Raw genomic sequence first — 72,089 nt, 5'->3', positions numbered from 1 at the left:
CTTTTTTCATTATGTGCACCTGCTTGCGCGCGCACACACACACACACACACACACACACACACACACACCATCTTGATTTACACAGGATTCTCATGTGTGAGGGCCAGAAGCCAGGCTGCAGGAGAAGTTTTTCTAGATTCTACCTCGCCACAAGTATAATCAATGAAGATTATATTTCTCCTGCACCTTTCCAAGGTCCTCTTCCTAGAGCCTCTGACTCCAGCCCCAGAGATTCGCTCTCAGCCCCTCATCCTAATGCAGAGATTGTAGGCCTGCTGGACACCTCTTCCCAAATTACAGAGAATAAACTGGTAGCCTGATGAAGTGTCTCCACTCATACTTTTGTGTATACAGAAAAGCACAGAGGAGAGATAACTTACTGACATCCAAAGTTAGAATTCTGAATATATTCTTTTCAATGGAAGCAATAATATAAATAACAATTAGATCTTTAATGTGATTAGTATTGTTTTTCAGTTTCTTTCACTCATTATTAATTTACTTATTTAACAAAATATTTTTGATTGTCTACTACATTCCAGACACCACTCATGAGTCTGGGTATATGACCATAAACAAACAGATAAAATTATGACTGCCTTATGGATTGGTTTTAGTGCAGAAGCCTGATGTTTAACACTGATCCTATGGGAAATTGTGTATTGAGTTCCTAATAACCAACTTACAGTATGCAACAATCCAATCAATTAGTTGAAGAATTTCTAGATATGTCTATACCTACTAATGTCTCAGTCAAAAACTTAATAGTCCATTCATTCACTCATAGACACATAGCTAAACATACATCCTTAGTATCCACATACAATGTCATAGGAACTGGCGTCCAGACTTCAAATCATTGTTCATGACCTCTTCTCATTTTTCTCTAAGATCCCACATCAAATTTCTAACATATATTTTAAGTCTAAAATAAAATTCCAAACCCAAACACATTTTTAGGTATTCATACAAATAATGTATGGTTACTAAAAACATGTGCTTTGGAATAAGATAGACCTTGGTTTGAATCTTAGTAATTTTGTTACTTTGAACAACTTATTAAACTCTCCAAGCCCTAAGATTTCACACCTAAAAATTCAACACCCTACAAAATAGGGACAGTAGTACCTATCTCATTGATTAACAGGATAATTAAATCAAATCAAATATAATCATTTTGAATATGTAATGTATATATTAAGATAAGTATTTGAAAAATGATACTTATTTATATGAAATGGTTATACTTCCTCTATTTGTGGGCCAAACATCAGAAAGCATTCATTGACTCCAAAGCCTGTGAGGAACAAGGGGCCTGTGTGTCTTCTTCTGATGAAAGTATATTGGAAGGTGAAAGAAGTTCTCTTCTGTAGTTAGGTGGTCCATTTTATTTCTCTTTCCATCTTTGATTTCTATCATGATCTATTATGATATGTGTTTAAACATTCCCTTTCACCAGATTTGAAGGAGACAAGTACAGTAATTTCATGAATACAAATACAACCTAGACCTGAACCAAATTCCAAAAAAGCAACTGAAATTGATACCAGTATCTTTTTAAAACGAAATCTCTAAATCCATCTGACCAAATCTCGGGGGCAGATATGGATCAGAATGATAGATGAACTGTCAGATAACCACGCCCCACAAATAATTTTCTTGCAGGACTTGGAAATGACATTGATTGAAAAACGACATGCTATTTCTCACAAAAGGCTGTTAGCTAAGACATCTCTTTAACTGCTTTTTATCACCTCTCTCCCCAGGGTAGCATTTCAGTATAGGATGCTAGTCCGGGATTGAGATTTGTTCTGAAGGAGAAATACATTTACCGCTGCTCTTCCTGAAAAGCTTCCTATGAGGAAACAGGCTAATATGTCTTTGTCCCTGGAACTCGTCCTCCAGTTAGTTTCCTCAACATCTGACAGATGAGGAAAAAGTCTTCTGATCAAACACCAAGCAGGAAAAGAGTAAAAAATGATGTTTAATTAACCTTCTTAGTGGAAAATTAAAACTACTCTTTTCCCAATAACAAAAGTCCTTCTGAACCCTGAGAAAGGAGGGCAGGGGAGTCAATTAAAATTAAAACCTCGGGCAGAAAGCAAGTATACCAGGCCATGTGGTTGAAAAGTGTTCCATCTAATCTGGTATTGTCAACCCTGGGGGTGACAATTCAAGGGTGGAAACCTCTCTCTGAGTGATTAAACCTTTCACATACTAAATATAAAAAGAATTCAAAGTTTCTTTGATTTCACAAAGTACTCTGGCCTTAAATATGAAACACAGAGTTTCTTCCTCCCTAGAACCCAAAAAAATCCATCAGCCTGTTCTCTGCCTTTCACACAAGCAATTATTTTCTCTTCTTATTTGTGTATTATTTTTAATTACTCAGCTTGATTTACTAGTCTTTTAGGTCTATCTTGAAAATAAGAATTGGGACAAACAACACTAAAATATAAAAGACTACACACACACACATAAAATTAATGTGATTGTTTTGCTTTGCCTTTATAGTTTCTTTACATCTTGCTTTAGAAAAATCCATGTCCACATATACATATATTTTTTTTATTTTGGCATATTATGGGGGTACAGATTTTAAGGTTTTAATAAATGCCCATCCCCCCTCCCCCCACAAGTCTGAGTTTCCAGCATGACCATCCCCCAGATGGTGCACATCTCACTCATCACACATATATCTTTGCAGATACTGTGCTTAGGTCAATAATAACCATTATATTGAAAAATATATTGAAAAAATTTCATTGTGTATCTGTCTCTCCCATTAAATTATAAGCTGATTACAGTTTGTGCCTTATAGATCTTTGTAGTATAGCATATAAAATTTCTTGGAAATTTTACCTCTGTTTTTAATTTATTTGCATTTAAATAAGACCTAGCATGAAATATTTATAGCCAAATTCAAAGATGAGTTTGAGTTGACATTATTTAAAATGAAAGCAGTTTGTGTCTGTCAAGTATTGAAAATAGCATCTAGCTCTGATACTGCAAATGTTTGTATAAACTTTTGAACTTTAAAACTATAAAACTTTTGAACTTTAAAACATAGAAAATTATTTTCTATGACAAAGGTGGCAATGTAAATCAGTGAGTAAAAAGCCAGGTTCAGTGGCAGTCCCAGCTACTGAGGCAGTTGAGGCAGGAGGAACCCTTGAGCCCAGGAGTTCAAAGCCAGCCTGGGCAACATAGCAAGACCCCCATCTCAAAAAAAAAAAATCAGTAAGGAAAGCATGGATATTTTAAAATAGTATTGGAACAAAGAAAAATATAAAAGTAAATCTTTATTTCACACTGACAGGAAATAGATTAAACATCTAAAATATGAAGTTAAATTAAAGAAATTATGCACTAGAAAAATAAAATGAATGTATTTCTTTGTAACCTGGGTGTTGGGAAAATATACTGAACTCAAAATACAGGAGTAATAAAAGAAGTAAAGTTTGACTGCACTAAAATAAGAGATTAAAAAAAAAACTTCTATGGGAAGAAATACCATCAACAAAGACAAAGGACAAATAAGAAAAAAATACATGTAATTTATATCATAGACAAAAGGATAATATTTTTATCCTACAAAGATATCCTAAAAATTGAGACCAAAAAAATACAGAAACATGGGCAAAATATGTGAACAAACAACACAGAAGAATAAATGGAACATATGAGAAAATGATCAATTTTAATTAAGATATCACTTCTCACCCATAACTGTCAAAAATCCAAAAATTTGACTATATATTATTTTTTTATGATACAGCAACCACATAGGAGGTGGGAATGCAAAAAGGTATGATGGCAATATCTGGTAAAATTACTTATACATTTTCCTTTTGACTCAGTAAACCCAGTTCTAGAAATCTGTCAAAAATGACAAAATTATGACATACTTTATGTGCAAGGTACATTAAAACCCTGTAATTTGATTGCAAAGTTATTTTTCATACCAAAAATGGGAAACACTTCAAATGTCCATCAATAGGGACTAGTTAAATAAATTATGGTAAATTAAATATTATATAGCCATAAAACAGAATATAGCCATAAAAAGAATGAAGAAGATTGCTATATATGGATATAAAATATTCTCCAGGATATATTATTTAATGAAAGAATAAATTTGCAGATTAGCATATATCATGTTCTATTTCTTACATAAGAAAAAGAATTTGCATTTATTTAGCAAATTAAATTTGGAAAAGGAATTTTTGGTACTAACAAACACCTGATTATTAACAATGGGTTGTGATGCAAGAAGAGAAGAAAGAGGATAAAAGATATTGAAATTGAAGCAAAAGTGCTAAAGTATGAAAACAAAGTGAAAAAATTAATTTAATTGTATGTCAAATTATAGACATAAACACATACACAAAAATCATGTCTCTACATGGCATTTTGACTTTTCATACTTAGTGGAATATAATATGTTTTGTGGACAAATAGAGTTTGAAAGAATCTTAACAGCAGTCTAGTCGTTAGTAATAATATTTATTTTATTTTGAAATTACATACACATATTAAAATCATGCAAATATATAATTAAATTTAATATTAATAAGTAGTAAAATTTAAATTTAATAATATGAATTAAAATATAACTTTACCTAAAATTTAATAATTATATTAAATAATTTAATACTTTAACATTATTAAATAATTTAATATTATAAGTAAAATTCAATTTTATTAAGTATTAAAATACTCCATGTAAGTGAAGAGCAACACAAGTTTATATAAAACGAAAAATCAAGTTAATCATTTTACCAGGCCGGCATTATCCTGATATCAAAGACAGAAAAGGGTCACTATGAGAAAAGAAAATGACCAGGGGTGGGAGTCAAGATGGTTGACCAGAGACATCAGCTGCCAGATCATTTCAGGAAGAAGGGAAAGTTTTAGTTGAAAAAGAAATGAAAGCAATAAACAATCATAGATTGGGTATAATTCCAAGAGAAAAGTGCCAGAACGTACCAGAGATTCCGTGGGAAGAAGTTGCCCAGCAGAATGAGAAGAGCCAAGATATCAGCAGAGATCAACCTGCGAGAGACTTGGAGCCCAGAGTAGAGGGTAGGTGGGGTGGTTCTTTCTCCTTCTCTCCCACCTCTGGCAGTTGGCAGGCTCACGAGCTGCTGGAGAGTCTTTCTACCCTCACCAGCCCAAAAACTACTGCCATCAGTGAACTGGGAGCTTCTTGAGCACAAAGCACCAGGCTGCCATCCCCCTTGGGGCACTTCCTGTCACCACAGACCCTAGTGGAGACCTGAGGCGCCATATTGCTTCTCCACACACTATGTGCCTTTGACCTCCCCAGGGGCTTCAGCCCTTCAGTTTTCATCTCATTCATTCCCACACAAACATGTCCCAACTCTCGCGGGACAGTGAGAGCCACAGGGACTGGTCAGTCCCAACTTTCCTTGCTTTTTGACACAAAAAAGTGCTTCAGACTTATATGAAATATTCTTTGTCCCAGCCCTGGAGCCAGCCATATGTCTAAGCTATTCAGAAACCATTACATGGTTTGGTTAAATCCACCCATAGTGTTGGTTCTCTACAGTTATATCAATAAATTTGTATCTCCTCAATATACACCCTTTGGAACTCTTTTTCCTATGTATTTAGATGATCCTCCCATGCTGACCACATGAAAATCTGACCTACACTTGGATAAAATAATCCTGCCCTTCCAAGGATTCATCCTGCCCTAATTCCTTTTAGTAGAGAATGGTACTTCAGAAACAAAATCTGGGTGGTAGCTATATTGCTTCTAATCTCATTCAGCAAATAGAGCTAAGAAATATATACTTTTATTACAAATACTTTATATTTTTACATAATGAATTAAGAAATATGTATTTTTAATACTACAAATTCTTATACCTCTAACTCCAATCTAACACTACAATATTCTTTCCTACCTTCCTCAATTTCATATTTGTATCTCCCTTCTCCCCCAGTAAGAACCCTGGCTCCCAGCAATGAGATTATATTTACTTATTTTCTTAATCCCACCATATATACAAAATGGCTTCAGAATTTCCACATTCATACTGTATAAAAAAAGAAACTATTAAGGAGTGTTCAAGATTTATTTTTTTGAAATTTTTTGTCTTGAAGGATATATAATCAAAGCACTGTTTAAAAGTTATAAATTAATGGTATTTAAAACCATAACAGTTAATATTTACAGAAGAATTCAACCCATCTTACCCTAAAGCTCTACCCGAGCCTTAATGATAAAATGATCTCCATCACAAAATGCCCATAAACTCTCACCTCTTTGCTAACCAATATTACCTCGTTACATTCTGATCTTGTCAGATGTTTTCAAAACTTAATGTCATGTACAAAGTCACACCTAACAGGTACAAACTGCATTTCCTAAAAAGACACCAGTGAACACACTCCCACATAATACACAACCATTATACTGATTATATAGGGAAAATCACTAGTGAAAGTCTGCCTTAGAACTATATTGAAAAGGATCATTTCAAGTGTTTCTAACCACTAATGCTCCTTATAAACTCCTGGTGCAAACATATTAAGTGTCATACATTGTGAATATCCATCCCTACTGGAGATCTAACCCTAAGCTCACTAAAAGGCCTCCAGAAGTAGGAAATTTACAAAAGTAAATAGACAGTTGAAATAGACAATTGCCACAGCTGCCAACACTACCAATTGTGGAATTTCTTATATGGCCCAGACCCTCTGAAAGCATTAATCCAAACACATCTAATCCACATGCCTCTATTGGACTCTAGAACCACTACAATTATTGCTATTACTTACATATCCAGAGCCTCAAAATCACCCATGGGATGTCAGGGATAGAAAGAGACACAGGGCTAATAATGCAAGTTATGATTCAAATATTTTGTCATAAGTCAATTCAGAACCATCACATAATTTATTTAAATCTACCTAGAATGTTTGTTCTTTGCAATTAGACCAAATACATTCAGGCAGCAGCTATTACCAACTGATTATTTTTATGTCCCCTTGATATGAACCCAAGAAACTATTCTTCCTATATAATTAGATGAACTTCCCATACAAATGACATCAAAATGTGACCTATACTTTGTCAAGATTATTCTGCCTTTCTATGAATTGGAAACAAATCCTTATGTTTCTCATATTTGGAAGGAATCTTCACTTGGTAACTTACCAGAAAATATCCACAGCATCAGATATAACTAGGATTTCCTTGTTAGACTGACAAGTATGATCCATATTTTATAACTGACTGTGACCAAGAAACAAATAAAATAGCTCAAGTTAAATTTATTGGCTAGAATAGTGCTAGCTAATAAAATTGTCTCTGACTATTTGCAACCCAACTATGTATTGAGTCAACACAATAACTAATACCAGGGTAAACATTTCATAAAAAGTGGAATCATTAATTTGATAAAAAGACACATAGTTATTTAAGGCTGGCCAAACTGATGCATGGGACTTATTCTCCTATTTGATTCTAGGCCAATTAAAAGTTAAATGCAAAGCAGGATTCCAAATATTTCTTTTGACATTTATGATTGTCCTCATACCTCTTACACTTTCTATTAAATGGTATGCAGATGCTGAAAAATTGCTACACTGCCATTATGTTAAGGCTGACACCTAGCTATGTGTTAGTCCATTTGGGATGCTGTAACAAAAATATGATAAACTAGGTATCTTATAAACAACAGAAATTTATTTCTCACAATTCTGGAGGCTGAAAACTCCAAGATCAAGACACTGATAGATTTGCTATCTGGTGACAGCCTGCTTTTTGGTTCATAGATGGTACCTTCTAACAGTGTCCTCACCTGTGAAAGTGGAAAGGGAGATTTCTTGGGTTTTTTTTATAAGGGCACTAATCCTATCCATGAGGAATCCACCTTCATGACCTAATCACCTCCCAAAGGTGCCACCTCCTAGTACTACTACCTTGGGTTTTGGGATTTTGACATATGAATTGGGGGTGGAGGGGTATAAATAATTCAGTCTATTTCAATACTGCATCAAAAAGACTGAAGCCATCACAGCTCACTCAACAGATTTTGACCAAAAGTAGGACGAAGGTATTAATTATAACAGAGAAATGGTACAGACTTAACTACAGCAATGAGTTCAGCAGAGGTCCAGCAAAGTTCAACAATAGCCACACCCAAAAATAACACCCAACATATCACTTGCTGTCACTTTCTGTCACAATATTTCTCAGAAGATTCATAAGTAATGTTGCCTTCCCTGATAATGCCAGTCTGCTTTGGGGGAAATGCGCTCCCTGATAAGTTTTTTTTTTATTTTGGCATATTATGGGGGTACAGATTTTAAGGTTTCAATAAATGCCCATTTCCCCCCCTCCCCCCACAAGTCTGAGTCTCCATCATGACCATCCCCCAGATGGTGCACATCTCACTCATTATGTATGTATATACCTGCCCCCACTGATACCCATGGACAAAAAATATCCCACCGTTCCTTAGGCTGCTGTAGGTTTTGCTTTTTTATAAACCCTCCCTTGCCTTGGTCCCCCAACTGATCTCCAACACACATCAATAAATATCAGCTGCGCTTTTAATTAAACTGAATATATCTGAGTTATTCTTTAAGGAGCTGATTCCGAATCTAATCAAGCCTCAAAAGTTGATTTCCATTTATAGGGACACAGGAACAAGTTAACTGATTACATTGGAAGTGAATAGTCTAGAATAGTCACATCTAGAATGTAAGAAAGTTCATAGGATAAATGACCTAGTTTCTATACAATGTCAGGAATTTGAAAAATGAAGGGAGGACTGCTCCACATTTAAAGAGATTTAAAAAACATAAAAGGGAATAGAATATATGGACCATATTTGAGTCCTAATTTTAACAAAACAACTAGCTGTTTAAAAAAAAAAGACATTCTTGAGATAATCATGAAAATGCGATTTATGAACCAGGTACTAGATGATATCAATGAAGTATTGTTAAAATTAAGTTTAATAATAGAATTGTATTTGTGTAAGAAAAGGTTCATATTTTTAAAAGGATCTTAAGTATATAAGAGTGAATTTAATGATGTCTGAGACTTCCTTTTAAAGAATTCAGCAAAGATGAAAAGAAAAGAAAAAGAAAAAGAAGCAATAAAATCTTTGCAATCTTTAACTTAATTCATAAAGTTCATCATTTGCTCTCTCTTGTCAATTTGAAATAGTTTATGACAAAAAGTTAAATACAGTGTTTTTATATTTTGATGTAAATATTTAATATAAAAGATTTAGGTATGTACATATAAGCCACAGCAATTAAAATTCTATTAGAATCCTCTTTCCAAAAGAGAACATTTCCTGCACATTCTCAATAAACCTAAATAATGCATCTGCAAATCTATGGGCAATTTCTTTTTGCCACAATAGGCAGCATTTGCTGCCTAACTGTACATTGCTCCATTTTTGCTGACCTGACTAAAAATGTAGGTGTAGTTTCTTAGCCTATGATTCAGGAAGCAATCAAAAAAAGGAAGAGTCATTAAATATGTGAAGAGATTTTTTAAAAAGTGGAATGAGATTCTGTTGTATATAGTTGAGTTCAAGGCTAATGTTACTGTCAAATTGAATTTTTGATAAAATGGATTTTTTAAAATACGACCTACATCTATTAATTCAATTCCATTTGATAATACAGCAGGATGAGAGTGGAGAAAGTTCAGAGGGTCAGAAAATGAGTTAATAAATGACTAATGGGAAAATCTCCCTGGAAGGCAGTATAATAAAATGCTTTTGCTTTTCTTTTTCTGTAAATCCTTCCCCTTCCAGCTTGATTTAGAAAAACAAAGTTCCTAGGCAAACTAATGTATGTTACTGTATGTATACTGCAATGCTCATAGTAGGGCTTCTGTTTAAAAAAATAAAATAAATTATCTCACTCTAGTGAATCACACTTCTCGATTTCTCTTCCAGGCACTTCAGTGTTGTCTCCACTGTGTTCTCACTCGATGGCTGTAAACTAAGATGGTAAGTGAAATCCCAAGGGAAACCAACTTCCCAGCTTCAATGGTGTCCAACTAATGTTCTCCTGGGACTCAAGCTGTAAATCAACTCATGGAGAGAAGGGAAAAGTTACAGTAATTGCTGCCAAGATAACAAATACTTTTTCAACACCAATTTAGTGTAAAGATTCAGCTTATTAAGTTTATATCAATCCCTTCTTATGATTAGAGCAAGTTCATTTCCAGGAAAGTTCAATTATAAAACCATCAATAGGATTTACTAATTTCAATAAGTCATTTTGCTTCGGGGCTGAATTATACTAATTACTAATATATATAAGTCCCATTTGGACATGAAGAAAATCCCAGGTACAGAAAAGAACATAATAATTAACTAAGCATTCTTCATTTTTAAATAACTAATTTAAGAGGAAAACAATAAAACATGTTCATTCTCTGTTTCGGAAATAATTCTACCACATTGGCAAACTCCTAAACAATATGAATTTCATTGTTAATAAAGAATACTAGCTCTCTCTCCTTGGAATGACTTGCCTTTTGAATAAAGCATACTGAACAGTAGAACTGTTAAAGGACAGATGATCATTTTTATTTTATTTTTCATTAATCTGTAAGGATTTAAATATGGCAAAATAAACAAAATGTTAGTCAAATTAACTATTTTTTCATGTGTGATTATTTTAGATGCATCTCTAAATATTTTCAGCTATAGCTGCATTATATCCTAAACTTCTAACCACCTAAAAGAATTCTGTGACCTTTATATCTCAAACTTCCCTTGTAATAAACTAAGGTCAAATTAAAACAATTAACTCAAACAATGTTTTCCATATCTCACTAACTTTTAATAATTGTTTTCAGATTTCTCCCAGACACTTGATTATTAATAGCAGAAAATCATATGACTGTATTAGATGACATCAGCTAATCCTCCAAAGCCACTGTTCCTCTTCCAGTTTGGAAAGAAATCAACACCTCAGGCCTCCTTGCTGAGACAACACACAATAGGCTATAGCCCCATAGTAATTAAAATTTCTGTTAGCAAGTCTTTGATTTCCACAGCTTCAGCTTAGTGCTATTAAAGATAACAAAAATTCACAAGGGCCTTCTACTGATGTGTGCTGTGCTCCCTTATGTTCTTTTGGGAATGGGGCAGGATATAAATAAATAAACACTATAAACACCCTAATACCTGCTCCCAACTTGAGCTAAGCCAAGAAGAGTGGTTGAAAGCAACGACAGGGCTTCACTGGATTCAATCATCTTGAACCATTTTCAACAGTGTATTATTTATTGCTAGTATTATTTCACAAGCATTTATTTACTATCTACCATATGATCATGAAGCCAACCACCAGGAAAGACAGAAAAATATACACTACTCAGTTCCTATCCTTAAAAAGTTTAAATGTATTGGAAGCCATATCCATAGTAATCGTATTTTAAAATTTACTAAATATCCATGGGGATTTAGGCAGTTATACAGGATACCCCTTCAATCCATCCAAATCTATGTAAGATAGGTACTATTTTCCTTATTTTACATTGTAGAGATCTAGTACCTACTCTAATCTGGGTGTCCATCCATCCCCATCAAAACCATTTGCTTTAGGGAAAGTTGATTGTCAACTCCAGACCTCTAGGGTCTACTCTACCACTATAGTTAGATGAGCCAACAAATGTTCTTTTATTATCAGAGCAAGCTTGGGTTACTTTTTTCTATTGTTTGCAACTAAAAGTACTCTAACTGATATTAATACATAGGGTGATATTCACCTCCAAAATTAATATTTTCTTAAAATAAGTGTTACATTTTTTTCATTTGTATTTTTAGACATTAAGGAAAACCTTGACTAACATTATATAATAATATAACAGCGTGAAACTTCATTAAACCAATATTTGTTGAATAAATAAACTGGCTGCAGAAACAAGTGAATAAACTACTAAATATGAAATAATTTTTCTGTTCCCATTTTGCCCTTATTCTCCCAGGCCTATATGCATGATAATACATTGTAATACTAAAAGAAAATAAAAAACAATAATTGATAATGACATAGCTCTTTGAATTTATTTAGTTTTTCTAAGCCAGTTGATAATAGCCTGCTACCTTTATATTCTGTAGTAAGTCATATTACCCTACTCCCTCGCCTGTTTGACATTATTTGAGAATCACACATAACTGAAGTTAGGTGTCTAGCACCCAGAAAGGCAGAAATAGAAGAGAGTCACACATTTGATACTTGGCCCTGTATACATTGACCTCTCATATTTCCAACCATCAGTAAGTAATATTCACCAGAGAATGAGAGATTAGGACAGTGGCATAATTGTTTTCTTTTGTTTTCCTCATAGTGATCAAAAGTGCAATAGATCTCATTCAACTGCCCATTGTAGTTGTTACAAACATTAATGACATGACTTAGGGCCCTTCTTCTCCAAGGAAACTGAAAAATATGTAGAGATGGCACACAGCCCGAGGGGAAAGGGCATGCTGGGGAGAAATGAATACTCTAAAGAGATTAGTCACAGGGACATGCTGAAGATCCTTCATCTCATGATTGATAACTACTCCACTAAGAGGGAATCAACTCTCACACTTAAAGTGGGAAATGGCTGCAGAGAGGGAAAAAATGATTATTTATTCCCAGACACTGCCAACCTCCATATCACTCTCTTGCTGTGTCATAGTCACAGACCTGTACAATGACAGGAACGAGCATTTCTAATCTTCCTGTTCAAGAAATAATTTTATTGATCTCTACTTCGTCTCTTATTTTCACCATGATTCAGCAATTCAGAATTGCTTCAATTCCAGTAGCTTCCTATCATTCAGCAAGATGTCCACAGGGTTAAAATGTCTTACAAGTTAATAGGAGGTGAAGAAATTTATTTCAGCACCAAGGAGAGTGCCTGCTATTTTCAAATGGTTTTATGTACTGGAAACTGTATACTATTCCTGAAAATAGAAATTTTGAAGTGTGGTTTGATAGAAAGCTTCTAAGAACTTATTTTGCAAGTGAGAAAAATCCTAATCGTTTCTATGAAATTAAAACTTGTCAGACTTTTATAAATGTTCATGATTGCAACAATGTGCTATTCTTTCCGTTTTCAAATACACTAGAATTACCAATACTTTGCCTATCTTTTTAATATCAAAACCATAATGTTTGCATGGATTTAGACTGGTTCCATGAAGTCTCAGAAGTCTTTCATTAACAGTGATTAAAAGCTCTGTGAGGCTAGGCACACTGGCTCATGCCTGTAATCCTGGTACTTTGGGAGGCTGAGGCAGGAAGATTGTTTGAGGCCAGGAGAGACCAGCCTACGCAAGAGCAAGAGTCCATCCCTACAAAACAAAAAGAAAAGAAAAGAAAAATTAGGCAGGCATGGTGACACATACCTATAGTCCTAGCTACCTGGGTGGCTGAGGCAGGAAGGTCACTTGAGCCCAAGAGTTTGAGGTTGCAGTGAGCTATGATGATGCCACTTCACTCTAGCATGGGTGACAGAGCGAAATCCTTTCCTCCATCCCCCCAAAAAACAACTCTGTGACAGCAAGTCCTCACTTTTCCTCCCTGCTGTATCCTCAGAGGTGTGCACATGGTAAATGTTCAACAAATATTTAAGTCCAGTGAGAGAATGATTTAAAGACGAATATATATTAAGTAGGAAGGAATGAAGTAATGAATGCCTTGTTTGCACTTTCTGCAACTAGTTTCAAAGATCCTCACATACCACATTGCTCAATCTGAAACTTGAAGTCATCTTTTCTTGGCCCAGATTAATGGAGTCTCTCTGGCTCTCAGAAAAATCATGCTCCAGTCCTTGCCTTTTATCTCTTCTAAGTTTTCAATGTAAAGGGTTCTCCTTAGAGCCCTGAAAAGGTCACTAAGGCTTCAATCCATGTAATCTTACACCTCTGGGGCAGCATGGCATTCGCCCCAATGCCTAAACCAGCCAGCTAACGGGTTCTGCCCTGTTACCCGATGGACAGGACACAGGCACCAGAGGCTAAATTTTCATCCTCTTCCACCAGCTCCCCAGGTGGACCATAATTACCATTCCTATTCCTGAGCAGCAGGCAGCCCCTTCCTCTGTGCCTAGGGTAGAAAACACCAGGCCTCCCTCTCCTGAGAGACCTTCAAGAGTTCAGAGACACTTAAGTCCAACTGTGATAGAAGATAAAGGACAATAATGCAAGTCTGCTCTCTAAGCTGCCACTACCGCCAGACATGGGGTAGCCCTGGGAGACTAGAATCTACCAAGGCCTGTGCCAAAGGTGAAAGTAAAAGCACAGTGTTTAAACAGAATTTTCCAACAGCCAGCATATTTCGAGGACTTCTCAAGTCTCTGAGTCCTTTTCCGTTGAATTGTGCAATGAAACGTGTGCACAAAGTCAAGCCTACCGGCTCCCAGGTAGGCACAGCCCAGTTCTTAGCTCCTAGGAGGCTTCAGGGCTAAGGCTCCACGCTACTTGGACTGTACTATCAGGCCCCCAAAATGGGGGGGAGCCGCCAGCGAAGGACTGATTTCCATTTCAAACTGCATTCTGGTACTTTGTACTCCAGCACCATTGGCCGATCAATATTTAATGCTTGGAGATTCTGACTCTGTGGGAGTCATGTCAGGGGACCTTGGGAGCCAATCTGCTTGAGCTTCTGAGTGATAATTATTCATGGGCTCCTGCCTCTTGCTCTTTCTCTAGCACGGTCCCACTCTGCAGACTCAGTGCCTTATTCAGTCTTCTCTCTCGCTCTCTCCGCTGCCGTAGCCGGACCCTTCCTTCGCCTCCGCCGCCGCTCAGCATCTGCACATCCCTACAATGGCTAAAACAGCAATGGGTAAGGCATCGCGCCTCGCTCTCCGTGGGCTCTACCTGGAGCCCACCTCGCACCTTCTCTCTTAGAGCTCTGAAGGCATTCTGAGATATTTTATAAAGAAAAAGACGTTAATGGTAACACAGGACCAGGATGGACAGAGGCAGGTCTGTGGGGGGTGGGAGGGCAGAAAGGGGGTTTTTGGAAATCTAAAGCAAAGAATTTGTTTTAAAAGATAGAAGCAGGTAAGTTGCCCTCCCATGGGTCGGAAATTTATTATATATATATATATACATATATATATATATATATATATTTCAAATTAGGGCTCAATCTTGAGGGGAGGGAGCTACCTTAACTGTTTGCCTTAAATGGGGCTGAGGGACATTTTGGAAAGTGCTTTCTAACGACCTTTATTTCTTCTCTAGTTTAAAAAGAAGATGGGGAAGGGGAAGGGAGAGGTTGGGAGAAACGAAAAAGAAAAATGCAAAGTCAAAGTGGTCCCATCTAGGCTGTTTGAAAGATGGGTGGAGACGCTGCGAGGGTTGGGGGGAAGAATACGTTTTATGGTATTGTCTGGTCGGAGAACCCGCTAGTCCTGGGCGCGGTGCGGGGAGGTAAGGCAGGGGGTAGGGGGGAGCCAGACCTCTGCTCCTTTGTTTTAGGGAAAGGGAGGGGAAGGGAGAGAGGAAGTCTCGGAGGGCGTGGAGGGCGCGGGTGGGCAGCTGCAGGGGCGGGGAAGCGCGCGGTGGGGAGGGGTGGAGGGACCGCGGCGGAGGCGCTGGGGTGGGGTTTCTTTGTGTGCGGACCGGCGGTGGGGGGGGCGGGGGGGGGAGGCACCTGCAGCGCTGGGCGCACAATGCGGACAGCCCCACCCTGTGCGGAACCGCGCCGCCCCGCCCCCCGCCTGGCGCTGCATCTTCTAGCGGTAGGGGGTCGGGAGGGGAGCCCAGCGTGACACCCGGGGGCCCAGCCCTGCAGGGACAGCGGCACCACGCCCCGTGCTCCTGACTCCCGGCCTCGGCTTCCAGGAGAGACCTGTCCACTGACCCCGCCCTGCCCACCCTGGCCTCATTGTTCTGTTTTAGAGAGAGGTGGGAAAAGTGGGTTAACATTTTTCTTTTCAGAACCACATTGCACAGAATGCTTAGACATAGACACGGATACGGGCGTCTTTGAACTCCTTTGATCGTTTCTTGGGAAAAGCTTCTGGAACCTAGTTATATGTGCATATATAATAATACGGATAAAGACATGTGATGTAAAGCAAAAGGAGGTCAAGGTTTTAAGTTGAGCCACGTGAAATTCCCGTTTTGTGGGTCAGACGGGGCCAAATGTTGACCATTTCACAGAGCTTACCCTCTGTCGGAGAGACAGAGAGAGAGTAGAGGCAGAGAGACCGAACAAGATTCTCGATTAAGGGCCTTCATCCCCAGTCGGTCTTGCGCCTCGCCTGGAGTGCCCCAAGGTCCCAGCTCTCGGCGGCCTGGGGGGGACAGGCAGGGAGGGGCCTCAAGTCCACTGGCGGCTGGCAGCACCCCTCCCCGGGGACCCGGTGCAGCGTGCAGAGAAGGGGAAAAGCTGGCGAAAGGGCTCTCTCTGGACGGCTCCGCCCTGCCCCGCCCTCCCTGCAGAACTGCAAAGACCACGGCCCCGAGACTGGCCGGGGAAGGAGGGTTATGGGAGGGACCGTTGAGTGGTCTGCGGTCCTCGGAACCTCTTTTCCCAGCCCCGCAGTCCCGAACGGCCCCGGGCACCCCTCCATGTGCGCGGACACCCGGCGCGCGCCGAGCCCCTCCCCGCCCCGCGCGCGGCTCTGCAGAAGCGCCGGCTGGAGCCCCGCCCGGCAGCACAAAGGCGCGGCCCCGCCCCGCCCCGCCCGGCCGCGAGCCCGCAGAGGTGACCCCTTCCCCGGGGTGCAGGGAGGGTTCTCTCCTCTCGCGCGCCCGCGGCCCGCGGAGTTCGGGGACATGTTTCCCCAGCCCAAGCCCACGGCCCACCCTCTGTTCTCCGTGATTCCCCAGAATGGAGACCCTGGGGGCGGGGGCTGTCTAGGATGGACCCTCTCTGCTCCAGCGGGGCGCGGCTGGGCCCCACCCCTCCCAGCCGGGCCCGGGAGCCGCGGGCCGCTGGCCGGATGGGGGCGCACGTGGCGACTGGGCGCGTGGAGCGCAGCCAGCCCTGCAGAGCCCAGCGCCGCGCCCGCGCTCCCCTCCCTGGAGCTGGGCGCTGGCCCCCGCGGGAGCGCCGGGGAGACGGGTTTCTGCGCAGTGTCCCGAGCTACCCGGGCTTCCCACAATCCGCGTTTCGCCCGCAAGTCCGGAAAGCCTCTGAGAACGGGGGGCGGGGGTGGACCTCGCTAGGCGCTCTGCAACCCTACCCAAAGGTTCCTGCTGCGAAAGGGCAGCTACAAACTGGTCATCAGTACGATCATTTCAAATCATCATTATTATTATTTCATGACTCAGTGGCCTTATTTGTTCCCATTTCTTCAAAAGGGACGTGTATTGCCCTGGTTAAGGATTAACCCTTGTTGCACTCACTTTTCTTCGTCCTAATCCCCCTCGCCACCTGCCTCTCAAAAATGGAAATTCTGTCTCTGATTGTTCATTTAAATTATAAAGCAAATGTATTTCGCTTCCTGCCGGGATTGTGGATGTTCGTGTGGCTGGGATACATGTGCAGGTGCTTGCTAAGGGGAGTGTTTGTGTGCCAGCGATTGCTGGAAAATTCTCCGCAGAGATTGTGGCTGCGACGAGTGAAAATCTACATATATAAGTGAGATGTTATAATCTTCAGCATGAAGTTACATCTATTAAACATAAATATAGATTATGCACAAAATTTTGACTGTTTTCCCCCCCAAAACTGTTCTTCCAATTGCTGATTCTTGACACAGTGTAAATTCTACACAGAAACACGGGTCGTAAAATGGTAGCCGCCATCCCAATAAAAATCCCACCCTAAATATGACTAATGCCAGGATCCATTCTGGCCATAGTTAAACTGCATTTGCAAATTATGAAAAGAAGCACTACCTCTGCGATATTAAAATAATAGATTTGGGGATCATTCCAATTGCAAAGTATAATCAATTAATCATCGGGGCGTGTGCTTTCTTCTGATTCATTAAACAATTACTGTATTCAGCATGATTGTACTAGTTGCATATAATATTCCCCATTATCTCCTCTAATGAAGTGGGCACCTTCTTAATGGATATACAAATAACTAGAAGTGAAAAGCTGGGTATTTGTTCAGGATTTCAGGATAAAACTGAAAGAGGAATAGCAGTAGTTTATCAATTAATCGCATATATTTAGTTCTACCAGGGGAGCCGAGCCTGCAGTAAATGCTGTGTGACCCAGTGTATGTAGCACCTTGCTGGTAGCTAGGATGATAGTATCAATTAATAGACCTGGTGATGTTTATCTATGCATGTTAAAATTCTCTAAAAGAAAGTATATTTTAAAAGGATAATTAAGATTGGATGACTTGTAATATTAAAATCTAGAACATTGTTTAGTCAAAATCCACAATGGTTTTTCCATGTGACTTACAGATTCGTAGTAAATTATTCTGTTTTAAGGGAGAAAGGAGTATTTTTATTGTAAGAGCTGTTGCTGCATTGATATTTTTAGGAAGGTTTCATTTGTTGCATTAAAACGTTTTAATTATTTGGGGTTTTTAATTTTTTATTACAAATCAATAAATTGTGGAGTAAGCATTTGATCATTTGGCACAATGTGACTTCCATCAAACTGCTCATTCTCAGTGATAAAAATGCTACAAAAGTCTACATTTTACTCAGATTCAGGAAATGTCCTCTCCGAGAACCATAAAGCTGATTTATACGATAAATTTTCCTTCCTATACTTTAGGATCAATTAGTTACTTAATTCCGTGAATACCTAGTAGCAGCTATCAAGCAGAATTTTTAAGTTAAATCTGTACTACTGAAAATGAAATGGACGATGAATCAATTACATATCGAATGGAAGATTTTGTCATTGATAAATCCAGGCCGTCTTTAGGACAATTCCTGATTTATCAATCACCATTATTTTCGACTCCAGCTGAATGAGATGGACTGTAAGTAGCTCACTGCTCCTCCAAGACTGGATGAAGCTGGCCTCAGAGCAAAAACCTGGCCTGGGCGTGGCCATCCCACGCTGCTGATAGCTAACCCCAGCTCACACCAATTCATTTTTGGTCGTGGAAAACATACATTATTCTATTTTCACAAGATCTGTGACCTTATGTGAAACATTCACGAAATTAGCCAGACAAAAAGAAAATACTGAATTAGCTGGTAACCCTGATGTTTCCAGAACCTAGGCTGGTTCTCTTTCCTGGTTCTCGCTATTGGAAAACCTTGGCGTCTGCATTAATTTTTCACCCCACTAGAGGGCGATCAATTTCTCTAAAGAAGTAGATGGTGTTTTTTTTTTTTTTTAAACCTATTTCCAAATATTAGCTTTTTAATAAAATCCTTTTTTAAATCAGGAACATTCAATTGTTGATTCAGTAAGTTATGCCATGCTTTACCCTAGTAAATGAAAAGAGTTTATGCAGTTTTTGAAGGAGATAAAATGAAATGAGTGATCAGAATCTGGAAAGCCCTGATTAATTATTCCCTTATGATTTTACTTTCCCATTTCATTACATTGTTATTATAATATCATTTATGTTACTTCTGGGGGATTGTAGTAGACAAATGGTAGAAAAATGTCAGTAGCAACAGTAAAATTATTTAGGAACAGAATGTTTTCATGTTTAAATAAAGGAATAAATTAAACAAAAACATTGTTTACTTATTCATTTATTTGAAATGTGCCCCATGTCTAGGACACACCTGAATATCAGAGTCCCCACATGCAGAGAACCTGCAGGTTAGTAGGTAAAACAGGCAGATATAACGTGATACTGAGGAGGTATATCCAAAACAGGCTGTTAACTATTGTTCCCATCTTCTATTTTTCTTTTCCACCTAAAGAAACATTTTTAAACTAAATCCAATGTGATCTCAAACATTTTATCAACCTTCAACAATTATTGAGCACCTCCTTGTAATAGTTTCATTAGTTTAGTAGAAAAATTGATGTTAATGTTAATGAAGTAGAAAGAAACAGATACATAAGCATTAACTAATTTTTAGGATCATCAAAAGTGGATTTTTTCTCCTGTTTGCATTGGTAGGAGAATTCTTTTTCTCTTATATTTTATGTAACTATAACCCATCTGTAAAATATTTAATAGTGCCATGTTACTGTGTTCCGTAGACATATGCACATTCATGTGCATATGAATTACCTGTGATTTTCATTAAAATGCAAACTCTGATTCAGTAGATCTCAGATGAAGCCAGACATTTTGCATTCCTAACAAACTCTCAGATGATGCTAATTCTGACCACCAAACACATCAGTTTTAGAAATATAAAGCTGTGATATATATGGACCCCTCAAAATGTGCTCTGATATTATGTCTTAACATCTTCAAAACAATGGCAATCTTTACAAAATATTTCACTTCCAAACTCTTATGCTTAGGGATTTTATTCCTCTGGGAACTGTGTTTTCTGTACCATCCTCACTCTCTTAATTGGATATTTGAAATTATATTCAAATTGCAGAACTCAGCAAAAGACCTTCAAGAGAAATGTGAACAATGAGATTTTGACTCTGTCTCTGAGATGTATGTGTATGCATCTATCTAAGAAGAAATGAATGTGGCTTGTGGCACAGTTGAGAAGGATGATAAATCCATCATGCTGGCTTACTATCATTTACAAACAATGTACAGAACAAAAAGTTCAACCTAGAACCTTTTGGATGTGGAATAATATACAGAAATTTGTAACCTCATTTACCATACAGCTAATTCACCACAAATACTCCACATACTGAAGAAAGTAAAACAGAGAATTGTTGTCTCAATATATCCTAACTTATTACCACATTATTTTAACAGAGTATTCTTCCTGGATACCACATAAGAAAAATGTTAAGAATTTATTGAGTATGGCTGTGTATTTGAAAACAGATTATGCATGGATTTTTGGTTTACTTAAGCCAATAAACAACCTCAGTTATTCAATTATAGCTTTCTAAGAAAATCAACGTAAAGGGAAAAAATAGCATCAAAGATATCATCAAGAAATAGCATCAAAGATACCATATGTCAGTTCTCCCATTGTCGGTGGCTGACCATGCAAACATCACCACATTTCTGGAAATGTCATCCCACAAAAATGATTTTATAAATGAAATGTCTCAAATTACAAATACAGTATTTTCCAAATTGGGCACTAAAAACATGATCCCGAATAAAACTGGCCACAGAGTTGGTAGAATATACTGTTATTCAACCTGAAGTTGGATTAAGTCCCAAGATTGGCTGTTCCTTTGCTGATGCTGTTTTTAACTAGTCAGTTCGAGGTCCCTGAGAAGCTGGGAAACTTTTAGTTTCTGCAACATTCCTGGTACATTAAAAGAAAAGAAGGCATACTCAGACAGCATTATAAAAGTGGTGTATACTTTAAACATTTCATACTGGCAGTCTCTAAATGTTGTCTCATTTAGAGATGACAAAAATCTACACTTGAAGGCCTTGAACCAAAAGGTCTTCCTAACTACCTCCTATAATCAACAATTTTCCTGCAGTGCTGTTTCCTTTCATTTTTCAGGCATAGACAGAAATTTCAGATTCTCTGCAAGAAGTGACTTTTGTTGATGGACTGTAATTCTTTAACAGCACATAAAAGCTGTGAGACACTGTCCTAAGCACTTTATACACTTAACTACGTTAGTCATCTAAGAATCCTAAGAAGTAGTTTCTATCACAGATGAGGAAACTGAGGCATATAAAGGCAAAGTGACTTGCCCAAGGTGACACAGTCAGATCCAGAATTTGGGCTCAGGCCATCTGACTACAGAATCTGTTACCTTCGACCAATTCCTGCTAGTCTTTATAGCCACTTCATGTCAAAGGTGTTCCCACTGTGAAGGTCAAACTTGTGATAACACCATTTTGTTTAACTGGCCTGAGCTGGTCTTGTCCTTTCTGAATACAGATTCGATTTGAGGGGAAAAATACCTTCAAAGTGATGACTGGTTTTAATAGCTAAACTGAGTCTTATTAAAATAATTGCCATGATTCAGGCTTTGGGGAAAAGAGAGCTATAAAATGTCAAGAGTTTTAATATATGGAATACATGGCTTTCTGCGGGTTCAGCCCAGCAGCCGCTATGATGTGGTACCAGTTCTGGAAAAAAAACATGGACCTAATCTCATCGGTCTCATCCCGGTTAGCACATTTCAAAATGGATCCTTAAATCCTTCCATATACTCTAGATAGTTAATTTTAATGTTTTGTTTTATGAAGTAAATTTAGAGCTAAAAGAGAAATACAGCTTAGGCATCCATATTTAATCTAACTGTTAGATATTACTTCAAGAGTCTTTTCATCTTATTACCTCAAAAGCAGGCAGAAAGGAGAGATCTGTGGGAAGCCTCGGCATCCCTTGTGAAACATTTTTAATTATCTTTTAATAAAGGAATCAGTCCTTGTCATTTGTCAAGGAGACATTTGCGGTAGTAAAACCTGTGTTTATAATAGCCATTTTTATTAGTCATGATTAAAGATAACATTTTGTGTACATTTGTTCTCACAAAGCACTTTTATGTGAATGTAAAGGTTAATTAATGCATTTCAGCAATCATTTTGCTAGTCATCTGGAAATATAGCTTCCCCAGGAATTGTACTTAAGAGAAGGAGCCACACATGCTATGAAACGGAAACACAAACATTTTAAGTTTTTTCTCACTTGTAATGTCGAGGACCTCCAGAGTAAAATATTTAATACTCTGAAAAATTATAGGTTTCAAGATTTATTTTTATGACAAGAAATAGATAACTACAGTTCTCTCATAAAGCACATTAAAAATAATTTATTTTTATAGAGCAAGAATATTGCCTAGGACTGATTTTGGTGGGTTTTTTTTTTTTACCAAGATTGTAAAGCAGTGCCTGTAAGAGTACCCATTTGGTTGTTGGCGTTTGTGTGTTATCCATTAGTACAAGTGCATAGAATACCAATATATCATCAGTAATCTGAATTTGTCCATCTTTTTTTAGTTGTATGTCTTTATATCAGGATAAAGAGACTTGAATGAAGTTTATGCAAACCTAGTCCCACAAATACTTTTACAAGAGTGTTTTAAAATGGAAATTAAATCTTTATTGGCCTTCTACTCCCTCTTTTGAAAGATTTTTTTTTCCTATGAAATGCAGCCATAAAGTTTAATTTCCATTTAACAAAACTGCTCACAGTAAACCTAGTAATAGTTTTCCAGTTTGGGCTTCCTAGTGAGTAGCAACCTAATTCACATGAAAAAAAAAAAAACAAAACCCAATTTATAATAGACTGACTGCTACAAAACTGAGGCCAGAAAATCCCATCAAGATGGCACTGTTTTCATTTCCAGACTAATGGGAAGGCATACCGATCATCTCAGGCAGTTGAACAGTGCATTGTGAGGATAGAGTTATAGTCAAACACATAAAAAATTACCCAAGTCAAGTCTAGTCTTTTGATGACAGATTATATAATCCTGCACTCCTGTTGCTTTAAAAATTATCATCTTATCATTCTATTTCTGATGGACTTTTCCCTTTTACAGTAAAAAAAAAAATCAAATAAGCAAAGAAGACTGAAAAATGCTCAAAGGAAAACTTATATAGTATGATCTATTTATATGGAACCTTGCTTTTAGGAAACATTCACCTGCTTCATCTTTTTTAGTATAATCCCTGTGAGATGGGCATAGTACCTGAGTTACCTTATTTAAAGAGAAGTAAATTTAAGCTCAAAGAATTTATTCAAGTTTATATGTGGTAAGTTAAGCTTCAGGGTCAGGGTCAGAACACAGGTCTAATATATATATATTACATATGTGCTATATATAATATATAAAATATGTTTATATATAATAAAATTGCATATATTATTTTTATATTCTATAATATTTATATAATGATAAATATTATATATTATGTAAGATACACACACACATACACAAACAAGAGTAAGGTTTAGCACTCATTCCACTATCCTATAATCAAACATGCACCATGAGGAAAGCCACACGCTAAGCATATTTGTTTCCAGTCAAAAGTAATTAATAATTAATTTCACTAAAGTAAAACAAATTTGAGCACCAACTCTGTTCTGAAGCCTATGATAGATATTATGAAAATATGAGTAAACATGGTCCTCACCCTTGGGAAATTTAGTCTTTTGAAGAAAAAAAGATTCTGTACATACCAAAAAATGGAATAGCAATAATGGTAATTTATAACTATAAATAGAAGGCCTCCCCATTTTAACAATTTTATTATACTACCGTGCAATTATTAAAAGACGGTACATAATAATATACTAATAATGTCAGTTAGGAAAAATACTAACATCCACCAAAAGGCTACAAAATTTAAGTATTTCAGTATTTAATGAAGTATTTAAGATTAGTTAAATGTCTCTATCAACTGATTCAGCCAGAGAGGTCTCTAGTTAGAATGCTTCTCATATTTTCCTGATTAAATCAGTAGCACTTGAGCAACTAGGACCTACCCCCAGCGGTCCTCATCCTATGGCTTGGAAATGGCCCCATGAGTTTGTGTTTCTAACAAGCTCCCAGGTGGTGCTGATGGTGCAGCTGGTCCAAGACCACGTTTGCAGTAAACCTAACAGCAGTGACCAGCAAGGTGCGCAGAGCAGCAAGGCCAGGGAGCCTGGCCCTGTGGTGTAAGAGTGGTCCCCCCTAACTCTGCCACATGAACTGAAGAAGACAGGGAGCCTGAGCCCCGAGCAGCTCTGCCCCCCCCCCCAGTGCTGATTACGCTGCATTGAAGAGCCCAGGAGCGTGATTCCAAAGTCCTGTGTTTTAGTCTTGACTCTCACAACTGACCTTGGTCAGGTTGACTTTCCTCTCTGCACCTCTAATACAGCACCTGTAAAACAGCAATACTAACTGCCTTGTTCATGTCCAAGGGTCACTGTCAGAATCAAGGAAACAAATGTGAAAGTGATTAGTGTCTCTCAAGTACTCTACAAATGCAAGGGGTTGATTGCCATTAGATAGAACTGTGGGTATTTTATTAATGAAATACCAATGGGTATGCATTTAGAATAAGGAGCACAGTGCGAAACTGAGCCATTTGCTTTTTGAAAAATACTTCCTAAATAATGAAAAGTGAAATGAAATGTTGGTGGAATCCTTCAGACAACAGCGTCTGCTATTTTGCAAGCCGTATGATTAGAACCCACCTGGCCAGCCTTCTGTAGATAGATATTTAAGATTCTTTCTTAAATAGGTCCTTCTTTCTTTTTTTTTTTTTTTTTTTTGAGACAGAGTCTCGCTTTGTTGCCCAGGCTAGAGTGAGTGCCGTGGCGTCAGCCTAGCTCACAGCAACCTCAAACTCCTGGGCTCGAGTGATCCTTCTGCCTCAGCCTCCCGGGTAGCTGGGACTACAGGCATGCGCCACCATGCCCGGCTAATTTTTTTTTATATATATATCAGTTGGCCAATTAATTTCTTTCTATTTATAGTAGAGACGGGGTCTCGCTCTTGCTCAGACTGGTTTTGAACTCCTGACCTTGAGCAATCCGCCCGCCTCGGCCTCCCAAGAGCTAGGATTACAGGCGTGAGCCACAGCGCCCGGCCTTAGGTCCTTCTTTCTAAAGAAGATATTCTTCTTCATAAATGAAGATTAGCTCAGAAGAAGCAATTAACTCACCCAAAGTTTTATTGCAGTTATTTTCCACCCAATTTTCCCCCAACCCAAGCCACTTTAAGGGAAAGGTGGTGAGTTATACCCCAAGATGGCAGCCACCAACCTTAGAGAATGTCCAAAAACAGGGGAACTCCAGCAAGTAGACACAGAAAATGTGAGAGGATTGACAAGCCAGAAGTAAGACTCAGTACTCACTTTCTTTCTGGTCCCATGTCTGCTCCTTGCAGGCACCACCTTGACACTCTCTACCCTCTGAGTCTGCTTCCCTGAGACTGCACAAGCAAGCCCCACTGGGACAAAGCAGCCCACGCCCAAATGTTCAAGCATGTTAAAGCCCAGCTTAAAGCTGCCTTCAGAATTAAAACAGAAGGGTAGGGCCAGATGCAGTGGCTCATGCCTGTAATCCTATCACTTTGGGAGGCCAAGGTGGGAGGATTGCTTGAGGCCAGGAGTTGGAAATCAGCCTGAGCAAAATCGAGACCCCATCTCTACAAAAAAATCGCAAAATTAGTCAGGCATGGTGGCTCATACCTGTAGTCCCAGCTACTAGGGAAGGGTGAGGCAGGAGGATCGCTTGAGCCCAGGAGTTTGAGGTTGCAATGAGCTATGATGATGCCACCACACTCTGGCATGGGTGACAGAATGAGACCCCGTCTCAAAAAAAGAAGAGTAAAGCTCTGTGTAGTGGGAAAATCAGCTTGTCATGAAACTCAAAAGAATGCTATGTCCTATGAAAATTACAAAGTAGTCCTAGAAGTTTTCTCCAAAAATGCTTAGGTCAGGAACTATTCCTGTACTGATAAGAGAGAGCTCTAGTGGATTAGAGGTGTGTGTGGGTATCTATCAGATGGGCATGGTTTTATACCTACTCCATCATTCGCCATCTGAGCATCCTTGAGCAAATTATTCAACATTTCTGTACTCCAATTTCTCAGTTATGAAATGGGAAAATAATACCTAGATCACATAGTCGTTATGAGAATTAAGTAAACAATTGGAATGTTAATCATTTGGTAATTAAAACCATTAATATTAATCTTCTTCCCTGACCCCATAGATGCATGATTTAAAAATACTAAATAATAAAAATGCAAACATCTTAATTCTTATACTTTGTTAATTTCTATATGTATGACACATCTACTAGAAATTACTTGAAACTGAGGAAGTGATCACTGCTCAATAATTCTTTGTGGTAGAGGGAGAGCTGGGATATTTATGCCACTGCTGACAATGCAACTATCTCCACGCAAATCCATTGTGGATGATGCCAGAATTTAATAGCTAAGCATTTTGTCTAGGTCAAAGCACAATAAGCACAAAGACAGATAATTAAAGTAAAAGCATATTTCTCCTACATATATTTCTTATGTCATGTTTCTCTGCCATATTTTATAGCTCATCCTACTTGAAATACATATATACCTTCAATAAAACTGAGCCTTCTTGCCTACCCAGGAAGGCTCATCAACATAAGAAGTCAGATCCAGTAGAAATAAAAACTGACTCCAGAAGCATTAAAATATGAGGTCTCGTGAAGAGCAGGTAACAGGGGTAAATTATATGTCTCTCTCTCTCTCCCTGTCTCTCTCTCACACATACACGCACATGCACGCATACACAAAGTCTCTCATTCTTTCTTACCTTCTTATCAACCCATCAGTTTCATCCACCCATCCCTCATCACTTGACTCTTGCACAGTCTTTCACCCTCACCCTTTCAGCCTCCTCCCTGCCTGGTACCCTCCTGCTCTCCTACTTCCACTTTCAACACCCTTCCTTCAGCTAAGTCTTTTCTTTCAAGGATACCTCCAGTTACTTTCTTATCTGGATCAGTTTAGCCTTCCTCTTCTCCACCTATTAGTGGATGAGCATGATAAAGAAATTAGAGTCAAGCAGTACAAACAGAATAGTTCTTAGATGATTGTGGTGGGGAAAAGGATATGAATACTTAGAATTTAGTATTATTCTAAATTCATGAAAGCAACATTTTTTCAATCAATAGTGTTTCCGGTACCAATCAATAATCTGTTATTGCTATTTCAAAAATCTATAGGGTGTTAGCAGAATAGAGCTAACAAGACCTAATTACTAGAGCAAGAAAGGTATCTTGAGAAATCAAATTAACATTCATCTGGCATCAGAGTTTACAAAAGCTTAAAGGAGGATAACTGACTACCCATATAAAAGCATTTTAAGCATTTTGTTTTGCCTCCAAAATATCAATGCATACAAATATGTGGTATATAAACTAGGAATTATATTTATGACATAACTTCAGACATATTAAAAGAAATATGTGCTTATATTTACAAGTATAGTGCTTTTTCAAATTAGATACTGTTGATGACAGTAATCTACATATAAAAATGGTCGATATTTTTTCACATTTATAAGCCATAAAACACAGATCATAAATATATTTCTACTTTCTCATAAACACGGAATAATGACTGAGGAGTAGCTTTATATGAAAGCACCGTTACAATTTAAATCCTCCCATGGTTATAATAGATTGCACTGGGTAGGAGAGCTTTGAAAAAAAAAATAGACGTTTCTGTTTGGTTATTATACCAAAACATCTCACGAGGCTCTGAAATGTTGAGGCAAAACACAAAGGTAGAGAGAAAAGAATTGCATTTCTTCTAAACCAAAGACTTGGTTAAAAAAAAAAAAAAAGAAAACGTATAGTAGTAGAACAAATAAAAGAAAATGGATTCAGTATTTAGGATGAAAAATGTTTTTTAAGTGTGGGACCAACACTGAAGAAAAACCGAATAGAGCTGCTTTGAAAGAATTGGATTCCATTTTTTAAAATTTTTCTGAGAATAGATTTTTTTTAAAAAGCACACGCAGGTGCAGTTGGTACTGTTTCTAAATTTTGGCAAGCTGTATTACAACTTATCCAAGATAAGAAAGACAGACAAATGTCGCTTGAGAGAAAACACTGGATTTCGTGTCCAGCTTGCATAGCTGAAAAGAATAAAAACCGACCCGTTCAAGCTCATTACAATGGGAAGATGTCACTCCTAACAAATAGCCTTGAAGTTATTCCATTCAGAAAACCATATGTTGTATAACTTTTGATAAATTTTAGAAGTGAACTATGAATACATAGGGTGAGGACAGTCAGCTGAGAAGTTGAAGATTTCTCAGAATTGCTACTGGGAAAGAAATGCTCTCCCCAAAACAAACGGTGGCAGGGTTTCCAAGTCAGCCTTGAATCTAGCTTTCCTGGATCTTTCCGTCTTGTGAACTCTCTCACAAGCTTACTGTCTAACGATGAATCTGACAATTATAGCCATATACCATCTTGTAGCAACTTTTGTTGTCATCTCCCCTGTCATTTATCGTTCACCTACTATGATTGAGCCAGTTGGAAGCCACATGTCCCTATGCACTTTTTCCCATTTAATTTTCACGGCAACTCTGAAACAGGTTTCATTATCCACACTCCACAAGAAAAGAAAGCAGAAGCCAAGGGACGTTAAGTGACTTGCTCTGTTGGTCAGAGCAGATTCAGGTTTCGAGTCTAGCACTCTCTCCACTGTACTCTAGCTTACTCATCTCGAACTATTAATATTTTGACTTTTTATACGACATACTTTGTTTATCTTACACCCAACTGTACCAAGGGCTTCTTTTAAACCAGATATATGTTTCCTTTACTTTGTTTTACTTTGGCTTGCAATAATAATTTTGCAATATTGGCCAATGTAGGTATTGGGTACCTACATTGTCAAGTACTGTGACTGTGCCAAGTACCTTAGGAAGATTATTAGCTTCCTCATTTCTAGAAAGGGAGGGAGGTAAAGTCACATGCAGCTAAGAAAAGTAGCAGCACCAGGATTTGAGACAAATCAGTCTGACTTCAGAGTGGACTTGGTTAACCACCACAGTTAACAGTGTCCCAAGGACATAGTAAGGGCTGTAAATGTGCTTGGTGATATGATGACAATGATGAAGTGAGCAAGAGAAACAGGCAGAACTATAAGGAGTGAGGAGGCTTCACAACACTTAGCTATAGCCACGCCCTTGAAAACTCCCAAAGGTCACCCAAAGAATCAAGACCGAGTTGGAAATTGATCCTTACTAGTGGTATCTTTTATCAGTGCAGCACTTCAGTTTCTCAACATATTACCTAACTCAATCCTTACAATAATGTCGTATCCCATTTTGTGGATACATAAATTCCTTTTCAGAAAGATGAACAAATTATCTAAGGTTGAATAGATCCTATAAAATTTGCCTGTGAACCAAGCAATTATAATTGTACCACCAACTTGTGTCATTTTCAAGCTATTCACATAGCTAAATCTGTAGGACTAGGGCTAACGAAGAGAAGTCCATTTCAAAGCACACAGAAATACCAGTCTGTAGCATAATATAAAGTTAGTGAATTTAGCAGAAAGAAGATCTCAATATGGCTCCACTGTCGAGGCACTTTACCCCGATGCTACTCTTAGTCTCCAAGGGAAAGCCAGAGGGGCTGCTACAAGACTCAGCATCTAGCATTTGTAGCTGAGGGACAGCTAAGCACCAATGGGGATGCATATATGGAATGCTGGCTAATTGCTGTGCTCACTCCTACTGTGTTTCCCTGAAAATAAGACAGGGTCTTATATTTATTTTTCCTCGAGAAGACACCCTAGGGCTTATTTTCAGGGGATATGTTATTTTTTTTTAAGTACGGTACAACAATCTACATTTATTCAAATATAATGAAGTCATCTTCTTCTGGAACGTCATCATAACTCTCCAAACCCTGAATTCCATCCTGAATTTCTTGCGACTCTTATTTCCTTTAGAACCATTGGCCCCAATCTCTCCTGTCGAGCAATAGAGCTCTCCTGGGGCGGATGAGAAGGGCTGCTCCCCTTCTTTACCGCTCCACGACGAAATGCATGGATTGTGCAGATAGGCTGTGTAGCCACGCCCATCACTAGGTCTTATTTTTGGGGTAGGGCTTATATTGTGCAAATGCTTAGAAATCCTGCTAGGGCTTATTTTATGGGTAGGTCTTATTTTCGGGGAAACACGGCACAGATGAGGGAAAAAAGAGGAGATGTTGAAGGAGACACTTAACCCTCACCCTCGAAAAACTTAAATATAGTTGGGGAGAAATGATTAGCAGTCAACCAAACAGTAGAGGAACAAGGGCTAACTTAGGTGAAAAAAGCCAGAAGAAAGACAATGTCCTTGAAAAGGAAAAGGAACTCCAAGGCCCTTTACATGGAAACCATGAAGTTGGAGCCACTTCTCTTTTTAGGGAGATACACATCCAGCCTCATGCGACTGCATGAGTCACAACCACAGGAGACATTTATGAATTGTCACCACATCCCAGTCTAAAAATCCTCTATCCTGCTCTACCTATTATTATTTGGCATAATTTTTAAAGATACGAGTGATGTTCCAAACCACAAATCCCACTTTTTTAGGAATAATATTTAATTATTATTATTAATGAATAATAAATCTAGAGAAAATAGGACATAAAGGAGAGCCAATGTTGTCCCTTTATGTATTATGTATTCTTAAATTGTGATTTTTTAAATAATATCAGCAATTTATCCTGTCAAATTCTAATTCATGTTTACCATCCAAAAAGGTTACATTTTATGCATCACTTATTCTGCCTAACAACAAAAAAAAGAATATTTGAAGTCAAGAATGGATCTTACATGTAGTATGAGGAAGAGTAGAATTTTTCTTAATAATTTAACAATTTGAAATTCAAGACATGAGTTGATTTATGAAGCATTTGTCACATTATACATAATATTTTATATTATCATATAAATATGTTATAATATAGCAAGATTCAGATAGGAAAAATAATTTACAGAGAAGAAATATAAAGAGTAAGTTTTCCTTTTCTTTAATATGAGATGCCATAAGATAATTTGTTTAAGGAAAGGTAGACAAAGAAAGCCCTTACTGAAAAAAACACAAAAGGATGAATCTGTATGTAACAGGAAAGTTATTCCACTTAAACATAAAATTTGTCAGATTTGTAGAATCACAGGAGTCCAGTGCTTGGAGAAACCAATTACAGATGAGAAAATGAGTCCAGAGAGAGTAAGTGACTTGCTTAAGGTCTTAAAATAAACAATATTAAGTTCCGAAAAGATGCTAAAGGTCATTTTCTCCAATCACTGTCCGATGCTTGTTTTCTTACCTATAACATGAGATTAATCCGTATTTGTGTTAGTATCCAAGAACATAGTTTCACCTGAAAGAGTCTCAGCGCATTTCATAATTTTGTAAAGTAAAAGGAAAATGCCATTTTTTGTGAACCTTTTATAACTGGAGAAATTCTGGAAGTAATAAAGAATATACATATATTGTATTGGTCAGAAGAAGCGGCAACGAGCACTAGACCTTTGGATGCATCACAAGAACTTTGTATCCATACCTGAGGCACTGGTCCTCACCTGCAGAGGAGTTTCTTTCCTAAGAGGGACTGAAAAATGTGACCCTCTTTGGAAGTCTGCTTCCAGGGACTCTGAAAGAAGAGATTATAGACTACAGGGGTCTTGAGAAAGGTAAAAAAAGTTGCCACAAAGCAAAATATATTGTTTTTTTAATTACCTAACATCAAAAATGTACAAGCAGATTTAGGAACAGGAAAAGAGTCAAATATCAAATAAAAATACTGATTTAAAAAAAAACATACCATCAGTCCATTCATCACTTCCATCTCCTACTTCTGTTTTCCATTTTGTCCCTGTCACTGCCACCACCCCACCACCTGCCATACCCAAATGGGGTGGGGAGGTGTTTGGAGAAAAAAAGATTCTTAGGTCTGATTTCTTCATCTATTAACATCTATCAAATGAGAATATCATTCAATGATTCTACTGTTCCACCTAGGTCTAAGGTGCAATGGCTGTTGATTCTAACTACATAAGACAAAATGCAAACTTATTAATCATCAAACTTATATATGTTGGTGAACTTAAAGTAACTTTTGATGAAGAATACTTACCAGTTCAAGTCAACCAAGTCTCATAAAAGGGCAAAAACAAAAATGCAATAACCAAAGAAAATAAAAAATATTCACAATGTCTTTCCTCAAGGTATGAACAAATTCTCCTGATCTCGCTGGAATTCTTGTTTTTATTTTGTAGATTAAGTGTGTTGTGAAATCTCCCTGCAAAAGAATATGGTTATTTTTACTTTTTAAATTTTTCCAGTTTTCTTGTGCTATGTAATTGAAATATGTAATTATTTCAAATAAATCAAAACCAATTTTCAATGGCTTTATCTTCTCTGAGGCCACCTGCTTCATTAAACTAAAGGCAAAGTGATATTTTGGCATGTATCACACAAAACTATGTTTATCATAGCATGAGCATACAAAAATTTTGTGCAACAGAAAATGATCATTTCTTTCTTTTTAAAATTTTTTTAAATTTATTTTTTCCAGCTTTGTTAAGGTATAGGTGACAAATAAAAATTATATATTTATCATGTACAATATTTATGTATATGTTGTAAAATAGTTAAATCAAGCTAATTAACATATTCATCATCTCACATATTTATTTATTTTTGTGGTGAGAACATTTAAGATCTACTCTCTTAGCAATTTCAAATATAAATTCTTATTAACTATAGTCACCATGTTTTATAGTAGATCTCCTGAATGTATTCATTCTATCTAACTGAGACTTTGTATCCTGACCAACATTTCCCCATTCTCCCACCCTACCTCAGCTCCTGGCAACCACCATTCTATTCTCTGCTTCTAGAAATTAGTTCTGTGTCTTTTTAGTGAGGTCACGCAGTATTTGTCTTTCTGTACCTGGCTTATTTCATTTAACATAATATCCTCAAGATTCATCCATGTTGTCACAAATGATATTATTTCCTTCTTTTTCAGAAAAGAAGGAAATTATGGATAGTATTCTGTTGTGTAATTGTACCACATTTTCTTTATCCGTTCATCCATTGATAGACACTTAGATTGATTCCATATCTTGGCTCTTGTGAACGATACTGCAGTGAGCATGGGAGTGCAGGTATCTTTTCAACGTGCTGATTCCATTTCCTTTGGATATATACCCAGAAATGGGATTGCTGTATCATAGGGTAGTTCTATTTTTAATTTTTTGAGGAACCTCCATATTGCTTTCCATAATGGCAATACTAATTTACATTCCACCAACAGTGCACAAGGATTCCCTTTTCTCCACATTCTCGCTAACTTATCTTGTGTCTTCTTGAGAATAGCCATTCTAACAGATGTGAGGTGATACCTCACTGTGGTTTTGGTTTGCATTTGTCTCATGATGAGTGATATTGAGCATTTTTTCATATACCTGTTGGACATGTGTATGTCTTCCTTTGAGAACTGTTTATTCAGGAAAAAAATGACCATTTCTTAGAGGAGCTTTTATTTCAAAATATCCAGAAGAAACGAGAAAGAAACTTTGGGAAATTTATCCTAGACTAAGTGTTGTCTTTTATATTTTGGCCCTATTGGTGACATAAACTGGATGACACAAAACTGGAATGCAAAAGCTTTGACAGATTACTTACTTGCCTTGCATATTGCTTTGGGTTCCTTGAAGAAAATTATACTAATTAAAGTTCTTAGGATATTATTTGATGAAACCTATTTCAGAAAATGAGCCTTTACACGGCAAAGCTTGAGGAAATAGCATTCGAATTCCAAGACGCAAAAGCAATTTTGTGTCATATCTAGGTTAACCTGAAGGATTTCTTTCACACTATTTGGCTGCCTCTGAAATGGATGCTGAAGGTAATTACACTGTGAAAGCAATAGTAAGATGCTTCACACTCTTCTACCAGACTCCGTTACTCTCACATACTGCCAGTTACTCAAAAATAAAATCACTGCATCATTATGTGTAATAGCAGATAGTTGTAAATCTTGACAATGTTTATATTTTCTATTTAAAGTACATATGTGTGTGTGTGTGTGTTCATTCTTTGACTCAAAGTGACATAGGACATATTACTTAAGAATAGCAAAGTCATGGGACTTGTTCAGGCAGAAAATCTTAACTGATTGTTCAATTTTTGTTTACAGCAGCAGTTACATAAGCATTTAATGCACAGTTTTGAATGAGTGACTAAAATAAAATGCTAACAAATGTGACTTGACGCCCTAACTTTTAGGACACTATTGAGTAAACGCTACATACTGTAGATTTTACAAAGTTTCATTGAAGAAGAAAGACTCTGATATTCTTTTTTAGGTTTATGGGAGCAAGTAAAATTCTGCCTCCTAGAGCGGGCACGGTGGCTCACACCTGTAATCCTAACATTCTGGGAGGCTGAGGAGGGAGGACTGCTTGAGGTCAGGAGTTCAAGACCAGCCTGAGCAAGAGTGAGACCCTGTCTTACTAATAATAATAAAAAAAAAAAAAACATAGAAAAACTTAGCCAGTCAACTAAAAATAGAAACAAAAAATTAGCCATGTGTGGTGGCTCGCACCTCTAATCCCAGCTACTTGGGAGGCTGAGGCAGGAGGATCAGGATTGCTTAAGCCCAGGAGTTTGAGGTTGCTGTGAGCTAGGCTGATGCCACGGCACTCACTCTAGCCCGGACAACAAACTAAGACACTGTCTCAAAAAAAAAAAAAAAAACAATTCTGCCTTTTCCATGAGGCTTTTGTGAACTTTGCTTGGAATAGTTATCTTCTATTAATTACTTATATGTCATTCATTTCCTAAGAAAACATTTAGGGAGACTGCTATAAGTATAGTTTGCATACTACCCAAATAAGAATTCTATTTGGTGAAAACTTGGTAAATATTATTTGGCAATACTACCAAATTGAAATATTTATTTTTTCCACAGTTGATGTTAATAACTATAATATACAGCATGGATTTTAAAAGACACACTCAAAACTGAAACAACTATATGGAGCTCTTCAAATGCATTGAAACTGTACACCAGTCCAAGGAAGTAGAGGTTTTCATGGAACTCTTCAAGAAATATGCTTTGAACTTTTAGCAAGTTTTCAGATTGATAGAGGAATTAAATCAGATATAACTGATAGGGCTTGTGGCACAAATTGTTGCCTGCTTAATCTGATTCTGCTTTTTCCCAGTGTTAGTAAATTAGCATATTCCATCATATGAAGACAATCAATACCATGCCATGGTGATAAATTGGATTCCCTTTGAGTCATAAAGTCTGTATCTACCCTCAGTATCAAAACCCCTGGTTAATTCAAGGGGGGAAGTCACCTGCCCCATGAACTGAGATAAAGTCATCTGAATTATATACATATATATATATACATATATATATAGAGAGAGAGAGAGAGAGAGATAAATAGATAGATAGATAGATTGCACTGTGATGAAAAGTCTTGCACTTCACATTTCTGAAATTTTCTGCTTTCACTGAGAACATACTAGGCAAGCCATCCTGTATATAGTCTTAAATACATAGTCAGACTAAACTCAAAAAACTGTGAAATAGAAGCCAAGGCTTATTTTCTGGAGAAAACCCACACTTTCAACCAAGTGAGCACAAAGAAGCCAACATCCTTATCACTGGTGACCAACACATTTGTGATTCTAAACACTGACCCCACAAATACAATCATCATTCTGCATAGGAACTGTGGGTTTTGCTGAATTAAAAGTAGGTGCAAAATGTTTTTCTAATCTTCAGTCAAGAATTAAAAAAAATAATGGAGGGAGATTTAAATCACTTGGGTGCCACATAGTCATTTTAGAGAAACAATTCAGAGAATGTCATGGCAGCCTCAAATTGCTGCTCAGGAGTGTCCCAGCTCAGAAGTCTGCAGGGAAGAGCAAAGTCATTCTTACAGGAAAATTCTCTTTAGCCAAATGCACTGATTCTCTGTTTTTTTCCTCTGGCTTTGTCTCATTTAAGTCCCGACACATTTAGCCATCATTTTAGGATTATTGCTAGTACCTGGTAGTATTAGAAGCATAAATTAGAGGGGGAAACTCCTCAGTACTCAGACTTGGTGATAAAAATCTTGACACGTAAACAGAATAAAATGCTTTCATTATTCCTTTGAACCACAGTGTAGTTTGGTCTCCCTCAAGGACTGTAAGAATGTCTTTCATCAGAGGAGAGAAAAAAAAAGGACGCAGCCCTGCATGGTGGAATAGAACTCTCATTAAACACAGCAGGGGCTTTAGCTGGAATCAAGAGTAAGGAGAGGTCTCAGGTTGGCACAATTTACTGCTTCTATTACACTTTTGATCACAGGGACTGATTCATGTCATCCAATTTCTTTTCCTTGTCACTATTGCTGGTGCCACGAATCCATTGACTTGAAATTTAAGAGCCTCGTGTGTTTCTGTATAACCCAGTGATGGGTTGTACTGCTTTGACCTTCTTAAATGTCCCTTTATTTGATTAGGTGTCTATTCCTACAGAAAAATTATAATGCTTTGGTTGGTAAAAATATTAATCTTTCGAAACCTCCCTGGCTTAGGAGACCATAATTCTTATGGGGAGAGATGGGTAGAATGTGGACTCAATTTAATTTTATTCTAAACCAATTAGCATTACATCATCATAGCAGAAATATCTAAAACATTACTTCATATCAGTGATCTTTTGGGATGTTAAAATAGGTTTTTAAAACCTGAGTTATTTATTTTTCTTTCTAAATGTCACATCTTCAATTACATATTCATCAGGCAAAATATTTTTATGCTCCAAATTTGAGCCAATATAGTATGTTAGAAGTATTTTAAATAAAATCATTTTACTCTATTTCATCTTTAAAGAAGAAAATCAAAGTGATGGACCTCCAAAAGTATTTCCAATTGTGAGGACTTAGATCTGACTTTTTGAAAAATAATCTGACCTTGGGCTATGAGGCCCCAAAGCAAGCAAACTACCAAACACACACTCGCACACGCGCCCACACATACACAAAATGTGATCAGAGTCAAGTTAAAATGAGCATCAGGGCCTTAATTTATGAAATGGAAAAAGAAAAGAGGAACCAAGAGAAACTACAAGGTAGCTGATTCCTATCTAATGGAAGGAAGAGAGAGGGGAAAACAGAACTAGGGGATCAACAGTGTTGAATAATCATAGGTGCAAGACTCAGGTCTCCTTAGGACCCATTAGCAGAGAGCCCTGTCCCTCCTTTTGTGGACCGTCCTTTTATATCCTGGCACCAGCTATGAGGACTGCCAGGGAAGCAGGGTCTGTAGCTATGGCCCCTTTTTGCCAGGTACTTAAGACACTGCCACCTGGAAATGACAGATTTTGTCTCCTAAGGTAAGAGGTGCTTTCTGTCACTGTTCATATAAACTGGTAAGCCTCAAACAAAGAGCTTTTGTCCTTTCTACCTATCAGAAACCATGCAGATCTAATTGCTGTAAAACGAAGGGCAAAAGACCTCTATTCTGCTTTCTATAGCATCTGATTTTATCCTTTATTCTCCTCTCCGGAGACCTTTCGAAGGAAGAAAATTAGGTTCAATTTAAATTGAGTATTTAGGATTTGCCAAGAAAACCTCCCTGCTAGACTAATATGATTGCAGGGAAAACAAGAGAAAGGAAAATAGGAAAGGGAATGTGCTAGCAGACCCTGGGCGCTCTTCAGCGGAGCTGTCCTACACCCTAGGCCATGGCCAGCCATCTGGCCCTCCGAGTGACTGTGTCCTTATGCTCATCAAGAACGCACAAGTATCCTATTCCGGGATTCTGACACATTTTCTCCCAAAGTAGTATATTAATGGCATTTTCAGAGCATTCTTTACGATCTTTTACATATTAGCAGGAAGTCTAATACATATCACTACATTTTTTACACTCAGCATCAGCCAAAACTAAGGAGTCAAAACAAAATTTTGCCCAAGATAAATAAACAGGAAAAACATTTTATGTCACTGGACTGCCAATTCTAAATTAAATAACAACAAAATGATAAATATGAAAATTCATATTGATGACTGCTCCCGTACAAACAAATGAAGTGGAAAATTGAAAATTTTTAAACCACTTATTTCTAATTGTTTGGGCCTTTCAAAAATAATAATGAGGTATATTATCATGAATAATGCACATTATTTGCTTCTTTTAAAAGGATATACATTTAAGATGTACTTGAAAGTTTGAATAAAGAGCTCAGAGTTTATGTTATACATTTAGAAGAATGGAGCATATACAAATATCAATTTTATCATTTACCATTAGTAAACAAATCACTCTGCTGTTTTAATCTATCCCCAAATCTAATCTGATTATTAAATCTTCAGTACCACTTGTATTATTCTTCTCAACCACTGTTTGGTCCAAGTTGTACACACACATGTCATACAAAGAAAACAAAATAGAGAAAATTCTGGTAATGGCCTGCCAAAAGTCATTCTTGAGATATTCAAATAACTAATGCAAATTTTTTCTAAATTATCTGGATAATTATTATAATTCTCTATTTACCTGATAGCTGTGATATGAATGTACATGGATATTTTTAGTCATAGAATAAGAATAATATATACTGAGAGTTTCTTTTGAGAAACCGTTCCTGAAGTTTTTAGCCATCTCTGTATCAATATTTATTACCCAAGCATAATCCACATATCAAAAATGTCACACATTTTTCCTATAAAACTTTATACTTGTCTATTGCCAGGTAGTCAATGACTCACATGTAGAAATTGATTAAACAGCAAATGCCAAAGAAAAATGGAAAAATAAAAAAGTCTTGGACACTTTATTTTAAAAATCAATAATAATACATATTATTTTCTTGTTAGAAACAGTATGTAGGCAGTGAAGACCTTGTATAAAACATCTGAGCAAATTGCTGGGGAAGTGAACAGCATCAAGAGCAAGGCATGTAGCGTCAGACAGACCTACCTTCAAACTACTCTACACTTTATGATCCATGGGGCCCTGGGCAAGTTACTCAACCTCTCTAAGTCTCTTTCTTCATCTTTAAATTGTGACTAATTATAGTACCTTTCTCATAGCATCATAAATGAGAAAATGCAAGCAAATACCTTAGTACATTGTTTGTGCTCAACAAACAGCAGCTGTTACCATTGTTCATGGTTCACTGTAGCCATTTGGAAGAAGGGCAAAAAACAATTAGTGTTCATACATCATTAGGTTAAGTGACTATTGCTATAGAATCATTATACTTCATGTGGTTTGAATTTTAAATGAGTTCACTAGAGAAATGCACTTAATTGCAAACATGAATAGTTAATAGCAAGTGTAACTGACTATTAAAAAAGATATGGAATTACCTATCACCTCCTACATTTTTACAAACATGCATACAATTCTGCTTGGTGTTGGGGTGTAGTGAAAAGGTTAATATAAGCTGTATTCCAAAAACCAATAAAGAAAATGATTGTCAATTCAACGTATAAAATATCAATAGTGAAATCTTATTAGCATGTTTCTCCTAGCCCTTCTCATTAGCTTGAGATTCTTTCATTGTTAATAAAAAATATTTATCCAAAGTATTTATATTTCATTCCTGCAACCCACACCCAAATTTCTCCAAATCTAGTCCATTGTACTGGCCTCAGCTTTAGTGACACTTTCTCTGGAAAGCTTCCCTGGACCACTTATTCCCAAGGATCTGTCACTCTTTCCTCTGCACTCTTATAACCACTTGTCCCCAAATTCTGTTATCATTTCCTCCCAATTCTTCTTTCATTAAGTCTCTTGCATCTTCCTTTTATTTCCTTTGCACTATCATTTTCCTAAGCCACATCATGTAACCTGCTAAACTTTATTCATTTGTGTCTTAAGCATGCGTCCTGGTGACATGTCGTTTCTGCATAAAATGGCCAGAAAAAAATCTTTCTAAAAAGAGGATTTTATGAGGTACACCCCCACCTTCAATATGTTCAATGGCTCCATATTTCTAGGATGATCATAATGACCAAACCAAAACACTTTGACATTGCAAAGGACTGTTATTAACAAACATAAACCACAATTGTGCGGGCAAACCCGGACTTACAGATAACCAATCCACTGCCACCTCTGTGCTTCTCAAACTCTCACAGAAATATTCCATACTGTGGACTCAAAACTGAACTCTTAAGCCTAATTTTTGTTTTAAGTTTACATGTTTAAAATCCATGGTACTCTGAAATTCTAGCACAGAATATGTCCATGTTTGTTTTAATGTAAACATCATGTTTTAAATCACAAACCTTTTACATGAGCAAAACTTCAAAACATCTTATCCAAAATCTTGGAGCAAAATTGATGCCCTGCCCACTTCCCCTACCCCCGGCTCCCCTCCCTCCAGAAAAGCATACTACTGGGACACACTCCTGAAAGCCCTATGCAGTAAGGGCTGCCCCTTGGAGTACAGAGAATGCCATTCACAAAGACCTTGAAGCAAAGGATGCGAAGGGAGGACTTCGTATTCCTGATGCGATATCGCTGCCCTATCCATAAAAGCCTCCCATATAGTCTGCTTAGAACCCCATTTCCATGCTAACAATAATAAGTACACCTTCTCTTCTCTTCTTTACTTTCCTCAACACTAATCAGCCTTTATGATCCAGGTCGCTTTGCTCTGGTTGCCATATAAAAAACAAGACACCCAGTTAAATGTGAATTTCAGAAAAACAACATGGTTTTTAGTATGCCCCATGCAATATTTAGATTGCAACTACACTGAGTGTCCTGTATTTGTATCTGCTAAATCTGGCAACCCTAACTGTGAAGCCATTCCTGGCCACCTTCCCTGCCACCCTAAAGCTTTAAGGTTCTTCTGAACTTCTAATACAAATTATGCATGCCACCATTTAACACTTACCCTATTGCACATCCACTTTCATCCACTGTTCTATCATATAATTCACCTCCCTGACTTGAAACCTCCTTGAGAATAAGGATGCTCTTATATCTCTTTGTAATTCCATAATGCCTCACAGAAACTCCTGTCCAGAGGTGATGATCATAAATACTTCTTAATTGAGAAACAGATTTGAAATCAATGAACAAGACAGCCAGCAACTATTTACTGAGCATCCACTTTCTATTCTATCCAGAACTATGCTGTGAATTATTTCACAGCATAATAATATGATAAATAATATGTAATCACAGATAAATAATATGCAATATGTGCCTTCAAAGAGCTTATAGTTTAAGAAAATTATATGTCAAAACAAGTAGCAAATGACCTTACACAGTATATAATCAAGATTGTGTAGTTCAGCCCACTGCAGGCAATAAGAGACCAGTGTTGATAGCCCCCCTAAGAGAGAGAAGCACTGAGGAGGGGGTATCTGGATGAGGACTCAAATTTTAGGAAGGGTTTAGATGAGCAAAGAGGACTAGGAAGGGCAACGCCATCTGGGGAAAGTTTGGGCAACTGCACCAAGTGGAGGGGAAACCCTTCTTCATGGTAGAGTGCTCCTTCGCTGCAGGAAACAATCAGGACTGTGATTGGACTGTGGTTGCAGCTGGTTCTAAGGAGCTGCCTGGGATTCAGGCACCTGTATCAGTGAGAATCTATGCGGTGGCTGTCACTGAGTTGGATCATACCATGTAGTCATAGCCTTTGATCAAAATCATCATCAAGGTAAGGATGCTATTAAAACAATCACCCATAGAGATCAACTGAGTTGTGTACCCAGACCACCCTAGAACAGGAAAGTACAAATATTTTTATCAGCCGTATTTAGTTTGGGCTGCTATAACAAAGCACCATGGACTGGGTGGCTGATAAACACCAGAAATGCATTTCTCACAGTTCTGGAGGCTGGAAGTTCAAGATCAAGATGCCAGCGTAGTCGGGTTCTAGGAAGTGCTGTCTTCAGGGCTGCAGACTCCCAAAGCCTTTTTACGTCTTCACATGGCAGAAAGAGATGGAGCCAGCTCTCTAGGCTTTTCTTAAAAGGACACTGATCCCATTCATGAGGGCTCCACTCTCATGACATGATCACTATCTAAAGGCCTCACCTCCAGATATCATCACACTGGGGATTAGATTTCAACATACAAATTTGGGGGGGGGAGGGACACAAACATTCAGTCCATAACAATATCGTGTTTATTCATTGCACATATTGCTCTAAGTGTGCTGCTCCCTGACAGTCTTTGCATTCTTCTCTCTTCATGAGCTTGTCAAGCATAATTATGGCAGTGGCCTCACTGAAAATTATTGAATTTCAGTTCCTGAGGACAGATGTTGAGGAGTTATCTCTTCAGTAAAAATGCATGTTCCTCTACAACTTTAATCTGTTGCCACTTTATGACATACAAAATCTTTTGTTTTATTTTTATGTTTGGATTGACCATTCTTAATAAGGCTGGCATCTAATATGCTTCATGTGCTAATATGTGATAAGTCTTACAAAATGTCTTGGATGTCATATTGCATTCTCTTACAAAAAAAGGTGCCAGCCTACAAAAGGTTTGCTGTTACTGTTTTCAATTAGTTCGTGGAATTAAATGTATTAAATCACCAAATGTTCCCTCCTCTAGTAGAAATTATGATTCTCACTGAACATCTGTGTAAAACTCTGCTTGGGCCTTTATACGTGACATTATTTCATTAACCAAATAAACAAATAATGCAAAGAAATATGGTTAGCCTTCTAAAATTACAAGGATATTCAATAAAATTTCCCAGAATGAGATTATGAAGATTTTTATGGTACATGACAAATCGTGTTGCTTATTTTAAGGACATAAGCTGAACAGAGAGGGAGAATCTTTAAGCAGATTCTCAGGATACGTTAGGTTGAACCATACGCAATTGACAATATTTGATCTTTGCACCTGTCAACACATTGAACCTCATCCTAAAAGTGGAGCTACAAGAAGGACTCTCGGAAGTCTTGAGATAAATGGATTTACTGCATTTTATCCAAAGGCTCCACCTTTGTCACTGGCCACATAAGATTGTGGCCTCTGTAGGGCTCAGTTAACTCATTTGTAAAATTGGTGGTGGGGTAGGTGGTCAGTTAACTAAATGATTTCATAGGATCTTCCCAGTATAACATTCTGTGGCTCTAAGGCTTGTAAGTGTAGAATCTGTTTCCTTCTAGCCAAGAAAAGATGCCCTTGTCAATAATGCCCAAACACCTCCTGGGGATTCCCTCCTGCCGGATGTGCCCATTCTCCCTTGGGTTACATAATGGTTGGAAGACCTTGCCAAGAGGCAAATGCTACCTGTGAAATTCCTTATGCTAGACAATAGCCATCTGTTTATAATTTCTCACAAGTTAGTGCACAATATACCCATCATTTTCCTTCCATTTTCCTTAATTCATTAATTTTACTAATTAATCAACAGCGGTGAGAGGATCCCACCTCCTTATCCCCATGTGGTGGTCTGGAGACACTTGTCCTGGTGACAGCTGACAGTGATGAGATGCTCACTGAGTTTACATGGGCAGGAAGCCTCCTAGAGGAGACAGAAGAAAATTAAATGGGGAGGGGGAGTGAAGGAGCAGAGAGGTCACAATCTGGCTTCCTGCAGCTGCATGGCAAGGTTGGCACCCAAACTGGGTTTCACAGGAAGGAAAGGTGACCCTCATAAGATCTTATCAGATCTCAGATCCAGGCTTTGGGTGTGTGTGGACAGAGAGAGGGATAAGAAAATGCACTTGGGGATGAAGCAACAGCGTCAACATAGGTCCCTGGAGGATGTATCTGTTTAATAACTATCCTGATGACTTCTCTGACTATCCCCAAATGAATAATTGATGATATGGGTTGAACGAACAATGGAACCCTCCTGAATCTTACTTATGTGTAATAGACCTGCATGCACATTTACTAGAATGAGGCTCTCTCTGCTAATTTTGTCTCTTTCTACTTCCTCCATATCTTTCCTACCTCTCCTTCCTGCCTTGCTGGATCTTAATTCCTCCCACCATCCTTTCTTTCTCTAACTCCCTTTCTCTCGCTTATTATCTAACCTGCTATAATATGCAATCCATGTCCTCTGCAAGAAGGAATCTGCATTTTAGAGATCTGTGGACATCTTGCACTCATTCATATTTTGCGAAAGAAAGCAAAGGAATATATCTGGCAATATTCATTCTTCAGGAGGCTATCATTATTATTCAAATTAAAGGAAGCAATAAAAGGAAATTCAGAAAATAAAAGATACTAATCTTGAATCTTTCATTTCAGCCTACAAGGAAAAAATGAAGGAGCTGTCCATGCTATCACTGATCTGCTCTTGCTTTTACCCGGAACCTCGTAACATCAACATCTATACTTACGATGGTGAGTTGCCTGCAATAGAAATGCCCTTGCAATGGTGATATAGCACCTCTTGTATATTCCTGGATAGAGCTGGAACCCATTCTACTAAGTGAAGTATCTCAAGAATGGAAAAACCAGCACCACATGTACTCACCAGCAAATTGGTATTAACAGATCGACGCCTAAGTGGACATATAGGAGTAACATTTATTGGGTGTCGGGAGGGTGGGAGGGGGGAGGAGAGGATGGGTATATACAACCAAACCAGTAAGATGTGCAACGTTTGGGGGATGGACATGCTTGAAGCTCTTACTCGAGGGGGGGAGAGGGGCATGGGCAATATATGTAAACTTAACACTTGTACTCCCATAATACGCTAAAATAAAAAAAGAAAAGAAAAGAAATGCCCTTGCTAGCTGGATCATTTGGAAAAGCTTGCCAATGTTTGTTTCTCACTCACAGCTCCGGATATAATTATATCAATATTTCATAGATCTTACTATTGACTTGCAGTGTCTAACTATTAGGTCTTATTGATTGCTCAAAACAAGTTGAATTTGGTACAAATAACAACAAATTAATGTCTCTTAAGAAACGTGGCTAGATTGTTATTAGCAGCCACACCCAGCATATCAACATCCACAATATGTCTGAGGTTTTTCTTTGCAAATAATGTACTATGCTAAGCTATCATTAGAATACATCATAATTTGCAAGAAAATGCTTTATACTTAGGTTACTCAAGAGAGAAAATCAACAAATATCACAGATTGCTTTATTGTAGTCTTTATAAAGTTCCCATATTTTGTGTATGCATGTCAACATGCCAGGGATAATAATAATAATTGCCTTAATAAATAAAACTGACTTATAACTAAGGCCCAGACAAAGAGGGTTTAAGAAAAGCCTAAAGAATTGGCATGACCATTACCTTTATTGAAGTACAACCCTTTAGGTTTGATTTATCCTGACTCATTGTGCTTAATTGGGTTTTCGTTTTTGGCTCTGCCATTCTCCACATGACCTCCAGCTAGCAGACACTTAGATTCTCTGAGTCTCTTTTAACTCTAGCATCTTCCTCCTGGAGTTGTTGCGACGTTTAAATGGCTTAATGCAAATCAAACACTCAGCATCAAGCCTGACCACTTATAAGCACTCAGTAATGATAGCTGTCCATTCTCAACAATATTATCCTCACCTGAATCAGTCAACCTAATGAAAATGTTTGATACACTTATGTGTATACTAGATATAGCCAAAGCATACTTTGTGAACTCTTAGGCTCACAATTATTTTTCTTTTCCACCTATTAAAGACAAGGCTAAGGGACCAAGTAGCAATTAACCCGTTCTGTGCCTTGAAAGCCTATTCAAGGACTCAAAGGCATTTTCCTTCCAAAGTTGTCCTATCAAGGCACCAGCATCTTAAGTGCTAATTAACTGTTTTTCATAAGGAAATGTCCTCCATATGAAAGGGTTTCAGTTTCCAACCTAAACTTTCCTTACAATGCAGGTCCAATTGCCTGCTTTGTACAAGTCCATTCAGTCAACAAACAAACTGGTTGCAATCTTTGTTATCTGTTAAATGTAGCTGCAACTAAGGATCCATCTATGTTTCCTCTGCGACTCTAATATCTAACTCTGGGCTGTCAGTGAGGACCCAGAGTTCAATCCGATGTGGTCCGCACCTTCAAGGTACTCAGGGCTTAGTAGAACAATCTTACAATATACAAATGTCAGTAAGTAGAACACAGAGTGGTTAGGACAGAGGAGGCAGGGACGGTTTCTGCTGGTTTAGGGATGAGATAAGGGAAAGAAGAAAGTCCGAGGTTATGTATGAGCTGAGTCTTTGAGTCGACAGTTCACCATTGTTCATGAACTGCTTCCTAAAAGAGCTGCTAGAGAATTTCAGATTTTCAAAGTCTTTAACTCGGTCTTGTATTTCTACGTTAGATAATAATATGACTTGTTTGGTGCAGACAAACATTATAACAAGAATTAATAATAATGATTGCTATTATTATTGCTTACATACATAAATGCTAAATATTGCAGCTTGTGTTTTGCAGTCAGTATCCTTTATCTTTTAATCTTTACAACAATCTTACAAGGAAGATGTTCTTTTTACCTCCATCTTTTAGATGAGAAAATGAAAACATAAAAAAATTAATTAACTTTTCCAGTGTTACACAGCTATTAAGAGGTGCTTATTATTTGAAAGCAATTGAAGGCAGTTCTGATCCCAGAGTCTCTAACCTAAACCATTTAAAATCCCTTCGCCTTATCAAATAAGCTGTTTTTCATGTGCCTATGTTCTCTTGCAGTCCTTTTCCATAAGCTTACATAATTTTATAGAGTGGAATTTAAAATATAAGAATAATCTTGGATGCCTTCAAGAGAATTTAAAGCATTTTTACATTTGTGGGGGGAAAAAAAACCCACATCATTTCCAATAGACTTATTGAATTAGTTTTATCTGGACTATCTGTCAGCATTTAAGGATCTGAGGTCAATTCCTGGCAGCCTATGGTTTCACTTGCCCACAATCTCCACGTGCAGTAACCAGGCTGCCAAGAGAACACTAATGGCAACATGATCTTCACGTCAAGGGAAGTAATATTTCTTCTCTGCTCTCTTCTAGTCAGAACTGGCCTGAAGACCTGTCCAGCTTGGTTGTCACAATTTTAAAAGGACATCAATAGATTAGAATGCACTTAGAGGTTAAGGGGCAATGAGGTGGTGAGGAGCTAGAAGCAGTGGCCCTTAAGGATGCTTGGCCTGGAGGGAAAACTTGAAATGGAGCATCATAATTGTTTTCAAATACTTGAAATATAGTGATGCACAACCAAGAGCAGCCTAGTCTTGGGTAGGTTCGGATTTCAAACAGGGACCTGTGGGCTGAAGTCAGAGCTCAAAATAAAGAACGCTCACCTAAAAATAAGGGCTGATCAGTAAGTTCTTTCAAAAAAATCATTTTATTTTACTAAGTTGTGAGTCGAGTAATCATAAATGTCCTAGCAGACATAGCTCATGTGATTCCTAACTTTAGAAATGATTATATTATAATGGTATATGTACACATAATACTACTATATGTTTATGTTATTATTAATATAATAATAGATGTAATAGTCTCATTATATGTGAGAACTTGAAAATGCTGTTATTTTTCTCATCCAACCAAAAAATGCCTCCAGACATGTCAATTTCCAAAAAAATAAATCCATGCTACTTGATTTTCATGCAAAGCTCATATATATTCAAAAGGAAAATAAAGCTTAGTTAAAAAACAATTCTGGCGATTTTTTAAAGTATGCCTACCATTATTCAACTCACTATAGGCAGTGTTGAGTTTCCCAATGTTGTAAATATTTATTTTTTTGAAATATATCCATAGTTATACTAAAAAGAAATAAAATGTAGGCTCAAAACAACATACAGCAAATTATCATATCCAGCACTTTATTCCTGTCTCGCAGAATAACAATGCTACTTTTTATTGCTGGAATCCAAATCATTAAAATAAACCCATGCTTCAAGCATCGTATGCTTAACATTCTCAAACGTTCATTTCCCAGATATGGAAGTGAAGCAAATCAACAAACGTGCCTCTGGCCAGGCTTTTGAGCTGATCTTAAAGCCACCATCTCCCATCTCAGAAGCCCCACGAACTTTAGCTTCTCCAAAGAAGAAAGACCTGTCCCTGGAGGAGATCCAGAAGAAACTGGAGGCTGCGGAGGAAAGAAGAAAGGTAACTTTTCCCAGAGGTTTTTAAGTTCTTCTCTCTCCGCTCCCCTCCTCCTCCTCCTTCTCCTCCTCCTCTTCCTCCTTCTGCTGCTGCTGCTTCTTTTCTCTCTCTCTCTCTCTCTCTCCTCCCCCACCCCCATCACACACACACACACACACACACACACACACAGAACAATGACACCAGAACCTGCACCATCCCAACACGTGTAGCTCTTCAATAGACATAGAACCAATCTAGTTGGGGTAAAAATTGCCTTAATTATGATAAGATAAATGCTGATTTTAGGCTAGCCAAAACCAGAGCTCTCAGAACTAAGAAGCATCCATGCCCTAGTGCCCCTTCCCCTATCTTGGATCCCCTTATCATAAAAGCCTCCCTCCTGTGGTCCATCAGGTGTGAACACTGTCAAGAAAGCACAAGCTTAGCTAAGCCCAGGGGTTAGGGAGGGAGGAGTGGTGATTCCTCCTTCTCAGTCTTGCTTCACCTTTCTGGTATTATTTTTTCAAAATTGTAAGTGCAAAAATCACCATATAGATTATATCCTAGTGACTGGGTTTTAATTAAAAGAAAATATAACTAATTACTAGAAAGTACCAACTTTAAAAAGACCATTAACTGGTTTTATTCTATTGGCTTGTACTGACTTAATTAGCACTAATTTGAAGAACTGTTAATTCTCTTTAAGAGTCTTCAGCAAGTGCATATATCTTAGTAATTATCTTAGTGAGGAAATATACGTAACCAAAACTCAACTAGATAAAATGAAAAGCAGATATATAACCAAAAAGTCTAGGAGTAGCTACAGCATCAGGTACAGCTGAATCCAGGTGATCAAGAAGTATTGTCAGAAAACTTTCCTTTTCTATCATCTCTTTTTGCATCTAATTGGTTTCATCAGCGAGAAAATTTAATTTCAAACAGTCAGTCTGAAATTATTTCTCAGGGCTTAGCAACTCCTGCAGGAGAGCTTCTCTTTCCAAATAGCTCTAACAAAATTCCTAGAGCAGAGCGTCAATGGCCTGATCTGCATCACAGGCCTAACCCGGAAGCAATCCCTATGGCCAAGGGAATGTAGATTGACTTGCTGGCTTGAATCACATGCCCACCACTGACCTGCAGAGAAGTGTAGCTAAGATCCCTGGGGTCAGAAGTGTGGAGGAATAGTTTCCCAAAAGAAAATTGTGGTGTTCTCTCCAGAGGAAGGGGTCATGAATCTCAGGCAAGCAAAACTACAAACGTCCACAATTTTTAACTATAAACGCTTAGTGTTACTATAACAATTTGAATAATTATTTAGCTCAGATACTATTCAATTTGTAATTCTCTTTCATTGCCCTGCTGTGGTTATTTTCACCTAAATAGAATGAAAAACATCAACCTACACAACTCTATAAAACTTCACTGTCTAAAAGAAATACAGTGTGAGCCATAAATGTATTTTAAAGATTTCTAGAAGGCACATTTTAAAAAAAAATAGAAGAAATGTGAAATGAATTTTGATAACATATTTTCACCCAATATATCTAAAACATTATTTAAACATACAGGCAATCAATATAAAAATATTGATGAGATCTGTCACATTCTTTTATTCATGCTAAGTCTTTGAAATCCAGTGTGTACTTTACATTTAACAACTCCTATTCATATTAGCTAGACGTCAAGTGTTTAATAGCCATATGAAGCCAGTGGCTACTGAGTCGTATGGCACAGACACAGATGAATAGACCAGAAAACGCCTAGTGAACAGCTGAACAACGGGGAAACATTAGGCGTAAGGTTGTTAAGTTGATTCCAGATGATAATTCAGATTGAATTTTACTTCTATGTATGTGTGTGTGTATGTATATATATATACATAAATATTTTTCCCTAAGAATTACATTAGTATGGAAATTCAGAACGTTAAAAAGAAACTTCCATGCTATGATTTTAATCTTTACATTGTCAGAACCAATGCAGGGGGAGTTCAGGAGGTACTGTAAGTAACAGGATCTTCTAAATCTCACACTGGCTTTCTTGGCTGGCCACCTACCAACTCAGTTTCCATGCTGATTCCTCAGTGTGGGAAGAGCAAGGGGAGAGTGGTAGGAATTGAAATCAGAGGTAGCATTTAGAATTTTGACTTCAAGTGAAATGGGAGGTCATTAAAGAAAATGAAGCCATTTTATTACTTGATGTGAATCATACCATCTTTTCAAAGAAATGTCAAGTTTTTTAAAAAGGGATGACTAGAAAAATAAATAGCATTAGATAAATAGAAAAACAGGAAAATGCCTAGACTAAGAAAATTATTCTAGAACTAAGGATTCACAGAGACAAGAATACACTAAAGTGCATTTGTAGGGTAGTAGGTAGACCAGCAGTTTGGACTAATGGATTTGGGTAGGGAGTTGGAGAGCAGTCAGGTGAGATTAGCCAGGGCCTTGAATGCCAGGTTAGTGTGCAAACTCCATAGGGTAAGCAATGAGCAGTTACTAAAGGCTTTTCAAAAATCCACTTGTCCGTCCTAGCCCAGTAGCCAGCAACATTTTCATTGCCCTGGATCCATTTCCTTTCCCTAGCAAGATTTTTAAAGATTATTCCTAGCAAACATGGCTCATTTAAATAAGTATTACTTTCATACTTTTTGTCATGATTATAATCGAAGGAATCTGTAACTGTCTGTTAACATTTCTGATTATCATAAGATAAGCACTTTTGTACAAAAGGGAAATAATTTTAACTCAAAGTAAATGTAAAGATAGACATGGATATAGATGTGAAATATGATTTCTGTTAGGGCTTCCTGAACATTAAAAAACCTTATGAGTTCTTCTCCCCACCTATTACTACCTTTAAGGCCTCTTCCTGAAAGTTCAAGGACCCTATCTGGGAACTAGTGACCTAGGCTGGGTTTGGGGGACTTTCTTAGTTTATAGCTGGATGGCTGCCACAGAGGAGTCTCTATGTGGGCTCAGATTTACTTTGTGTTAAATGTTTTGCCAGTTTCCACAACTCCTCACTCCCATCTGTTGACACTATGGCAGCACTGACCATCTGGTTACTAGGTTGGACAGTACTCCCTCAGGCTCCTTTGAACCAGAAATAATTCTCCAGTGATTGGCTAGTAGAAGATTGTTATAAAAAGAGTAAGCCTTTTTCCTGTTTTTCTTCTCCCGTCTTTGATTATCTCTGTGAGTCATGATTACCTCCGAGAGACTATATTAATCTCATGCGGTCAGCTTGAAGCTCATTTCTTTTTTTTTTTTAGACAGAGTCTCGCTTTGTTGCCCAGGCTAGAGTGAGTGCCGTGGCGTCAGCCTAGCTCACAGCAACCTCAAACTCCTGGGCTCAAGCAATCCTCCTGCCTCAGCCTCCCAAGTAGCTGGGACTACAGGCATGCGCCACCATGCCCGGCTAATTTTTTGTATATATATTAGTTGGCCAATTAATTTCTTTCTATTTATAGTAGAGACGGGGTCTCGCTCTTGCTCAGGCTGGTTTCGAACTCCTGACCTCGAGCTCCCAGAGAGCTAGGATTACAGGCGTGAGCCACCGCACCCGGCAAAGCTCATTTCTTGAAATCATAGTCTCTATACTGCAACTGACCCACATGGGTGAAATGATATGAACACTTTAGCCGTCCATCCGTCGTTTATTCATTCTTTCAACATTTATTTAGCAAGAGGCAGCAAAGCTAGGCTAACCACACATTCCAGGTGGCTCAAGACAACTCCAGGTAACTCCTTTTGTTTCATTATCATTATTAATGATTTCTTTTTTGTTCTCATAAGTGTTCCAGTTTGAACAGTCAATTATATGGTCATCTTCAGCAGAGCACACTTTTAAAAGCACCTTTAAAAAACATAGTGGTTAAAAACATATGGTTAAGAGAATGTCTGTATTCAAATTCTGGTTCCACCACTTAACAGTTATGTGACCTTAAGCTAGTCACTTAATGTCTTCTTTTACCAATTTGTAAAATGAAACTAGTACGAAAACATATTTCATGGAGTTATTGTGAGAATTGGAGGATTATTCTACCTAAAGACTTAAACAGACACAGTGAAAGCATTAGCTATTATTATGCGAAGACACATCCAGTTCCTGACCTCACAGAGACTATGGTCTAGCAAATTCATGATTTTATAAAAGAAAGAAGTTTCTCACTAACAGATACTTAAATGTTACCATACAATACATTTCATAAATATTTGTAAATATTATAAAATATTCCTTATCAAATTGTATAGAATAGACAGTTCGATAGGTAATAGATATATGAATAGGTTAGCCCAACTAAAAATGGCTCGAAAAGCTATGAACAAATGACAAAAACTGAAAGATCTTAATGACATTGATAAATCACACTCTTAAAAAAAATTAATTAAAAAACACCCTACTCAGAGCAGTCCAGTGAGATTTCATTGGCATTCTGACATTACCGGCACAGTCAACTCCAAAGAAGTCACTGACCCTCTAAAAGGAAGATTTATTGCTTATTCTTCATAAAAATCTCATAAAAGTGGATCATTAATCACCAAACCTGTTAAACTTACCTTTTTATATTTAGTTGTTTTGATTTATGATATCAACTTATAGCATTTTAAATGTTTTTGTTTTTAATTATCATGGGTACCTTTTCTGTTTGTTGGCATCTCACATTGTAGATGGCAATAAAAATGGAGTCTAGGAAAAGAGGGTGGGATTTGTATAGCAATGGGTTATGAAATATAGTGCTGGGTTATTCAGAGTTTGGCATTCAGGAAGCATTCTGTTCCTCGGAGAATGTGACGCACGGCCACAGAATGCTCCCGTGTGCCATCTTCTCAGTGAGGAAGAGCACCCCCACGTTTCTCTTCCTAGCTCTCACACATTATACATGTTAGCAGAAAGGCTCATTCCAAAGGTCTTTGGATTTTAATCATTTTAAATTTCTTATTATGCTTCTGGCTCTTCAACACAAAATGAATATTGCACTCTTTTGTTTTACATAATTATATTCGATTGTCAAATTTCAACAAGACATTGTTCAGGACTCCAGCTGGGTTAATAACGTTTTTTCATTATTAGCAGTAAAGCCAATAATTACAGACACATCATCTAACCTGCTAGTGTAAAGGGATGTTGGTACTAGGAGACTGGGTGCCTGATAAGTGGTTCTGGATGGTGAATAGTATATCTCCCAAATGATGAAAGGGACAAAAAATTAAAATGGCAGAAATATGTGTACTTCATAAGTAAATGGAAAACTAGCACTGGCTAAAAGGTAGTCTTTTTTTTTTTTTTGAAACAGAGTCTCACTGTGTTGCCTGGGCTAGAATGCCATGGCCTCAGCCTAGCTCACGGCAACCTCAAACTCCTGGGCTCAAGCAATCCTCCTGCCTCAGCCTCCTGAGTAGCTGGGACTACAGGCATGTGCCACCATGCCCGGCTAATTTTTTTTTCTATTTTTAGTTGTTTGGCTAATTTCTTTCTATTTATAGTAGAGACGGGGTCTTGCTCTTGCTCAGGCTGGTGTCGAACTCCTGAGCTCAAGCAATCCTCCCCCCTCGGCCTCCCAGAGTGCTAGGATTACAGGCATGAGCCACCGTGCCCAGCCAAAAGGTAGTCTTGAGTCTCGTATGTGTACATAAAGTAAAATGAGTTTTATACACCAATTAATGCAAATTTATCATCCATTTCATTTGTGCAGTAATTAAACTCTTATACTCAGTAATACAAGAAATGATAATTAACCTCTTTGGGAAATGTTAAAGTGTTCCTAAATGTACAATAACTCTTCTGCCTTGTCTCATTGTTTTTCCCTTCACGTACCTCTCGTGTAATTATTGCAGCGATATTGAGTTCAGTGTGAGGAGGTCTATGCCTAGAAAAGGTACTCACCAATACTGCGCCTTGGCTCTTACAACAGCGAGATGGAGAAGGCTCCTCAGTCTCCCAGAAGGTCACGTGGAACATCTCAGTTCTATATTTTGCCTTGACATTTGCATTATATCAGCTGATCATTATCTTGCCCTAATTTTCCATTTTAGCATTTCAGTGACCTTCTATGTTAGGTACATGCTATTCAGAAATGTTCCTTCTCCAAGGCCAGATACTTTTTCCTTGAACAATTTATTTTTAACAACTTTCAGCAAATCCTACCTCTTTAGCCTTCCTATCCGTCCACACAATCAAGATCCCTTCCTGCTTATCTGCTCAACCAAGGCGTAAAGGAATAACCTATTTGAACATATGGTGAGGACTTGACTTCTACCAAAAACAAAGGAAAATGCTTTCGCTTTTGTATATCACGTTTTCATTCTACAGCCTCACACTGGTTTCATGTCATGTTTTAGTGCAGTTTCCTGGACTGACTGCTTGTTTGCTGATTGGAATCAGAGCCAGTTTTCTTCCTTGATGGTGTGACTAGAAGATTAAACTATATTTATGTAAAAATCAATTTCTCCCCAGGAATTAAGTTAGAAAAGTTACAGGCAGCAATATCTGGCTGGTACACTGCAAAAAAGGAAGAATGGTTATGACTTCTGCACCAATGGAGTTACAGAGACCTTAGGAAATGAAGTAGAAGCCCCCATGGCTATTAGCTCCATGGAAGAAATTTGTTCAAAAATGGTGTGCTTATAAGTAGGGACCAAAATAGGAAACCATAAGTATTTTCTCAGGGAGGACACCTTTCCACCATAATTGACTTCACATCCTATATTTTTTTTCATGGACTTGAGCTTTAAATATTTGAAACACGGATAATTATTAGATGCTGCAAATGCATTAGTTGAGGCAAGGGTGGATATATCACTCTCTTCCAGAGTGTAAGAAAAGGCATCACAGAAGTGAGCAGCCCTGAAGTGTGGCCTGGCCCAGTTTGGCAGGTGTTTGTCAGTTAGCAGCAGACTTAGGCAATAATGCTGTATACTGCCTTCTGTTTCTGTTTCACCCCATTAGTTGTGCTAAAAAATGCACTCAACCCCTATGCTTTGTAATCTCATTTAGCCCCAATGGCTATGATAGTACTAACCCCATTAATTGAGGCATTTCTAACGGAGCCAAACTCCGCAATCCGGTGAATGCAATAGGCAAGGGGAATTCTCCATTACTCCTAACGGGAACTGTGGGAGTATTAGTTCATGCAGACCAAATGTGTCCCACCAAGGCAAGAAATTTGAAAAGGTATGTGTTGCTGTATTATCCTTTCAATTTCAAAGCCGTCTCGTCTCAATCCTATTCCCCTGCTGTCTCTTTCTGACTTCGGCTGTTTCACAAAGGACAATCATGAAGGCAAATATAAATATTAAGTTAAAACACAGCTGAACAAAATGCCAGAGTAATTTGAGCGTCTGAAAATGAAAGATCCAACAGTTGTGGTGGCTTCTTGATAACCACGCGTGGTGACCTTCTGTTAGCTGATCCAGCGAGTGAAGCAGTAGGCACATGGCCCCTTGCGGGGGGGTCGGTCTCTAAAGCCCCAAGGTGGCTCCCCACACTCGAAGCAGGGTGTGAACCCAGGTGTTCTGAATACCAGCTGGTGCTCATTTCACTGGGCCACAGGAGCTCCTACTTAAAAAAAATGGCCATGAAAACTCCAGGTGGGTGTATCTAGGGCAGAGTTAGAAACACTGATGATCTGTGGGAGGAGGAGTGGGAAGGAACTGCCAACAGGCTGAGCAGAAGTGTCATAGAGCTACCTGCCTCTAGCACCTGGGGCTGATGGGCACAGGTTGCTCCAAGAGTATTACCTAACTGTGTGTTAAGGTGCAAAAACAACTTAAAATCACTGCATTAGAGAATTTTGAAAAGTTTTGTTTTGCTTTAGTTTGATTTGTTTGCTTTTGTTTTGTTTCCTGGAGCTGCCCCCATGGGTTCCTTACAAGAGGAACTTAGGGCTCCAATCCAATCTTTAGCTCCTGCACACATTGTAACCTTGTTTTGTGGTAACCCAGCCTTCTTTCTCTGGAAGCTTCTGTAGTCTGCAGATTATGTATATTGAACTTTCTGAAATGCAGGACCAAAGTTGGTTCCTCTTATTTCTTTGGGGTGCTCACTTCACTGTAAGATTGCCCTTTGGTACAGCTCCGTTCTATGGACGTGTGTGTGCTGGGGATGAGGGAAACACTCAGACTCTCATCAGCCATGAGGACCCCTGAATCCACTAACGGTCTATAATCAAAGGAGTTGGAGCAAATACTCTGCACACAAAGATAGCCAAAGTTTTACATATAAGTTTAGCTGTACCAGTAGGTTCACTTGCTATGATCTTCTTCTAGTCAGTCACCAGGCCTTGAGTTTTACTTTCAATAATAATGACTACCATTTGTTCAGTTCTAACTTACTTGATAGTAAGTATTAAACACTGTGTTAAATACCTTGCAAACATTGCTTCATCTGATCCTGACAAACAACCATGAGATAAGTACCATTCTTATCCATATGCCAAAAAATTAATTTCCTGAAGACTTTTCATGAGACTTTAAACACACACACACACACACACACACACACACACACACACACACACACCTTTCTCTTTGTAACAATTCAGTAGTCCTGGGAATGGTAAACAAGCAAAATCTATGCGGGATGCTTTACCAACAGGCCCACCTGGAGGCAGGAGTATAAACCAGCTAAGAAATATTTTATTCATGTTTCTTCCAGAAAGGCTCCATTTGGTTTTGAACTCAGTTTGTGTTATAATTTCCTCATCATTTTTTGTATCGGTTTTCCTGAAAGCTAAAACAAAGCAAGAATGTGATGGGTGGGCTAAATATGTCCGTGAAACCATTATGGTGTTAAAGCAAGAAGCAGGCTGGTTCCCAGGATTTCTTGTCTAATCCCCAGTAAATCACAGACTATTCCTGATAAACGTCAGAATAAACACATCAACAAAGACGCATAAGGCTGTCTGACTTTACCACTCCTGTAGAATTTTATTTGAAGAGAAATTTCTTCCCTTTTCAGGCCCCATATTGTGTATATATCAAGATCTTTCCAGTAAACCCCCACAACCACTACCATCAGCTAAAATGTTTTCCTATTAGCGTTTTCAATGGTAATCAATATATTTAACAGGGTACTTAGGAATATTTTTTGATCTTCCGTTGTTTAGATATTCACATTTATAATTACTCCTGTGAAGGCTCACCTCAGAGCATCCGCCAATCCTAAGGAATTAGCCAGGAACAATGAGTATGTAATACTTTAGTCTTAAACCTGGATAAAGTTAGTATTGGGTAAGACTTCTCTTAGCTGCATAATTTGGGGGAGAAAATGAATACAGAAAGAAGTAACACATCCAGAGTCACCAAAAGAGCTAAGGCTCGAACACAACACTGACACCAAAGCCCATGCCAGTGTGTTTTGCAAAAAGAGTAGACTATGGACTGCCAGCATTAGAATCACTAGGGGTGCTTGTTCCTGGGCCTCACCAAAGAACCCTGGAATTAGAATCTCTGGAGGGAAATACCAGGCACCTGCATTTTTATCAAGTGCCCCAGCGATTGTTAACATACCTTATACGGAGCATCCTGATGCTGGAGAATTGCAGTGATCAAAGTGGGGAGCAGGTTCAAAGGGGGTTCATCTGGCTCCAACGTTTCTGCTTTCATCACTAAGCAACCACAGGGTTTCAGTGATTACCCAGGTGGTCTCAGAATGTTCCAGAGGGAGTCAGAACAAGGACTTTCTGCCATCTCTGGCCAAGTGGACATTGTCTGCACTGTTATCAGGTTCCAAAGAGAATTTGGCTTACGGGGAAAAGGGGGAGGATGGAATAAAAAGAGAAAGTAAGTTTGATGTTTGATTAAGGAAAATTCAAAAGCTCATGGTAGAGCCCAGCCTACAGTTGGACAAAAAACAATGGGGCAAGAAAAAGATGAGAACTTGCCCCAGCTCTCAAACCACTTTCCTCAGGTTTCAATGGAATGTTGCCATTTAATGATTAATTTCAGCATTTTCTGTTGCATAAATACTTAGCAATAACTTATTTTTAAAAAAAAGAAAGAGAAAAACCTCCTTGATGAGGGTTAAATGCTTTTTTCCTAAGACAGTCTGTTCAAAAACTTCACAGCTGAAAATTCAGCTAACTACATATCCCAACCAACCGCATTCTATAGAAAACCCTCAGCCTCGCAGATGAACACAGAATCCACAACAGTGCTCAAGGCTAGATGTATATTCATTTGAAAAGCACACTTCCTCAAATCGGTGGACCATTATTCTGCTAGGTTTGCTTTTGGGTAATTATAAGATGGATATGTTTTTCTCCCCCAGTCTCAGGAGGCCCAGGTGCTGAAACAATTGGCAGAGAAGAGGGAACATGAGCGAGAAGTCCTTCAGAAGGCTTTGGAGGAAAACAACAACTTCAGCAAGATGGCGGAGGAAAAGCTGATCCTGAAAATGGAACAAATTAAGGAAAACCGTGAGGCTAATCTAGCTGCTATTATTGAACGTCTGCAGGAAAAGGTAATCACAGCAGAGTCCTGAGCAGATGGATACATTCATATGCAACACAGCTGGGTGAACTCCCATAGGCCTGAGCACCAGAGACTTAGTCAAAATTTGCTGCAGGTGTGAGGACAACTGTCCCCCCCCCCCACACACACACACACACACACCCACACCCATGGGCCGGGTCTCACTGTGTAGCATTATTTAGTGGGAGGTGCAACATGGTAGAGGAATAGGAATCCAGCATTAAAGCTAGAATTTTGTCAAATTTCCCAATGATGAATGGATTCGGGGAGGCTGATTAATGCTTTTTAAATGTATAAGACTTCTATACAAACCTTAAGAACCCAATATATTGGAGAAATATTAAATTGGAAATATTAAAGTAAATGTTATATTTTAAGTAATATATGATATTGGATCTAAATATTAAATTAGGAAAATATATTTGCCAGAAAAGGCCAGGATATTTATGAACACTTCTAAGCCCATTCTTCTCATGGAGGAAAATCCACATGGCAAACTAGGATGTAATAGCGTTACATGAAACTCTGGCAAAGATTAGGCAATAGGGGATGTTCATTTTATCAAGTTCTGGTATCCTGGTGCCTTTCTTCCCGACAACCTGAACATGTATTTGTTCCCTCATTCAGGATGAGCAGTGTTGGGGTTCCTCTGAAAAATCCTCTCTTTGTCTTTTGTAGGCTCTCTGTTCTCTATCTCCAACCTGTCCCCCCAAAACACTTTATTTTAAGAATGTACAATATAGCTATAAGTAGTTTAGCTATGTCCATTTCTAGAAATTGAATTAAGCATTGAAAAATAGGATCTCTGAGAAAGATGCCTCGATCCAGTGCTATTAGGCATTGGAAATGCAAAGAGAAACAGGACTGTCCCTGTCCTCAGAACACGGAGAGTTTAGTCCAATCAGCCTCCTACTTTCTAAGTATTTCTTAGGAAGTTTCATGTCTTCTTTGGAGTTGGGCCATCTCATCTAAGGTTCGGGCAGACTTGAAGTTCTGATGATTCTTTGTTTTTATTCCCAGTCTCTGGCTACAAATCTCAGGCTAGAACCAAAGGAAATCAGGCATAAAACCTTTTAAAAAATATAATTTCATGGCTATTTTCATCTGTGCTCTTTAAGAATTTTTTAAAGCATTGCTGGGAAAAGGTGTGTGGGCTCTGACGCAGCAGCAAGACACTGAGGCTGTCAGAGGTGTGTGGACAAGCATGAGTTAAGCAGGGGCCAGAATAGCTACTGGATGCCTTAGCCAAAGAAAATTGGATTTTTTTTTTTAATGTTGCTTGATAAGCTGGTGTTACCATACTCTCAGAATTATGTCATCATGTTTCACCTAAATGAGTCAGGTCAGGAAGCAACAGAATATGGCTCTCTGCTGGCTGCATATGGTAGTACCATAACAAGTGCTCTACTAAGATGCAGGAGATGTAGCAGTTCCATTTGCTAAAATTTACTCCCTGACCTTGAGCCAGTCAGTCTTCCTCCATTTGCCCTCATTTTGCACTTCTCTGGACAACTGAAGGGGTTCCTGCTTGACCAGTGCAGGCTGGTACCATGGACAGCAGAGAGCCACTGTGTGTTCTATCTGGGATCATTGTGACTTGACCGTCATCTCACATCCAAAGCCCTAAAAACATCAAGCAAAGTTGATAGGAATGGGACATGTTGATCTTAGCCCAGCATATTGGATGAGGCCTCTAGTATCCAGTGCGAGATTTATATCATTGGCAGTCCATGAGCATTTTTGTTTATGAAATCACACATTCGCAAGAACAGAACATAGCCCTCTTCATATCGGTTGTAAAATAGTTCATGAAATTTGCATAATTTTCATGAAATTTGCATATTATGCAAATTTAAAGACGTGCTGGGTTTTAATAGGCAATTTATTTTTCTCTGTGTGTTTTTTTTTCTTCACCCAGCCCACCCACACTCAGTGCCTGTCTGCATCCTTTCCCACTCCCACCCAGATTTAGTCTCCTCCTCCCATACATACATATGTGCATACCTACACACAATTTTTCCTGGAAATAATCAACCTGTCAAGTGTTTTAAATTCCTGACATCAACCTGCAAAATCTTCAGGGGTAGGACCCAGCATCTGTATTTTTTTAAACTTTCCATATGATTCCAATATGCAGCCAGCTTTGAGAACTAGTGGTTTGTAGCCTATTCTGATTTAAATCTCAGCTGGCAATAGTCTATCCCATGTCGAATGATGCCACCCAGATAATTTCTAGGACAACATTTTTCCTGGTGTTCCATAGCTATAGAGATGTTCTTCAAATCTAATAGGATCTTTGGCCAATGTCAGCCAAGATCTCTTTTATCTCCTCAATAAAGTGGAATTACTTCTTAGCAAATACCAAAGTTACATTCATTTGATGTATTTTAAATAGATTGATTTAGTACAAAATTGCTTACATACTGTGCATGTGTTTGTGTGTACTAAACCTACTTTGCTTTTTCCTAAAATAGGACAAAGTAAGTTTTATATTATGATCAATATTTAGCCTGTTGTTTTAATGAAATTGCTCATATAAGATCAAAAATTTAAAAGAGGGTCAATCATAATAGTAATGCGTGAAACACGTGAATCTGACAATATAACATAAGCTGTTCTGACATCGGCCACATCAAAAGATGATTACTCCTAAAGCAACACCACTAATGAGTTAATCATTCAATGAGTAATTATTGAGTCTCTACTATATGCTTAAGAACATGGAAGGTGATATAATATCAAAAGTTATCTACCAACCATCTCTTTCCCAGTGCAGACAATATAAAATCCAATAGTAATGTAGCACCAACAATTAGACAATAGGACAATGTGTAGTATGGTCCAATACAGACAGCATATACAAAGACACTGAAGAATATCAGTGAATATAAATCTGCATCAGGGTTACCACACTAAGTCCCTACCATTCTGACAGCCCTCACTGGCCTCTCAATTAGGCAAGAGATGTGATACAATTCCGTGCGAGCTTCTACAGCAATCTGCCTACCTCCTAGCCCTTGGTCCCTCTTCTCCTTAGTTAAAAGAATTGAGCATTTGAGCATACTCTCACCAGGATGCCCACAATGGTTTCCTCAGTGTCATTGGCTGATAAATTCCCAGAAACCCCTCGGAGACCCAGCCATGTTAGCTCAACGCCTTTAGCTAAAACGGAAAGCCCAAAGCAAAAGCAGTCCTGGATGCACTTTAGAATCTCCTGGAGAGCTCTTTAAGAGATCCGGATTTAATTGTCTGGAGTGAGGCCCAGAAATTAGTATTATTTTTAAAGCTCACCAGTAGGCTCTAATATTTATTTAGCCATAGTTCAGAACCACTGAGCTAAAGCCTTCTTAAATATGCTTTCCTATGTCATTATAAATTGTATTTAATTATTTTTGATCTTTGTTCCATAAATGTTTTTTTTCTTCCAAAGAAAAATGTTACACTCATTTTTTATTTTAATTTCCTGTTTACATAGCACCTCATCTCAACACTCCAGACTATTATATAAAAAAGAATCCAATGTGGAGAAGGGTGTAGGAGAAGGGATGCCTATGCCACAAAGACCTGCATTAGGTTCATCTATTGATGTCACTCAGCTTGGATGACATACATAGTCACACCCAGGACTCAAAGTGAAGTCTGTAGATTATGCCATACTGGTGAAGTTAAAAATGTTCTTATTCTTGGAGTGGTATAAGAAGTAGAAAGAAAGAGAAACAGAGAGAGAAGGAGGGGTGGGGAAGTCAGAAAGAAAACACCTGTTCTTGTGATGCAGAAATGATTAAAGAGACACTTTCTTCCTCCCCTAATGTGCCCCTTTCTCCCCTAATGTACTCCACAGCCTTCCGCAGAAAATTCCCAACCTGACCCTTTGAGTCAGGTAGGAGCTCCTTTATCAGGCCCTATCAGGACCTCCAGTGAGATACTTAATTGTGAAAAATCAGTTAAAGCAGGTATAATCATTTTAACAGTAATACATCCATTAATTAAACATATAATTTTCATGTCAAATATTTAAATGTGAGTTTATTGACCAATCTTTTTGATATAAGCCAAGACCTTACTGAAAAATGTATCCATTTATTGGGGTTCTGTGTCTTTTTTTTTGTCTTGTGTTATTCACACTATATCTATCACACTAGATCACAACTGATCTATGGTTTCAATCTCTTTAAAATTGAAAGAGGATTAAAGACACCTGCAAAATAATCTGGATAAAGAATTTTTACAATTTTTCCCTAGCTTTTGTAGTTCATTCACCTACTATCTAATAAATACTTCACTCTCTCAAGTATTTCCAAAGCTTTCTCTCCACCCTCACAGTTTTCCATTAATGTCATATTTAATTAAATGAACATAATTAAATTTTTCAAATGCAAGTAGCTAAACAGGTATGGAAATACCATTGACTGTAATCAAGCATATAACTCAAGCAATGAGAGAAGAAGTATGTGGAAATACAAAGAAGACCCTGCTAGCCTCAAGCAGCTCAACCTATAGGAGCTGTCACACAGTAGGGTTTGTGGAGGGAGTAGACAGCAACAACCCAGCGAGTCATTGAGGAGGATTTCTGCTAAACCTTGCTGAACTCTTCACTTAGTCCAGATTGTGTCATATTTTTTTGATTTTGTAATTCTACTGCATCATCCACTAGTCACTGCCAAGGATGCCCACCTCATAATACCATAACAAATACCAAAGGAACTTTCCGGTGTTCAGGAGTGAGAGAAACAAGTAACCCAGACAATCCTGACAACTGTTTGACCCTATCCAACCATGAAGTACAAGACTTAGGAAATAAAAGAAATTGTTTCACTAGAATTAATAATGTCACTTCTAAAAATCTAGAAAATGGCAAGCGAAGATATCACAGCCATTGTTTTAGTGACAATAGCATCACATAATATAGCTTAAAATGATCAAAAAATAATTTTTCTTAAGAAATTAAGATTCTGTGATTCTTTTCCTAAGAGGTGATTTTGATAATACATAACCCTTTATGTATAAATTTCAACCATTATCGATCTATGCATATTGAATTCTTTTCATCTGAGTTTTATTTGTTTTCTTGTCATTCTGATTCACAGATGTCATTTTTGGGATTTTTTGGTAGGCATTGTGGGTTTTTATTAATACTCCCTTCTGTATATAATAGATCTAAGCCATCATTTACAATCCAAATCAGTTAGCAAAAAGGTGAACCCAGTGCCATCTCCATTTTACACAGATGTCATTTGTGTGACCATTTACTATTGGACATATCTGATGAAGGAATAGTAAAATAGGAAATGTGTTTAAAACTAGCCTTTACTGATTGTTTGCTATCAGTCAGGCATTTTCTGCATGTGCGATCACATTTAATCCAAACAGTAACCCAAAAGCAAATACTGTTATCATCCCCATTTCACATCTGTAGAACCTGATCCTTACAGAGGTGAAGCCATTTGGCCAAGATCACAAAGCTCAGTAGACCACAGAGTCTAGATTTGAATGCAAGTCTCTCGAATTCCGAACTGTTAGACTAACTTAAAGCTGCTACTGGTTGTTTCTCAGTCATCAAACACTGCACAATAAGCAGGCTTGGCAAGAGCATTGAAAGTTTCCACTCCATGGATGCCCATGACCTCATGCTCACTGTCATATTGATTCATGAAAATATGCTCTCTTGGCTGTCATAGCTCACTCCTGATCCCTGTTTTGTATTGCAAGTGCAGAGTCATTACTCAAAAGAAGGATTCCTGATGATGTTGACCTCATCTTGCATTTAAATAGATGCATATAACAGAATTTCATAAATGGAATTGATACCCTAGGTCATCTAGTCCAAGCCCTTGTTTATATTAAATACCTAGTAAAGTTCAAGGGACATCAAGAGGTAAAGAAAAAAAAATAAAAGACCTCATCTTTCTTAATTTCCAGTAGAGAAATTTTTCTACTAAATCACAATTTCTTAGAGGACCAGAACTTTTCCTAAGATTGTCTTTCATATATTTGCTTGCATATATGAAAGGCATAGTTATGTACAATGCTAAAACACCATTTGTTATGTTTCCCCTCATATTGATGAGAGGAAGGGCATAAATTGCAGAGAACATTGTAAATTTACATATGTTTGGGCCTCTGAAAGCACCTAGCAAATATCAGAAGCTCCATAATGAAATAAATACCATCAAAGAGTCTTTTTGATGAACTTTCTCTGAGTATCTGCCTTAGCAACCTCTGGACTCAAGGTCTTCTAATAATTGCAAACAGTTTACTGATAAGAAAATCAAACTAGGTTGAAAATTACATGCTTCCTGCATGTCTGCCTTTGGTTCTCCCACATTTTGATATAAAGTCCCATTAACATTTCATGAGTAGATATTTGATAATTTAAGTGTAAAGTGTTCAAATAATAGATTGATGAAAATGCCTGAAAATCAACAATATTTTTTTGGAAATGCAGAGAATTTTTTTTAAATTTTTCATATTTTCTCAAGCTCACAAATTATATTTGTTCTTTCCAATGGCAAAATTCATTTCTTTATTACTAATTTTAAGTTTAATAAGTGTACTTCAAAGTAGCCTAATAATACTAATTATAATGTTTCCTGTTATGTTATAAATTTGAGTTTATATGAATCTTTACACTTGAGGCTTTGTTTTTTTTCTAGCATAGGGATGGTCTGGGCTTTTTCTCAATTTTCGCCAGAGCTCAGCTCTCACTAATTAGTTTCTTTCTGCATGAGAAAAGGATTTTGCTTCATCTTTTTCCTCATAGTAGCAGAACAAAAAGAAGAGTCAGCTGCATCCATGCTAATTTCCCCTGTGACATTTCCAAACAGGACTTGATTTCTCTATACATGCTTTTTTCCTCCTCTTCATGGTTTTTGAACATATACAAAGGCTCATTTAAACCAATTAAATAAAATTGGTTTTAATCTCTTTCTCTAGAGTCAACTTCCTGCTTACTCCAATTCTGTATTTTTGAAGGAAGTGTAGGGTGGTCTGTGCCTTTTTCTCCCAGAAAGTACACTTGAAAAGACACATTTTTCAGGCCTGTAATCTCAGCACTTTGGGTGGCCGAGGTGGGAGGATTGCTTGAGGCCAGGAGTTCAAGATCAGCCTGGTCAAAGTAGCAAGACTCCATCTCTACAATTAAAAATTAAAAAATTAGCCAGGCATGGTGGCTCATGCCTATAGTTTCAGCTACTCAGGAGGCTGAGGCAGGAGGATTGCTTGAGCCCAGGAGTTCAGGCTGCAGTGAGCTATCATCACACCACTGCACTAGAACCTGGTTGACAGAATGAGACCCCATCTCAAAAAAAAAAAAAAGAGAGAGAGAGAAGCCGGGCGCGGTGGCTCACGCCTGTAATCCTAGCACTCTGGGAGGCTGAGGCGGGCGGATTGCTCGAGGTCAGGAGTTCGAAACCAGCCTGAGCAAGAGCGAGACCCCGTCTCTACTATAAATAGAAAGAAATTAATTGGCCAACTAATGTATATATATATAAAATTAGCCGGGCATGGTGGTGCATGCCTGTAGTCCCAGCTACTCGGGAGGCTGAGGCAGCAGGATTGCTTGAGCCCAGGAGTTTGAGGTTGCTGTGAGCTAGGCTGACGCCACGGCACTCACTCTAGCCTGGGCAACAAGCGAGACTCTGTCTCAAAAAAAAAAAAAAAAAAAAAAGAGAGAGAGAGAGAGAAAGACTTTCCCCATATAGCTATAAAATTTTTATTGAGATTGTGATTAAGAGGGTTTGCTGTAGAGCCAGGTTCCCTGGGTTTAAATCCTTCCTAGCTTTCCAGGTATTAGTTAAGTGAACTTGGGAAAATTGTCCTTTCCATGTCTTGATTTCTTCATCTATGAAATGTAGATGCTAATAGAGCCTCCACCATAGGATTATTGTAAAGATTAAGGGAACTAATACAGGCAAAATCTGTACTGATGCAGGCCTGGTACATATTAAATGCCTAATACATGCTCAGTATTATAATATAAAGAATGCTGTAAGCATAGGCTCCTTAAGATTAATAGAGTTTAATGATAAGATTTACTTTCTAGCTGGTCAAGTTCATTGCCCCTAAACTAAAGGAATCTATAGATCCTCTAGAAATTTCTGGAGCTTTGGGAGTGAGGGAGGAAGCAATATAAATAATATTCTAAATATAAAAATAAGTACTACTACTAATAATTAGCATCTTGAAATTTCAATTTAACGAACATTAATTTAGCACCTATGGTGTGCAAGACAATGTGATTGTTGTCATCTGATGTAGAACCATGTACTAAAAAATATTGGATCTACCTTTCTTCCATCAGTTCCTGCCTCAGGAAGTTCAGTTCCCAACCCAAGGCTAGTGCCTTGGTTTCTCATGTAAATAAACATCCACCAATCCCATGCTACCGGCAAAGCACTCTGCTAGGCCCTGCAAGTGGAACAAAAATGAGAAAACACCACCCATGCCTTCAGTAAGCTTATAGTCAAGTATAGCAGATGAGACAAGAACAGAAATGCTCGTAATACAAGTTAGAATAAAATAACTACTACATAAAAGGAAAGATTTATGCAGGTGTTCAAATGGAAAGTGGGATTACTTTCATTTGCAGTCTCCTAAAAATCCTTGTGGAGAAAGAGCCACAAGGCTTAAAGAGTAAGTTTACAGTCCTGGCCAATGAAGATAAAATATTTAGGAATCTCAATTATTGAAAATTGCATGAAAAGGCAATCCATTAAACTGAAATATCAAGTGTGTATAGGAAAAGACTAGAAAAGTCATTTGGACTCCAGTTAGGAAGGACCTCGACGAAGAGATCCAGAGCTTAGGAAGAAGTACAAAAAGTCTTCTTCCTGGATCTAACACCCCATAGTGTCCATCAGCAATTATAAAATCCTGAAAATATTAGGGAAAAGGAAAGGCACCATTAAAAATGATAAGGAAATCAACAATGTGACATTTTATTGCTATTCTCCAGATTTATACAGTAGTCCTAATATTCCACACTTTCTTAGTCATATGACTTTCTCATCATAATTTTAAACAAAAACAGGTTAAACATATTTCTAAAGGCACTATAAGTCTTGTAAGATCTTCTCTAATGTGACATTTCCTGGGGCCCATGTTTTTCTCTCTTGCGAAATGAGAAAAATTCCTAAAGGCAGATACCAAACTGGGTTATTTCCAGTCAAGCGCATGGTGTGCAAAGGATCAGACAGGCCGTCCTAGTTCTCTGTGGACCAGACAACATGGCTCTGTGACATTTCTTCTCCCTTTGGTGTTTTTTAGGAGAGGCATGCCGCGGAGGTGCGCAGGAACAAGGAACTCCAGGTTGAACTGTCTGGCTGAAGCGATGAGGGTCTGGCACGCCCCACCAATAGTAAATCCCCCTGCCTATATTATAATGGATCATGCGATATCAGGATGGGGAATGTATGACATGGTTTAAAAAGAACTCATTATAAAAATCAAAAACAGAAAACAGAATCAAAAATTTTAAAAAAAAATCAATGCGGTCTCTTTGCAGAATGTTTTGCTTGATGTTTAAAAAATACCTTGGATCTTATTTTGTAAATACTTACATTTTTGTTAAAAAATACAAGTATTGCATTATGCAAGTTATTTCATAATCTTACATGTCCTGTAACAGGCTTTTGATGTTGTGTCTTTCCACTCAAATGGATTTGCTAGGTCTGTTCTTTTTGAAGCTCCCCATGTCTAATTCCATTCCAACAGAAACAAGAGGTCAGTAGACAGTCTATGGTGCTAGAAACCCACCATTGCCTAATGACCTAGATGGATGGCTGTGTAATCTCTGAGCTTGACTAAGACCATACCTAGATCACACAGGTATTATGACTCCACATGAACCTCCACATTTGTTCGCTCATAATCTACTTACTGCCTAGAAACTACAAAACCAGGCTAAGAAAAACCACCAGTCATAGCATTTACTTCTGCTTCTGCTGGATTATGTGCTACAAATGTGTTTTTTGGCTTTAAAAAGGGATGGATGAGAGGACAGATCTGAGATCAATCTGGGTAGAAGCAAAAAAGTTGAACCTTTTAAAAGTGCTGAACACACGTCCAAATCCACATGGTTCAAGCAGCCATGAAATCGCTCTTCATAAAGTGGGCTTAATTCTCTAGTTTAAGTTCTTTTGATGGAATGAATTAATTAATGTGTCAGGTGGCTTATTTGTGGATGGTATGATTGACGATGTTCATTTTAAGCTCTTACCTATAGTACAAGTACATGATGCTACTGAATATCTTTCCACTTGGAAACTGTGAGCTGGTCGTTGCATTAAAACACACACACAAACAAAATCGAAACACTGCGGACTTTCACGCAAGCTGGTCTTTCTTCCCCAGTGTGAGGCAATCCTGCCTAGTAAAAAAGTAAATAAATAAATTACTCCATCTGTGAAGCTGATGCAAGTTAAGGGGGCCAGGCAGGGCATTTGTGCCAACCGAGAATCACCAGATACCCACCATAAGTACCTAGCGCAGTTTTGAAGTCGTTTCTCCCCAACTCCCAACTCCTGAAGGTTGCTGCCTGCATATTTACTCTTCATTAGTGCTATTTTCCTGTATGTCATTGTGAGCAAGCTGTGATTAATAAAGAATTGGAGTTCTGTGAACTAATAAAGGTTTGGTCTGTTCTCTTCCCCCTTCTCGTCTCCAGCCCTGGAGTTCGGCTTTTTTTTTTTTTTTTTTTTTTTTTAAAAAAGGGCGACCATTGAATGAGACAAATCACGCAAGCGGAGGTAATAATTAGAGTTTCAAGGAAACCAGTGCCCGGATGAGTCACTTCCCTTCTGGAGCAGTAGGCCCCATCTCTATTCTCTCGCCCTCTGACAGGCCAGCACGGTGGGGGAGGTCTTCAATCTGTTCCTCTTCAAAATACACAGGACTGAAGGAGATACCAAAGGTTCTGACTGACAGTTCTGGGGAAGGGAGCCGCTTTCAAAACAGCGGAAGGTTCTTGGCACCAGCTCAAGTCCCCCCCCACCACCATGTGGCCCGCAGGACACCTCCCCCAGCCTAGGCCGTCTGTTAAAATGTAACCCCCCGGCCATACTGCTGAATTTTGAGCTGCCAATAAACACAGAGCACACATGGACACGGCAGGGTCCTGTCAGTGACCCAGATGGTTCTCACAGGACCAAAGGAACCACATCCAGTTTTAGCAGAAAATCATAAATAACTGAAACCACACAGATCTATGAATAAGCAAACCGGGCTGTGCTCCTTAGGAGCACCAGCAAGCCAAGCTTAGGGTGGAGGCCACCTGGTCTCTGTCTTGAATGCCCTTTAATATTTGTGGGAATATAACGCTGCAACAAAGGATACACGTGCTTAATGCGACACGCATGAGCTTCTGAATAGCATGAAATAAGCCGCATTTTCACACTGGTTTTATATAACTTAGTTTGGAAGCCATTACCCGAATGACTTTCACTGGGCCAGACCCTGTGAGAAAAGCCCTAGAAACATGAACATGAACGACCACAAGAAGCTCGCAGTCTAGTAGCTTATTTGGGCCCCAAAATAGCAAGCGGGATCTGTCAGTCAGTCCATGCAGCATATTGAGGGGAAGCAGATAATTTCTATGAAGCTTTCTGAAATGTTAGAAATAGTTGGCAAGTCCCTCATGCTACCTTGCGAAACTGCTGATGGTTCCAATTGCCTGGTGGCAGAAAGAGGAGCACAACTGCCCCAGGCCACAATGCCCACTTCTCAAGACTTCACTGCCTGTTTATAGCTCATCGCAAACATCTCTAAGTCTCAGCAAACTGGTGAGGGGGGCCGTTATTTATGCAGCTTCCCTAGACTAGTAGTCCTCAAATTTCGGCGTGCTTCAGAGTTGTCTGGAAGACTTATTAAAAACAGATTGATCAGGCCGGGCGCGGTGCCTCATGCCTGTAATCCTAGCACTCTGGGAGGCCGAGGCAGGAGGATCGCTCAAGGTCAGGAGTTCGAAACCAGCCTGAGCAAGAGTGAGACCCCCGTCTCTACTAAAAATAGAAAGAAATTAATTGGCCAATTAAAAATATATATGGAAAAAAGTACCCGGGCACGGTGACGGGCATGCCTGTAGTCCCAGCTACTGGGGAGGCTGAGGCAGAAGATCGCTTGAGCCCAGGAGTTTGAGGTTGCTGTGAGCTAAGCTGACACCACAGCACTCTAGCCCAGGCAACAGACTGAGACTCTGTCTCTAAATAAATAAATAAATAAATAAATAAATAAATTGGTCAGTCCCACCTCTGGAGCTTTAGATTCCTGAGGTCTGTGTAGAAGCCTAAAAATGTATAGTTCTAGCACATTCGCAGGTGATGCCAGTAGATTCCTGAGGTCTGTGTAGAAGCCTAAAAATGTATAGTTCTAGCACATTCGCAGGTGATGCCAGTAGATTCCTGAGGTCTGTGTAGAAGCCTAAAAATGTATAGTTCTAGCACATTCGCAGGTGATGCCAGAGCAGCCCTCACTTGAGAAGTGCCACTGTAAGCAATGAAACAGACCCAGGTGCAAGGGACTCTCGGTGGCTGCCACACAGAGGGCATCTGTTTGTTTCTATCAGGGCGTGCTTCACCGGGGGCAGGATGTGAAAAGAAACCTATTCACTGATTCAAAAAAGTGAATGCAAAGGAATCCAAGAACAAACAGCATGAACAATGACACCTCGCAGGATAATAAAACAACGGAAGGGAAAATGCACACAGAGGCCGGGGTGAGGTCAAGGAACAAACAACTTGTCATCTCTCACACAACATATTACAATCATCCGAAGATGCTCCTGATCCTTTAATAGATTAACTAAGGCCTCTGCGCAGGGGGTTGCCATTTCAAGAATTGTCCACAGTTTGGTAGTCTGGTTCCACTCACAGTTTGGGGGGGATTTTTTTGGTTTTTGGTTTTTGTTTTCTTTTGTTTTGCAGAGTTTTGGTTTTCTCGGTACTGTGTTCAAATTGTATAAATTTCTCTCTGTGAATTTTCACAAAATCCCATTGATTTGGTGATTCACTCTCATCTCCTGTCTCTTCTACACCAAAATGTGTGGAACAGCTTAATGTGACAATGGCCGTTCT

The 72,089-nt window shown here is 38.3% G+C and overlaps 1 protein-coding gene across 1 annotated transcript; it reads left to right on the top strand.

The window, feature by feature from the left end:
- The first annotated feature begins 14,653 nt into the window (after positions 1 to 14,653).
- On the top strand, positions 14,654 to 69,664 carry STMN2 (stathmin 2). The gene is made up of 5 exons (XM_012740014.2): positions 14,654 to 14,854; positions 44,744 to 44,839; positions 48,396 to 48,568; positions 58,820 to 59,011; positions 68,287 to 69,664. Exons 1-5 carry the CDS (start codon positions 14,836 to 14,838, stop codon positions 68,344 to 68,346), a joined length of 540 nt encoding a protein of 179 aa, XP_012595468.1. The 5' UTR covers positions 14,654 to 14,835; the 3' UTR covers positions 68,347 to 69,664.
- The last annotated feature ends 2,425 nt before the right edge of the window (positions 69,665 to 72,089 follow it).

The sequence above is a fragment of the Microcebus murinus genome, chromosome 7, assembly GCF_040939455.1.
Source record: "Microcebus murinus isolate Inina chromosome 7, M.murinus_Inina_mat1.0, whole genome shotgun sequence".
NCBI lineage: Eukaryota > Metazoa > Chordata > Mammalia > Primates > Cheirogaleidae > Microcebus > Microcebus murinus.
The sequence above is the reverse complement of the archived record's forward strand: the minus strand, read 5'-3'. Positions and strand labels throughout refer to the sequence as shown.

What these genes read in the sequence shown, in the direction of transcription:
- STMN2 (XM_012740014.2), top strand. An exon ending in CAACATCTATACTTACGATG is followed by an intron (nt 44,840 to 48,395) that starts GTGAGTTGCCTG and finishes TTCATTTCCCAG; the next exon opens with ATATGGAAGTGAAGCAAATC. An exon ending in CTGCGGAGGAAAGAAGAAAG is followed by an intron (nt 48,569 to 58,819) that starts GTAACTTTTCCC and finishes TTTCTCCCCCAG; the next exon opens with TCTCAGGAGGCCCAGGTGCT.